The sequence below is a fragment of the Odocoileus virginianus genome, chromosome 4 (assembly GCF_023699985.2).
Source record: "Odocoileus virginianus isolate 20LAN1187 ecotype Illinois chromosome 4, Ovbor_1.2, whole genome shotgun sequence".
In the NCBI taxonomy this organism is placed as follows: Eukaryota; Metazoa; Chordata; class Mammalia; order Artiodactyla; family Cervidae; genus Odocoileus; species Odocoileus virginianus.
In genome coordinates, this window is record NC_069677.1 from 93704386 (window position 1) to 93765750 (window position 61365).

A 61365-nucleotide genomic window follows, 5' to 3' on the forward strand; every position below is an offset into this window, starting at 1 on the left:
AACGATGAATGGTAACATTCATGCTGATGCTTGAAATTTAAAATTTTCCTTTACTTAGAATGACATTGTATGCCAAATGAAAATACACATTGAGAAATTGATGCAGATACTGTGGAAGAAAGGTAGAATCTTTATATACATGCTGGGGGATATACATGCCCATATACAATGAACATAGGGGTTCATTAATCTTTTTAAATTAGTGGTTTTTTTCTTAAGAAAGTACCAGAAGTGGAATTGCATGATTGTATGGTAGTTCTATTTTTAATTTTTTAAGCAATCTCCATACTGTTTTCCATAGTGTCTGCACCAATTTACTTTCCCACCAACAGTGTCAGAGGGGTTCCCCTTCCTTCACATTCTCACTAGCACTTGTTATTTGTTCTTTTTTTGATGAGAGTCACTCTGACAGGTGCAAGGTGCTATCTCATTGTGGTTTTGATCTGTTATTTCCCTGATGATTAGTAGTGTTGATCATCTTGTCATATGTCTGTTGGAAATATGTATGTCTTCTTTGGGAAAATGTCTATTCAGGTCTTCTGCCCATTTTTTAATTGGGTTATTTTTTTTAAATATTGAGTTGTCTGGGTTCTTTGTATGTTTTAGATATTTACTCCTGATCAGATATGTCCTTTGCAAATATCTTCTCTCATTCAGCTGATGTTCAGTCACTAAGTCGTGTCCGACTCTTTGCTACCTCGTGGACTGCAGTACCCCAGGATTCCCTGTCCTTCAGTGTCTCCTGGAGATTGCTGAAGCTCATGTCCATTGAGTCGGTGATGCCATCCAACCATCACATCCTCTGTCGTCCCCTTCTCCTCCTGCCCTCAATCTTTCCCAGCATCAGGGTCTTTTCCAATGAGTCGGCTCTTCACATCAGGTGGCCAAAGTATTGGAGCTTCAGCACCAGTCCTCCCATTCAGTAGGGTATATTTTCATTTAGTTTCCTTTGCTGTGCAGCGATTTTCAGTTTAGCTTTGAGTTTTCAGTTTAGGTTTTCAGATATAGTCATATTTATTTATTTTTACTTTTCTTTTTCTTGCCTGAAGGAGATAAATTTAAAAAATCTTACTAAGACTGATGTCAAAGACTGCACTGCCTATGTTTTCTTCTAGGAGTTTCAGATCTTACATTTTAAGTCTTTAATCCAGTTTCCATTTATTTTTGTATATGGTATGAAGAAGTCTTCTTTGTCTCTTTTTGAAATTTTTGCTTAAAGTTTATTTTGTCTGATATAAGTATAGCTATCCTAACCTCTGTGTGGCTTTTATTTGCATGGAATATCTTTTTCCACCCCTTTAATTTGTCATGTATTCAAATTTCACCTTCTTAAAATATGTTTAATGGAATTATGATTGGCTAGACTTATCTAGAGCTTCCTGATTCTTTTCACTTATGCTGATACACTTTCTTTTAGGTTTTTAACATGTCTATGAAATGCTAATTAAGAAAATGTATTGAAGTATAGTTGATTTCTAATATATTAATTTCTCCTGTTCAGCAAAGTAACTTAGTTATACATATACATATATTCTTCTTCATATTCTTCTCCATTATGTTTTGTCACAAGATATTGAATCTAGTTTCCTATGCTATATAGTAGGAACTTGTTTATCCATTCTGTATCTAATAGTTTGTATCTGCTAATCCCAAACTCCCAATCCATCCTGCCCCCTTAGCAACCACAAGTCTGTTCTCCATATCTGTGAGTTTGTTTTTGTTTTGTAGATAGGTTGATTTGTATCATATTTTAGATTCCATATGTAAGTGATATCATGTTTGTTTTTTCTCTGACTTACTTCACTTAGTTTTATAACCTCTGGGTCCATCTGTGTTGTTGCAAATGGCATTATTTCATTCTTTTTGATGGTTGAGTAATACTCCATTTTATATATGTACCACATTTTCTTTATCCACTCACCTCTTGTTGGATATTTAGGTTGTTTCCATGTCTTGGCATGGAAGTACTATTGTAAATACTACTGCTATGAACATAGGGACGCATGTGTCTTTTCAGATTAGAATTTTATCTGAGTATATGCCCAAGAGTGGGATTGCTGGATCATATGGCAACTCTATTTTTAGTTTTTTGAGGAAACTCCATACTGCTTTCCATAGTGACTGCACCAATTTACATTCCCACCAACAGTGTAAGAAGGTTCCCTTTTCTCCACACCCTCTCCAATTCTGATACTTTAAAAAATCCATAGTAGGAACATACACAACACAATTTGAGTTCTGCAGTAATTAATCATAATAGAAAGTGGTTATTCCCCTATCTCTTTTGTAAAGTATGTTATTCCTTCAAATATCAGGAATTACTTATTGCTATGGTTTGAATGTTTGTGTTCTCCCCAATTCATAGTTGAAATCCTAATGCTCGATGTGATGGTATTGGGAAATGGGGGTCTCTGAGAGAAGACAGAGCCCTTATGAGTAGGATTAATATGCTCACAAAAGAGACCCCACAGAGCTCCCTGGCCCTTGCCACCATGTGAGGACACAGCAAGAAGCCTGTCTATGAACCTGGAAGTTCTCATGAAACATAGACTCTGCCATGATCCTGACTTCCCAGCCTCCAGAACTATGAAAAATAAACTTCTGTTGTTTATAAGCCCCCCAAGAATGTAATGTTTCATTATGGCAGTTTGATTGGACTAACACATTTAAGTGAAATAATTTATGGTATACTGATGTGTCATGTCCAACTCTTTGTGACCTCATGGACTGTAGCCGACCAGGCTCCTCCGCCCATGGGATTTTCCAGGCAAGAGTACTGGAGTGGGTTGCCATTTCCTTCTGCAGGGGATCTTCCCGACCCAGGGATCAAACCTGGGTCTCCCACATTGCAGGCAGACGCTTAACCCTCTAAGCCACCAGGGAAGCCCCATAGTATACTGATGGTATTCTATAAATAAAGATGAAAAGGTATACATAGGGTTGTGGACAATTAGGTAACAGTTACTTTGTAACTAAGAAATTAACAAATTTATAAGATTATATGGAGATAAATATTGCCAAGTGAGAATTAGAAAATGAATGTTACTAGTCGAGGAAACTGTTAAACACAAAGGCAGAGACTGCTCTTGGCTACCTGATACTCCTTCTCTCTTGATGATTGAACCTCGGTGCTGTGCTGTGCTTAGTAGCTCAGTTGTGTCAGACTCTTTGAGACCCTGTGGACTGTAGCCTGCTAGGCTCCTATGTCCACGGGGATTGTCCAGGCAAGAATAGTGGAGTGGGTTGCCATGCTCTGCTCCCAGCCCAAGGATAGAACCCAGGTCTCCTGCATTGCAGATGGATTCTTTACCATCTGAGCCACCAGGGAAGTCCAGCTGAACTTTCCCATTGTTGAAGTAGCAATGTGCTCGCTATAAAGAGCATTTAAAATCTCCCTGTCACAGAAATACCTAATGTGAGTGGAAGTCCTTATATGGGAAACTATGTAAGTTCTATAACCTATTTTCTTAAACTTCTATCTTAAGACAGTCTAAACTTTAAACCAGGTAGAGCAAAAAGGGTTTCATCTCTCATGCTGCATTTCATCTTGCTGTAATCACTTGTATCAATGTCTGTCTTTTCTAAAATGTGTACACTATCTGAAGACAGGGGCTGACTATATCTTGTTTTACAGTGGAACTCAGAAGAGGCAGAGAATAAATATTTGTTGCATGAACAAATGAATGAATGAAGCGATAACTATCTGAATTTTGTGTTGAGAAGGATTCTGAGTTATTATTTTACTTAGGGGAAATAATGTCATTACCCATTTGTTAGGACTGTCATAGGCATGTGTCATTTTCATTAGGGCTTTAGGTTGTAAACACAAGTCACTAACATTATGCTATTTTATTGCAAAGTTTGGTTTTGTGTTATGTGTTGATGTAATAACCATTAAAGGAATAATAAAACATTAAAGTTGGAATAAAACTGGTTTGTTTAGTTCAATCTCCTTCAAATCGTAGATCTGGGAAATAAGTGCTTTATTGAAAGTCTCACAGCTTCTTGAAGTGATTTCTTGTATCTTTTCTCCCACATGTTGCTGCCTCACCTTATTAATCCCTTCATCTCCCTAATTTAACGACCAGTTAGAGTCACTTGGCAGTTACTGCAGCACAAGGGAGAGGCAGAGAAAAGAAGGTTAGAGGTTATTTTGAAATTACATGAGAAGTCCTGAAACTCTGAAACTATGAAGCTTCACTTCCTCTCCTTTTTCAATACCCTCTCACTCCAATTTTTGTAAAGTGAAGCTAAGTGCACAACTTACTATTGGTAAGTTTTTCTTTTCACTTTTTTACCTTTCTGAATCACATACACTCAATTCTATCCATTTTTGATGAGAAGCATGGTTATTCAACTTTTGTTTCTGTTTCACAAAATACTGTATTTACATTTCGGCTTATCCTTAGAAATTTTAATTGCATTTAATGTTGTTACTTTATAATTTCTTTTGGAAAACCTTTCATCCGATAAATATGATCTTTTCTGCCCTACAAACCGCTGAAAGACTATAGACATTTGGACTGAGAAAAGGTCAGTTTTTTTTTCTTTTTTTTTAATTGAAGTAAGTATAGTTGATTGACAATGTATTTGTTTCAGGTGTCCAGCAGAGTGATTCAGTTATACATATATTCTTTTTAAAATCCTTTTCCATTGTAGGTTATCACAAAGTATTGAGTATAGTTTCCTGTGCTATACAGTAGGTCCTTGGGTTATATTATAGGTATAGTAGTGACTGTATATTAATCGCAAACTGCTACTTTATCCCTCCGTTCCCACCCCAAGAAAAGGTCAGTTTTGACTAAGATGGTACCATGTGTCAGAATAAGGGAGGGGCCGACAGAAAGATGCAAACAGCAAAGCAGGTATGACAACCAGAATATGGTGTTTAGGCAAGAGATACCCACACACTTGTGAAACCTCACACTATTTTTTAGATTATCTATGGGAGTGCTATTATATGAGCATAGCTAGCTACACCATAAAGTATACTGGCCTCATGTACAATGTGAAATAACAGGAAAAAATGCTGACCTTATTTTCCAGCATTTTTGTTTTAAATATTGTTTTGCTCAAAGTGTTTCTTAATAAATTCAGACTTTGGTCATGATTTAGTATAAAGTTATAAAAATAAAATATGGTTGACTCAGGACACTTGTAGATTATCCTATTAAATTGCTTCAGTGGTAGAACATTAAATAGTATATTATTCCTTTTAAGGTGCTCACATGCTTACTTGCTCAGTCGTGTCCGACTATTTGCAACCCTATGGACTGTAGCCCACCAGACTCTCTGTCCACGGGGTTTCCCAGGCAAACATACTGCAGTGGGTTGCCATTTCCTTTTCCAGGGAATCTTCTAGATCCAGGGATAGAATCCATGTTTCCTGCACTGCAGACGGATTCTTTACTGCTGAGACATTGGGGACGCCTGGTAGTATCTTGGGGCATACTAAATTGAATTCCAGCCATAAAGGGTCACAGAACTGGAACTGTGAATTGGAAGGGTTCTTAAGTAGTACCTGGTCCACAACCTTCACCTGAGGAACTCAGACGTAGGTAAGTAAGTGTGGCCCCAAATCTACGAAATAGATTCCAAGGGCTAAATGTTTAACAGCAACTCTCGTTCTGAACTCTCAAGTTTTTCTTACAATGCCATTTGAGTTATGTAACAACTGTCACCTGTAAAAACCATTTTTTCCTCCCTCTAGAGACTTAGGAATTCGCTCTTCGCCGGGGTGTATTAAACCCGTCCTTTAAATTCTAAAGTTGACTCTCAAGGCCCTATGTGTTAATGCCTCGTGCTCACACCTCGTCCTTTCACAGGTGTAATCCGCTTGCCAGCTCCCAAGTTTGAGAACACTAATGTTCTAGAAACTTGGGTTTGAGCCTGGGTCTGATCCCTGCGTTGGGAACATCCCCCTGAGAAGGGAATGGCCCACTCCAATATTCTTGTCCGGAGAATTCCACAGACAGAGGAGCCTGGCAGGCTGCAGAGTGGGACAGACTGAGCGACCAACACTTTCACTGTTCACAGTAATTAGCGGCCCTGAAATTGGCTCCATCTCCTGTAAGCGCTTCTTATGCACCCTCCCGCAGTCTCTGGCTCTTCCTCCTCGTTCTCACACCCTAACCCTCCCGACAAGTCCGTTTCTCGGAATCCAAGGAAGAGTGTGAAGGTGGATGAGGACGCTGAGGTTATGACAGCAAGAGTCCTGTCTTTGGACAGACCCCTGGTTTGGGAGATCTCAGTTCATCTCTTCATCTCACCGGAACAGCAAAGTTGTCTCCCGGCAACCTCTGCGGGCCCTTCCTGTTCCGCTCTGTGATAGTCATGTGACCGCACATAAACAGCGGAAGTCGGCCTCAGGGAAGGACGCTGCCGACCGGCCCTATAGTCGTATCTGTGCCTGTGTGCCTTTCAACAGTGGTCGGCAAACCCTGTCAGGTTGGAAGAATGGACCTGTGCCCAGAGGGAAGGTAAGTTTTATCTAACCTAAGAGACTGACTGAGACCGTCGGATACTGAAGCCCTTTCACTGGGGAACTTAGTAAAAACAGGCAGGGACCTTACTGTGCCTCCACGACTTGCCTTCCTTCTCGTGTTTATTAGTTCTCTGAGTAGTTCTGATATTTATCAGATTCTTTGTTGTTGTTTAGTGGCTAAGTTGAGTCCAGCTCTTTGTGACCCCATGGAGTGAAGCCTGCCAGGTTCCTCTGTCCGTGAGATTGCCCAGGTAAGAATACTAGAGTGGGTTGCCATTTCTTTCAGGGGATCTTCCCCACCCAGGGATGGAATTCTGCAGACTCTTGAATTGCAGGCGAATTCTTTTACCGCTGAGCCACCAGGGAAGCAAGTGCACATAAATCCCCTGTGGGTTTTGTTGAAATGCAGCTTCTGGCTCAGTATATTTGAGGTTAGGCCCCAGATTCTGTATTTTTAACAAGTTCCCAGGTGTTGCTTATTTGTTGCTGATCTATGGAGCACACTTTGAGGAGCAAAACTCTTAAGACACTGATTGGCAAACACTGCATTGGGATCACCTGGGAATAGTGAAAATTACCTTCTAGAGCCATCCCTGGATATCTTGATTAGGTGAGTAGAGAAATGCAATGATGCTAAGACACTAGGGATTTTTAAAAGCTTCCAAGTAATTTAGCCAAATCTGAGAACCACTGAGATAAGCCACCGATTCTAGGGCATCTGGTGTCTTCGGCTACTCTCCCTCTTGACCACTTGGGTTCTAAACCCTTTTTGGAGAGTGATCTACCTTCCTGCCTCCACCTGGAAACAGATTTGTTCCATTTGAAAGTAGATTAGAGGTATGGTTCTCCTACCACTTAAATCTCACTCCTGGGCATATGCCCAGACAAAACTATAATTAGAAAAGATACTTCATGTACCTCAGTGTTCATAGTAATACTGTTTACTATAGCCAAGCTATGGAAGTGTGTCCATCAACAGAGGACTGGATAAACAAGATGTGGTACATATATACAATGGAATGTTACTCAGTCATAAAAAGAATGATAATTGCAGCAACATGGATGAACCTAGAGATGATCGTACTAAGGCAGAGAAAGGAAAATACCATAGGATATCCCTTATATGTGGAATCTAAAATACAAATATAGGTGCCCGAGAGCTGATTGGTTAAAGACACCAGAGTAGAAGGGTGTGTGCTCATCTCTTCCTGAGAGAGCACCCAAATCACAACTAGCTGTTGGACAACCATGGACAGGAGGATGCTGGGATGCCTCCCATCCAGAGGCAAAGGAGACGCTGCAACCAGATGGTAGGAGGGGCACAATCATAATAAGGTCAAATCCCATACCTGGCAAGTGAGCGATCCACAAACTAAAGAACAGTAATGTCAAAGAAGTTCTTCCACTGTTGCGAAGGTTCTGAGACCCACGTCAGGCTTCCCAGCCTAGGGATACAGGCAAAGGGACTAGGAGCCCCCAGGAAATCTGACGTTGAAGGCCAGTGGGGTTGGATTACAGGACTGGGGGAAATGAGACTTCACTCTTGGAGGGTACACATAGAATCTTGGGCTCACTAGGACCTAGGGGGAAAGGAGCAGTAATCCCACAAGAGACTGAAGCCCATGTCCCTGCTGGTGTTGGAGAGTCTCCTGAAGAGGTGTGGGTTGGCAGTGGTTTGCCATACGGATGGTGGTACTGGCAGCTGCAGTCCTGGGAGCTGCCCACTGGTGGGAACCCTACTGGAGGATGCCATTAGCCCTACCATAGATCCTGTAGACTCCAGGGAGGGGTTGCCTCAGGTCAAAACACCAAGGTAGGATGCAAAAGAATTTATTTATAAAGCAGAAACAGGCTCACAGAGGAAGAGAACAGACTTGTGGTTTTGAAGGGGAAGGGGTGGTAGGGGAGGGTTGGATTGGGAGTTTGGGGTTGGCAGATGCAAACTATTATATGTGTGCTGTGCTTTGTCACTCAGTCGTGTCTGACTCATTGCAGCCCTATGGACTGTAGCTGCCAGGCTTCTCTGGCCATGGGATTCTCCAGGCAAGAGTACTGGAGTGGGTTGCCATGTCTTCATCCAGGGGATCTTCCAAGCCAAGGTAACAAACTCATGTCTCCTGCATTGGCAAGAAAGTTCTTTACCACTAGCAACCATCTGAGAAGCCTTCAACTGTTTTATATAGGATGGATAAACAACAAGGTCCTACTGTACAGCACAGGAAACTATGTTCAGTATCCTGTGATAAACCTTAATAGAAAAGGATATGAAAAAGAATGTGTATATATAATATATAGCTGAGTCACTTTGCTGTCCAGCAGAAATTAACACAACATTGTAAATCAACTATGAAAAGTGAAAGTCCCTCAGTCGTGTCCAGCTCTTTGCAACCCCATGAACTGTAGCCCACCTGACTCCTCTGCCCATGGTGTTCTCCAGACAAGAATAGTGGAGTGGGTTGCCATTCTCTTCTCCACAGGATCTTCCCCACTCAGGGATCGAACACAGGTCTCCCACATTTCAGGGAGATTCTTCACCATCTGAGCCACCAACTAGAGCAGAAATTAACACAACATTGTAAATCAACTGTACTTCAATAAAATTTTAAAAAACATTATGTATTTTCTAGGGAAAAAATGACCTCTTACATGCTTCAGCACAATGATCAAAATCAGAAAATTTTACACTGATACAATACTGTTACCTAATCTACGACTTGTATGCAAATTTCATCGATTATTGTATTAACATTTTTTTACAGATATAGATTTTCTCCAGTTCTTAATCCATCTAGAAGTACTGTTAGTTTGTTCCTCAAGATTCAGTTTAACTCCTTTGCTATTTTAAAGCCAGAGCAAGATGGCTCTCATCACTTCCCAAAGTGACAAAAGACAAAGTTAATAGGATTTTTTGCCTTTTAAAATATAGCTTTATCTGTGTTACTTTGCCCACTTGCTATCAAGGCCTTCACACATTAAAGAGGCCACAAATAAATTTTCTTTCACTTCTGTTCCAGCCTACATTTCCTCCTGTAATGACTGTCTTTGCATACAGGACTCTTCAGTTGGTGCCAAAATAGGTGGGTCTCATCTATCTGCTTCTCAAATTGCACATCCACTGGACACCTAAAGCATGATCTATAAATGGAAATATTGATAAACTGTACCTCATCGAAATAAGAAAAACTTTGGCCCTGTGAAAGATCCTGTTAAAAGGATTTTAAAAAGCTACTGACTGGAAGAAATATGTTTACAAACCACTCATGATTGACTGAATAATGGCTACTTAAAAATATCAAGTCCTGATGCCTGGAATATGTAAGTGTTATTTTATTTGGAAAAAGGGTCTTTGTTGATGTAATTAAAGTACGGCTTTTGAGATAAGACATTTAGGTCATCCAGGTGGGCCCTAATGCTAACACAATTTTCCTTGTAAGAAAAAGGCTGAGGGAAATTTGACACATACATACAGAGAAGAGACACCAGCATGAAGACAGAGGCAGAGACTGGAGTAATGCAGCCACCAGGGAAACTGGTGAGGAGAGAGCAGAGAGAGCGAGCAGGGGCCACAAGCGCGGGACTGCCCACAGCCACTGGAGGCTGGAGGAGCAGGAGATGGCCGTTCTTCCAGGGGGAGAGCAACCCTGCTGACAGCTTCCCATTGAGCTTCACGTATCCAAAACTGCCAGGGAGTACATTTCCATTGTTTTAAGACACACCGCTGGTGGTGATTTGCTCCATCAGCCCTGGGAAGCTAATACAACATCTATCTAACAAAGGACTAGTGTTTTATTTTTTAATTTTTAAAATTTTCATTGGCTTGTAGTTGATTAACAATGCTGTGTTAGTTGCAGGTGTACAATACGTGAATCAGTTATACATATATCCCCTCTTTTTCACATTCTTTTCCGATATAGGTTATTACAGAATATTGAGTAGAGTTCCTGTGTTGTACAGTAGAAGGACTGGTATTTTAAACAATGAAAGAACATCACAAACTCAACAGTAAAACTCAGTCTGATTAGAGTGAGCACAAACATACACAGACATTGCACTGGCAAGGATAAACAGATGGCAGAGAAGCACAAAAAGGGTGTTTAACAAGACTATCCATCAAGGGAATGCAAATTGAAACAAAAAATGGTACGAATGTATTTACATAGTAGAGTTTCAGATACAGGAAACACATTTATGGTTATTAGGAAAGGGGGAGGGATAAATTGGGAGTTTGGGATTGGCATAAACACACTACTACATGTAGTAGTACATATACTACATGTACTATTGATACAAGTAACAGCTTGGATGAATCTCCAAGAAATTATGTTGAGTGAAAAAAGTTAATCTCAAAAGGTTACCTTGTGTATGATCTTAACTTATGTAACATTTTTTAAATAGCGGAATTTTGAAATAGAAGGCAAAGTAGCGATTGCCACTAAATAGAGGATTGGGAGGGGTGGGAAGAAGGTGGGTGTGATTATAAAAGCACAACATGAAGAGTCCTCATGATTTACCTTTTTTTTTTCTTAAAAAATAAATAGCAACTTTATTAAGTTATAATTCACATACCATAAATTTGCCCATTTACAGTGTATACAGATCCGTGTTTTTTAAGATATTCACAAATATTTGCAATGATTCTCACAATCAATTTTAGAACATTTTTGTCATTCTGAAATTAAACCCTGATAACTACTAAAAGTCATTCCCTACTTTCCAGCCACCCTGCCCATGGTCATAGTCAAACACTAATCGATTTTCTGTCTCTATGTATTAGGAACCTGTGATCTCGCAGGTGCAGGGCAACTAAACCTGGGCACTCTGGAGCCTGTGCTGCGACTACTGAGCCTGTGAGCCACACTAGAGAATTTGTGTGCCGTAATGAAGGATTCCACGTGATGCAACGAAGATCTTGTGTGCTACAACTGAGACCCAACACGGCAAAATAAATAAAGATAAGTAGTAAGCATGCACGGTGACAAGAATACACAGAAGAACTATACAAAAAAGATCTTCATGACCCAGATAACCATGATGGTGTGATCACTCACCTAGAGCCAGACATCCTGGATTGAGAAGTCAAGTGGGCCTTAGGAAGCATCTCTACCAACAAGGCTAGTTGAGGTGATGGAATTCCAGTTGAGCTATTTCAAATCCTAAAAGATAATGCTGTGAAAGTGCTGTGTTCAATATGCCAACAAATTTGGAAAACTTAGCAGTGGCCACAGGACTGGAAAAGGTCAGTTTTCATTCCAATCACAAAGAAGGGCCATGCTAAAGAATGCTCAAACTACCGCCGAATTGCACTCATCTCACATGCTAGTAAAGTAATGCTCAAAATTCTCCAAGCCAGGCTTCAACAGTATGTGAACCATGAACTTCCATGTGCTCAACCTGGATTGAGAAAAGGCAGAGGAACCAGAGATCAAATTGCCAATATCTGCTCAATCATTAAAAAGCAACAATTCCAGAAGAACTTCTACTTCTGCTTTATTGATTATGCCAAAGCCTTTGACTGTGTAGATCACAACAAACTGTGGAAAATTCTTCAAGAGGTGGGAATGCCATGCCATCTTACCTGCCTCCTGAGAAATGTGTATGCCGGTCAAGAAGCAAGAGTTAGAACCAGACATGGAACAACAGACTGGTTCCAAATCGGGAAAGGAGTACATCAAGGCTGTGTATTGTCACCTTGCTTTATTTAACTGATATGCAGAGTACGTCATGAGAAATGCAGGGCTGGATGAAGCACAAGCTAGAATCAAGATTGCTGGGAGAAATATCAATAACCTCAGATATAAGGGTGGTGTCATCTGCATGGCATAAAGTGAAGAACTGAAGAGCCTCCTGATGAAAGTGAAAAAGCTGGCTTAAAACTCAACATTCAGAAAACGAGGATCATGGCATCCAGTCCCATCACATCATAGCAAATAAATGGGGAAACAATGGAAACAGTGACAGACTTTATTTTCTTGGGCTCCAAACACACTGCAGATGGTGACTGCAGCTATGAAATTAAAAGATGCTTGCTCCTTGGAAGAAAAGCTATGACCAACCTAGACAGCATATTAAAATGCAGAGACATTACTTTTGCCAACAAAGGTCTGTCTAGTCAAAGCTATGGTTTTTTCAGTAGTCGTGTATGGATGTGAGAGTTGGACTATAAAGAAAGCTGAGCACCGAAGAATTGATGCTTTCGAACTATCGTGTTGGAGAAAACTCTTGAGAGTCTCTTGGGCTGCAAGGAGATCCAACTAGTCCATCCTAAAGGAAATCAGTCCTGAATATTCATTGGAAGGACTGAAGCTGAAACTCCAATACTTTGGCCACCTGATGCGAAGAACAGATTCACTGGAAAAGACCCCGATGGTGGGAAAGATTAAAGTCAGGAGGAGAAGGGGACAACAGAGGATGAGATGGTTGGATGGCATCACTGAGTCAATGGACATGAGTTTGAGCAAGCTCTGGGAGTTGGTGATGGACAGAGAAGCCTGGCATGCTGCAGTCAATGGGGTCGAAAAGATTCAGACATGACTAAGTGACTGAACCAAAGCATGCAAGAGTTTTAGTGTAATTTTACATACTTTGCTTATTTCAACTTGTAGTATTGATTTTTATTTCCACTAAATGCTTAATCATAATGGCAAGGGTAAGTGAAAATTTGGTAAGTAGGAATAATTTTAGGGGCAGTACTTTAAAAAAGGTATCTACATGTTTGAATATAGTCTAATTAATATATAGTAAGTAAAAGCATAGGTTATCTAACTACTTAAAATTTTAAAATCAGATCTTGTCTAAATTTTACTTTTGCTGAAGAACAGCTGTTCTTAATAGGCAATAACTGATGTCTTAAATATAATGAGAAAACCATCACAAACAATATTAATGCAAATTATTATAAGTATGAGGCAAAAGGGCTTATAATCCTTTGGCTTTATTCTTTGGAAGAGGTCAGGAGAATATTGGCTTGAATTCTGTCACCCTTATCTACTTACTTTACTGTGTTCTTAAAAACAGTATTCATAAAACTTCTAAGGTGACAAGTTGAGCATTCAATGAAATGTTAATGGAAAATTATTTGCAAATGTCTATCTTAAGGTGTTTTAAAAATGAATTGGAATTTACCATGGACTATAAGGATTCTTTGGGCTTCAGTGCTGCTTCAGTGGTAAAGAAGACACAGGTTCTATCCCTGGGTCAGGAAGATTCCCTGGAACAGGAAATGGCAACCCACTCCAGTATTCTTGCCTGGGAAATCTCATGGACAGAGGAGCCTGGTGGGCTACAGTCCATGGGGTCACAAAAGAGTCGGACACAACTTAGCAACTCAACAGCAATAACAACAAATAAGGCGGCTTTGTTTTTCAAGAGCCTTATCTTGAAAGTTTTCATTAATACTAGTCTCTGACATTATAAAATTTTTGTTTTTTGTGCTTTGACAATTTCTAAATACAAACTGAGTTAAAAGATTGTTCCAGAAATCTGCTGCTTCATCAGAAGGCATTTGAACATTTCTTACAGCAGAAAAGAATCCTATTAGTCTTTTAGTTGCTAATGTATGAATCATAACAGTTAAGAAAAAACCAGGTGGAAAATGACTAGCATGCTGGAAATACTTGCATGTACAGAATACCACTGCTTCATTCTGTGTCTGAGCTGGGAGGGTCCCTGTGCTTCTTTCTCAGCAGGTGTGTGGTGTGCTCTGTAGATTGGCATCAGTGACCTGGCCGTTATGCTCAGCCATCTGTTTAAGGAAGTAAAGGATTATACTGTCTATGGAAGCATTGCCCATGTGACCAGTAAAAAGCATTCTTTGGTTATGTTAATGCTCATCAGCCTGAGTTCCCACAGGCGGTTGAGGATTTGGGCCAGTCAGTAGGTATCTTCCAAGTAGGTTTTCTGAACACAATCCTCCAACTCCATCTATGGCTTCCTTCAAATTTTAAAATCTGGCTTGTGCTGGCCAAATCTGGATTAGTTCAGTTTAGTCACTCAGTCGTATCTGACTCTTTGCCACCTCTTGGACTGCAGCACACCAGGCCTCCCTGTCCATCACCAACTCCCAGAGCCAACTCTTAACTCATGTCCATCGGGTCGGTGATGCCATCCAACCATCTCATTCTCTGTTGTCCCCTTCTCCTCCTGCTGCCAATCCCTCCCAGCATCAGGGTCTTTTCCAGTGAGTCAGTTCTTTGCATCAGGTGGCCAGAGTATTAGAGTTTCAGCTTCAGCATCAGTTCTTTCAATGAATATTCAGGACTGATTTCCTTTAGGATGGACTGGTTGGATCTCCTTGCAGTCCAAGGGACTCTCAAGAGTCTTCTCCAACATCACAGTTCAAAAGCATCAATTCTTCGCTGCTCAGCTTTCATTACAGTCTGATTCTCACATCCATACATGACTACTGAAAAAACCATAGCTTTGACTAGATGGACCTTTGTTGGTAAAGTAATGTCTCTGCATTTTAATATGCTGTCTAGGTTGGTCATAGCTTTTCTTCCAAGGAGCAAGCGACTATTAATTTCATGGCTGCAGTCACCATCTGCAGTGATTTTGGAGCCCCCCAAAATAAAGTCTGTCACTGTTTCCAGTTTCCCCATCTATTTGTCATGAAGTGATGGGACCAGATGCCATGATCTTAGTTTTTTGAATGCTGGATTAAAAAACCTGGATACTGGGGTCTAAAGAGAGCTATAGCTTTAAGATATGCATACTCATAGCTGTCTATACCCAGCTTTGCTCTCCTGTTACATGGCTCCTGAAACTCCCAGGTGTGCTCCATGACTGACTGTATCCACTTGCCGGAAGGTTTATCTTCCTGGATGTTGTTCTGCAGCTGGTTGACTATGGCCACAGGGTAGTGGGAGGCTTATGTTCTGGGCCAGGCCAGGGTTGAAGAGCTCATTTGAGCAGGCTGGCACCAGGCTGGTTGGCAATCCTGCCCAAGTGTCTGAAGGGCTAGGATTAACCTAGCTCAGTGCACAGAGAGGAAAAACAGGCAGAAGTAGACTTGAGAGGTAGTGCATGTTGAGGTACTCTGGAATTGGGCTGGTCACATGATGTGAGTGCTTCAAAGAAGGGCGGCTTTGGTCCCAGTGATGAGTGTGGACTGGTCTCTAACGATGACATAGATGTTCCCTCCTCCGCTGGCATCTGTCTCACCTGCCAGGCTTGAAGGCGAGGAGCTGTCTGAGTTTTTCAGTGTTTTAGCTAAAGTATCACAAGTGAGTGATCTCATTTGCCGATTGATGCTCCTGGGATATTTCTGAAGCATCACCACTGATAAGGGATTCACTTCAGTTGACAAAGGAGGTTACTTCATTTGCCGGTGTGCTCAGATCTGGCTTGTTTCAGCCTTGGAATCCACAGTTAGTGAAGAGTACCATCCTCGTGTATGAAGAGCTGCACCCAGTTCAGAAGCATCCTGGATCAAGTCCTGTTTGTCTTGTTCCCCTGTATCTGCCACGAGTGTGGGAGTGGCAGTCCGAGGGTTTCTCAGAGCCTTCTGGCTGAAGGTTTTTCTCAGTTTCAGCAGCACAGCTGCTTGGTTTCTCCCTTTGCACCTCACAGGGCTTCTGTTCACCAGTCCCAGACTCTTAGTTTATCCCTCCTCCCACTTCGGTCACCATAAGTTGTCTGTGAGCCTGGGAACTTTGATCTTGTGCATCTACAGAGCAGCATTCATGGATGATGCTTGTGGCTCATTCCCTGTATGTGGGCAAAGTGTGATTTCCTGCACATGGCTTTCTTCTTCATCAGACCCTACGTGTAGCACAGAGTACGCAGCAAGGTTTGTACACAGTAGACCTGTCACAGAGTTTAGGGGTACTCTGTCGATAGGTATTTCATTAAATGCCGGTCAGTGTCTGAGAGCTGTTGCTGTGGGGAGACGGGCCACAGTGGTATTCAAGAACCTTATTTCGGGGACTTCCCCGGTGGCCCAGTGGTTAGGAACCTGCCTGCCAGTGCAGGGGACATGGGTTCAACCCCTGGTCTGGGAAGAACCCACGTGCCATGGAACAGCTAAGCCCGGGAGCCGGCCTGCTGAGCCCTCGCGCTGCACCTTCTGAAGCCCGGGCTCCGCCTCCTGAAGCCTGGGCGCCACACCAACACCCGGAACTCAAAAAAGGCCACGCACAGCCTGGTTAATTTATTTAAGTTAACTTAATTAAGAAGAACCTTATTTCAAAATTACGCCCTTGCTGTAGCTTGATAGGCTGGTGTATACGTACACTCAAACCATAATCTTTGCTGATACGCATTTTGCAGTCTGTTTATGTAATTAAAGCAACTAGGTATTCCTCATATGCTTTTCTGAAATCAACACACAGTCCCCTGACCCCTCTAAATTTTGGGGATGGCAGGCTCTCCTTTTCATCAGCAGTCAGGATTGGTCAGCAGTGCTGAAGTACAGAGACAATGGAGGATTATTCTGTGACAGTGACTCAACTGTATCATTTTACTCTTCTTTGGGGATCTGAAAGAGGAGGGCATACAGGGGAAGTCTCCGGAAGAGTAATTTTTTTGCAGTTAAAACTATGACCACTTTCTCCTACATAATATTACAAATCTTGACTACTCTGAGGATGTCAGTCTGTTTTGATAGTAACAGGGAAGAGAGAACCAGGAATGTGGAAAAGGATTAGAACCTGACTTTTAAGTGTCTTAGAGGAAATCATTTCTATTTTATTTCATGAGAAAATATAAACATTATCTTAAAATAATGTAAACCTTGCAAGCAGTTGGAAATAAGATATTATATATTTGGTAAATTGCTTATGATTCATTAATTCTCAAATGTTAAATGTTACCCCATAAAAGTTAGCTTTATGTGACTAAATGTAATGTTTTAAAAGAGGGATTGGTTTTATAATAAAATCTGGAAGCTTAACTTTTTATGAATAAAAAGTTCACTGAAGATTTTCCTCTGGGATAGTTTCATAAAGAGGACAGGACAAATATCTATAACTTTTAATATTCTAATGTTGAAAAGGTTATTAGTATGCTAATAAAATCAATACATTGTTTTGTACTAATAATAACTGGAATGCTTTTAGTTTCTGTTTTTTGTGTCATCTTTTCAAAGGAATTTTTGTTCTGTATATTGTTAACCTTTTTTTTTTTTTTTTAAAGAATTTCAGATTTACAGAAAAGTTGCAAAAGTAGTGCAAAGATCCATTGGGTTCTATATATCCTTCAGTCAGATTTTCCAGTTGTTAACAATGTCCATATTTGCATTCATTTTTTTCTCTCTACACACACACACACACAAATACAAATAAATACATATACATACATTGTGGATTTAATTTTTTCCTGAACTTAACTTGAAAATAAGTTGCATACATGATGCCCTGTAGCCTTTCATATTCAGAGTGTATTTACAAGGCAAATATAAAAATTAAGAAATTGACATTCATATAACTTGACCATCTAATCCATAGATTCTGCTCAAAATTTGCCTATTTTCTCCAAACTTTCCATTATGAGTTCAAGATCTAACTCTGGACCATGCAGCATTTACTTGTCACTCCAGCTTGGAGCAGCCCCTAAATCATTGTCCTTCATGACTGTGATGTTTTTGAAGAGTAAATGCCACATTGTAGAATCTCTCTTCATTTGGTATTGCCTTATGTTTCTTCATAATTTATGCATTATGAGCAACAATTGTCTTATCTGTTTGTTTATTTTTGTATATGTTACATAAAATAGATAATTTGTCAGTAGTGTAACACATGTGTATGATTTATAAAAAAACAAAAGGAGCTATGTGCTTAAATATTTTTCCATACAATTTATTCATTCATTTCTTTACTATTGGCCACACCCACATCACACAGGATCTTAGTTCCCTGACCAGGGGTCAAATCCACATCCCCTGCATTGGGAGCATGGAGTCTTAACCACTGGACCACCAGGAAGGACCCTGTTTTAATTGATGGTGATACTTGGAGATAAAGACTTAGAGGCTGCTTTACTAAGTGGTAAGGAGGATAACCAGCCACAATCTAGGAGCTAGAGCCTAGAAAGATGCTGGAGCATTTCAACTGGGAAATTGCTGTGGGAGCCCAGGAGCTTTGAGCTGAATTATTCTGGCTCTGGGTAAGCACATGATTTGTCTTGCATCATTATGCGATCAGATGCTTTAATGAAAAAACTTGGTTTAGCATTTGATGATGTAGAAATTCAAAAGTGTATGTTTTCAATTTATTTAGATACTTGATATTTGGCTGTCATGGCTGAAAAAGTCCTTTCAACAATGTGCTAACCAAAATGGAAAAATTATATCTTTCACTGTGCTTTCAAAATTGTAATTGTCATTGTTTAAAGTCAGACATCTTGGAGTGAGAAGTCAAGTGGGCCTTAGGAAGCATCTCTATCAACAAAGCTAGTGGAGGTGATGGAATTCCAGTTGAGCTCTTTCAAATCCTAAAAGATGATGCTGTTAAAGTGCTGCACTCAATATGCCTGCAAATTTAGAAAACTCAGCAGTGTCCACAGGACAGGAAAAGGTCAGTTTTGATTCCAGTCCCAAAGAAAGGCAATGGCAAGAAATGCTAAAACTACTGCACAATTGCACTCATTTCACACGCTAGCAAAGTAATGCTCCAAATTCTCCGAGCTAGGCTTCAACAGTATGTGAATTGAGAACTTACAGATGTTCAAGCTGGATTTAGGAAGGGCAGAAGAATCGGATCAAATTGCCAACGTCCATTGGGTCATTAAAAAGCAAGAGAATTACAGGAAAATGTCTACTTCTGCTTTATTGATTATGCCAAAGCCTTTGACTGTGTAGATCACAACAAACTGTGGAACATTCTTCAAGAAATGGGAATACCAGACCACCTTACCTGCCTCATGAGAAATGTGTATGCAGGTCAAGAAGCAACAGTTGAAACCAGACGTGGAACAACAGACTAGTTCCAAATTGGGGAAGGAGTCCGTCAAGGCTGTATATTGTCACCCTGCTTGTTTAACTGATATGCAGAGTACATCGTGCAAAATGCCAGGTGGATGAAGCTCAAATTGGAATCAAGATTGCCAGGAGAAATATCAACAACCTCAGATAGGCAGATGACACCACCCTATGGCAGAAAACAAAGAGGAACTAAAGTCTGTTGATGAAAGTGAAAGAGGAGAGGGAAAAAGCTGGCTTAAAACTCAACATTCAAAAAATGAAGATCATGGTGTCTGGTCCCATCACTTCATGGCAAATAGATGGGGAAACAATGGAAACAGTGACACTTTATTTCCTTGAGCTCCAAAATCACTGCAGATGGTGACTGTAGCCATGAAATTAAAAGTTGCTTGCTCCTTGGAAGAAAATCTATGACCAACCTAGACAGCATATTAAAAAGCAGAGACATGACTTTGTCAACAAAGGTCTGTCTAGTCAAAGCTATGGTTTTCCCAGTATTCATGTATGGATGTGAGAATTGGACCATAAAGATGAGCACTGAAGAATTGGTGCTTTTGAGCTGTGGTGTTGGAGAAGACTCTTGAGAGTCCCTTGGACTAGAAGGAGATCAGTCCTTGAATATTCATTGGAAGGACTGATGCTGAAGCTGAAACTCCAATACTTTGGCCACCTGATGCGAAGAATTGACTCACTGGAAAAGACCCTGATGCTGGGAGGGATTGGCGGCAGGAGGAGAAGGGGACGACAGAGGGTGAGATGGTTGGATGGCATCACCAATGTGATGGACATGAGTTTGAGCAAGCTCTGGAAGTTGGTGATGGACAGGGAGTCCTGATGTGCTGCAGTCCATGGGGTCACTGTAAGGTACAGTTCGGGCGAGGCAGAAAAGGAAAGACGACCTCAACAGAAGTAGGTTACCTTTATTCAGGCAAGGAGGGGCAACAGTCGGCCTAACAACCAGGCTGAGTGCCGAGAGGGATCAGGGAGGCTTCATACTTATAGGGAGGTTTGTGGAAGTGATAAGGGAAACATTAATCAGGCGGGATATTTTGAGTATTCTTTTGTTGAGATGACATTTGTAGTTGGGCAGGGGGTGATAAGTCTTCTGGGCAGGTGTAGGGGGTGGTAGGTTTCTGGACAGGGGGTGATAAGTCCCAGATAGATACAACTGGCCTGGAGCATCAGGGTGGAACTAAAGTTCTGTTTTGTTTTCTCTGAAGTTAGATGATTCAGCGAGGGGCCTTGGAGACTGTTGTTCTCTTTTCTAGGCCCAGAAGACTCCTTCAGTCACAGAGAGTCGGACATGACTGAGCGACTGAACTGTCCACTGATTGTCACTATAGCCGAAGTCAACACATTTGGATCAGTTAATTTCTTTGTAAGAGAAAAGTGAAGACCTCATCTTCAGTCAGTCAGTCCTTTCAGGCACTTTCCCACAATCTCTCCTGCAGTCCTCTCTGGGGTCACTTTGTGGACGCTGGCACATTTCTCCCAGTCCTTTACGCCATGTTGGTGGCTGGCAGGCCGGTCTAGGTACAGCACTCAGTGGAAGAAGGACACCTCACCCAAGGCGCATCCCCTCCCAGGGGCAGCTGTCCGTCAACAACTGGTTGGTGCTGGATTAAAGGTGGGCTGACTTGCTGAGAGCTGAGACCGCACTGAACGGCCATCACAGGCCCAGAGCTGTGCAACGCGTTGGTTAAGGACCTTGTGGGAACTGCGTCTCAGTTCAGTTCCTCCTCCTGCCTCCGTCTGTCCCCTCAGTTGACCTCAAGGGCGCTCCCCAGTAGCATTTCTATATGTGACTGTTCCTGTCAGAATCCGTTTCCCAGGGAACCTGATCTAAGAACGTTACCCTCTAAAAAAGAGTGCAAAGAGCCCTATGTTTTAAAATGTCTTGTTTTTATAAATCTAACATCACCTACAACATCCATTGCTGTCTTATGGCTTCATCGTCTTTGCTACCAATAGCTTGCCTGTGAATGACAGAGGGAATACAGTCCATGTGGGGTGTCAATACTTTATCTGTACCTTTGCTTGGGAATTTCTAAAATTCATTTGAAGTAGTTTTCTGAACTTTTCTATATATTGTAGGTTTTCTAAAAGATGTTATCTTTACCTGAGGGAAAATATTATTTGGTCTTTTTTTTGTGTGTGTGCGGTCCATAAAAAATAGTTCTTCATGTATTTTGTCATTGGAAACAGAATCCAGAGAATACCATAAGCTTAAATGTGTTAGAAACATCAGTGCTTCATCCAAATATATAGCAAACATTCAACACTATGTGATTTTTTCCAACATTTGCTTCTTTATCCTTTTATAATGCTTTCCGCATATCATGCAACAATATTTGACTAACAAAGATACATATTTTGGGTTTCACCATATGCTTTTTTTGGTATTATTTCAGCCACTTTAACTGTGACAGAACAAGTGTTTCCTCAATGGATGTGGCTGTGCTTTTGTAAAATACCTTTGCTTTAAAATGAGAAACCTCAAAAGAAGTTTCTAAATACATATATTACTATGTTTCACAACACTGTAGAATTCTGTGTGTAGTGTTGTATGATTGGAGAAATCCCTGAAAAACTGTAAGGGTTTTTCTTTAGGTCTGAGATGCTTCGTTTTAACCCATCCTATTCATCTTTATGGCATCATGCTACCATTTGCTCTGTTTCTGGCAATATGGTAAACTAGATTACCCAGAAAGCTTCCTGTTATAAAATGCTCTCACATATTAGTGAAAACATAAAAAAGAATCATTTTAAAATGTGTAACTGAGGCAGAAAGCATGTAAGAACATTTCCAGTGGACTGAAAATGAAGTATGAACTGAAAACCAGAGCCAAAACCACACTGGAAGGTGCTTTGACAGCCTGGGGCGTGGGATCAGAAGATGGCTACATGGAATCCTTCTCAGTCGCATAGAGGTTTAGACCTCAGGACCTACACAAGAATAGGGGATAATGCCTTGGGACTCTTAGAAGTTTAAAGGCTGCATTTGAGACTCCCACAGAAAGCTGGGTCCTTTGAAGATTCACACTAGAAAACTTACCCACTGGTGCAGAATAGTGTCTGAACGACATTTGTATGTTTTTATTCAGATTTTAGATAGAAAAATTTTTTCCTGAAAATCTGTAACTATATCACTATCTTCACCCAGAGCTGGGTGTCAGTATGGTTCTAGGAAACTCCAAGTCAATAAACTAACATAAGAGATCCACGCCTCCTCTGAAAATCCTGGGCTTCTGGCAAAGTAAATGTAAACCTCTCAGGAGGCACGCCCTCCCAGAGTTCTGAGAGTGCTGGAGAGCTCACAGCACAAAATGACAAAGCATGTGAGGGAAGACTTGACACCGTTTGAGGCAGTGTCCTCAGCGAGCTGCAGTAATCCACTCAAGAGCTTCAGATTAGAGAACTACCGAGGAGTAAAAGTTAAATAAGGATGCCTAAATCAGTGAGATTCAAGGGTGAATCCTAGAGCTTTCGGAAGGGTGATACTGAGACTTCCTGAGACGAAAAGACTAAAGCAGAAGAACCTTTCGTGGGGGGCATAAATCCGGAGTTTGGATTTTCACATCATCATTTTGAGATATCTACTAGCTATTCAAGAAGTGAGACCTTTACAGGCAGCTGGATCTGTCCGTCCACCCGTCCACCCGTCTGTTTGCCTGCCACCTGCCTCTAGCTCTTCTCTGCAGACCTCTCTGTGTGTACGCCCAGACCTCTGAGTTGGGCGTTCGGCCTGTCCTTGGCCTCTGACTTCTCCCACTGCAGTCCCCTCCAGCCCCGCACAGGCCTGGGGCCCCCTTTCGGCCCTTTGAATGTCAAGGACTCTCAACTGTTGTTGCATCTGGAACTACCTGGGGGAGAGTTTAAAAATCCCGATGCCTGGGTGCCTGGGTTGCATCCTGTTATATCAGCCTGTTTGGGGGTGGAGCCAGGCATCAGTTCAGTTCAGTCACTTCGTCGTGTCCGACTCTTTGTGACCCCATGAGCCGCAGCACGCCAGACCTCCCTGTCCATCACCAACTCCTAGAGTCCACCCAAACCCATGTCCATCGAGTCGGTGATGCCATCCAACCATCTCATCCTCTGTCGTCCCCTTCTCCTCCTGCCCTCCATCTTTCCCAGCATCAGGGTCTTGTCCAATGAGTCAGCTCTTCGTATCAGGTGGCCAAAGGATTGGAGTTTCAGCTTCATCATCAGTCCTTCCAGTGAACACCCAGGACTGATCTCCTTTAGGATGGACTGGTTGGATCTCCTTGCAGTCCAAGGGGCTCTCAAGAGTCTTCTCCAACACCACAGTTCAAAAGCATCAATTCTTCTGCACTCAGCTTTCTTTTAGTCCAACTTTCACATCCATACATTATCACTGGAAAAACCATAGTACCTTAAACATTTTAACCCAGTTTTATTGAGAAATAATTGACACACATCACTGTATGAGTTTAAGGCATAGAGCATGATGGTTTGATTTACATATATTGTAAAATGTATATTGCAGTACATTCAGCTAACGTCCATCGTCTCACATAGATACACTAGAAAAAGAAAAGAAGGAAAGTGATTTTCTCCTTGAGTGGAGAACACTCAGCAGATGGTCTTTTCACAACTTTCCTATCATAGAGCAATGTTCGCAGTGGTCAGCATGTTGTACTTCATGTTCCAGTACTTGTTTACCATGTAGCTAGAAATGTGTGAAGTGAAGTGGAGACTCTTTGCAACCCCGTGGACTGTAGCCTACCAGGCTCCTCATCCATGGAATTTTCCTGGTAAGAGTACTGGAGTGGGTCGCCATTTCCTTCTCCAGGGGAACTTCCCGATCCAGGGATTGAACCCGGGCCTCCTGCATTGCAGGCAGACACTTTACCCTCTGAGCCACCGGGCCGGGGAATGTGTATATTTATTTATTAAATACGGCTGCTCTTGGGTCTTTGTTGCTGTGCATGGGCTTCCTCTAGTTGCGGCGAGCCGGCGGGGCCTTCTCTTCCCGCAGCGCTTCTCTGGTTGCAGAGCGCAGGCTCGTGTGCCCCGGCTTCAGCAGCGGCGGCGGTGCGCGGGCTCGGCGGCGGCGGCGCGCGGGCTCAGCAGCTGCAGAGCGCAGGCCCCGTGGGCGCGGGCTCGGCGGCGGCGGCGCGCGGGCTCAGCAGCTGCAGAGCGCAGGCCCCGTGGGCGCGGGCTCGGCGGCGGCGGCGCGCGGGCTCAGCAGCTGCAGAGCGCAGTCTCGTGTGCCCCGGCTTCAGCGGCGGCGGCGCGCGGGCTCAGCAGCCGCAGAGCGCAGGCCCCGTGGGCGCGGGCTCGGCGGCGGCGGCGCGCGGGCTCAGCAGCTGCAGAGCGCAGGCCCCGTGGGCGCGGGCTCGGCGGCGGCGGCGCGCGGGCTCAGCAGCTGCAGAGCGCAGTCTCGTGTGCCCCGGCTTCAGCGGCGGCGGCGCGCGGGCTCAGCAGCCGCAGAGCGCAGGCCCCGTGGGCGCGGGCTCGGCGGCGGCGGCGCGCGGGCTCAGCAGCTGCAGAGCGCAGGCCCCGTGGGCGCGGGCTCGGCGGCGGCGGCGCGCGGGCTCAGCAGCCGCAGAGCGCAGGCCCCGTGGGCGCGGGCTCAGCAGCTGCAGAGCGCAGGCCCCGTGGGCGCGGGCTCGATGGCGGCGGCGCGCGGGCTCAGCAGCTGCAGAGCGCAGGCCCCGTGGGCGCGGGCTCGGCGGCGGCGGCGCGCGGGCTCAGCAGCTGCAGAGCGCAGGCCCCGTGTGCCCCGGCTTCAGCGGCGGCGGCGCGCGGGCTCAGCAGCTGCAGAGCGCAGGCCCCGTGGGCGCGGGCTCGGCGGCGGCGGCGCGCGGGCTCAGCAGCTGCAGAGCGCAGGCCCCGTGGGCGCGGGCTCGGCGGCGGCGGCGCGCGGGCTCAGCAGCCGCAGAGCGCAGGCCCCGTGGGCGCGGGCTCGATGGCGGCGGCGCGCGGGCTCAGCAGCTGCAGAGCGCAGGCCCCGTGGGCGCGGGCTCGGCGGCGGCGGCGCGCGGGCTCAGCAGCCGCGGAGCGCAGGCCCCGTGGGCGCGGGCTCGATGGCGGCGGCGCGCGGGCTCAGCAGCTGCAGAGCGCAGGCCCCGTGGGCGCGGGCTCGGCGGCGGCGGCGCGCGGGCTCAGCAGCCGCAGAGCGCAGGCCCCGTGGGCGCGGGCTCAGCAGCTGCAGAGCGCAGGCCCCGTGGGCGCGGGCTCGATGGCGGCGGCGCGCGGGCTCAGCAGCTGCAGAGCGCAGGCCCCGTGGGCGCGGGCTCGGCGGCGGCGGCGCGCGGGCTCAGCAGCCGCGGAGCGCAGGCCCCGTGGGCGCAGGCTCGATGGCGGCGGCGCGCGGGCTCAGCAGCTGCAGAGCGCAGGCCCCGTGGGCGCGGGCTCGGCGGCGGCGGCGCGCGGGCTCAGCAGCCGCGGAGCGCAGGCCCCGTGGGCGCAGGCTCGATGGCGGCGGCGCGCGGGCTCAGCAGCTGCAGAGCGCAGGCCTCGTGGGCGCGGGCTCCGCGGCTGGGGCCCGCAGGCTCTGGTGTTCAGAGCACGGGCTTAGCCGCCCCACGGCACGTGGGGCCTTCCTGGACCGGGGATCGAACTCATCCCCTGCATTGGCAGGCAGGTTCTTAACTATTGGACCACCAGGAAGTTGCTAGAGATTTGTAATTTGTCCCTTTTGGCCACCTTCTTGCAGTTCCCTCTGGTTTTACCCTCTGCCTCAGGTACCACATGCCTGATCTTTTTTCTGTGAGTTGTTTTGGTTTGTTGTGTTTTTTCAGAGTCTGCATGTGAGATTATACACTGTTTGTCTTTCTCTGTCTGACTTATTTCCCTTAATATAATGCCTTCAGGTTTCATCCATGTTGTCACAAATGGTAGGATTTCCTTATTTTTAAAGGCTGAATAATACTCCATTTCATGTATATCTTGTATAAAGATATTTGTACACACACACACACACACACACAACTTCTTTATTCATCCATCTACTGATGGACACACAGCTTGCTTCCGCACTTTGCCTGTTTTAAATAATGCTGCCTTGCTATGAACATGGGGGTGCAGATAACTTTTTGAGTTAGTGTCTTCATTTTCTCTGGATATGTTCCCAGAAACGGAATTACAAGATCTGTTGTAGTTCTACTTTTTTTTTTTTTAACTTTTTAAAAACTTTTATTTGTTTATTTGGCCGCCCTGGGTCTTAGTTGTAGCATGTGGGATCTAGCTCCCTGAGCAGGCATCAAACCTGGGCCCCCTGCACTGGGAGCTCAGAGTCTTAGCCACTGGACCACCAGGGAAGTCCCTGTAGTTCTACTTTAATTTTTTGAGGAAGCTTGTGGGTTCCTCCACACTGTTTTCCATAGTTGCCGTACCAATTTACATTCCCACCAACATTGCCAAGGGTTCCGTTTTCTCCACATCTATGCTAGCATTTGTTATTCTCTTACTGATAATGGCTGTTCTAATAGAAGTGAGGTAATATCTCACTGTGGTTTTAATTTGCATCTGCCAAATGACTGGAGAAGGAAAAGGCTACCCACTCCGTGTTCTGGCCTGGGGAATCCCGTGGACTGTGTGGTCCGCAGGGTCGCGAAGGGTGGGACACGCTGAGGGGCTTTTGCCTTCGCCTCACCCAAATGACTGCTGATGTGGGACATCTCTTTATGGACCTATTGGCCTTTTATATACATTCTTTGGAAGATTGTTTATTTAGGTCCTTTGCCCATTTTAAATTGGGTTATTTGCTTTTTTATTATTGAGCTGTATGTCTTTATGTATTTTGGATATCAACCCCTTATCAGATACGTATCTGATACATACCATATGAACAATAGAGTTTGCACATATTTTTTCCCATTCTGTAGGTTGTCTGGTCCCTTCAGACTTCAGTACTTTTTAAATCTCCACGTGATCAATGTGCAGCAAAATTTGGAAACAGACTGCTGAAGCCCCTGGCTGCTTTAAGTGCAGTTTTCATCCAGCAAACATGGTCCTTCCAGCAGCAGCATTGGCATCACCTGAGACCCTGTTGGAGAGGCAGATCTCAGCAGCAACCTTGCCCTCTGGAATCACATCCTGCATTTTAACCAGCTCTTTCAGAGATTTATGCTCACAGTAATGTCTGAGCAGCACTGTGTCTGTCTCTGCAGAAGCTGTCTTCTCCATCATGCCTGCACCCCCACACCCCTCATCCTGCTGGCTCATTCCCACCTCCTTGATTGACCTCAGATATCCCTCTCCTGGAAGCCTTCCTCATCCTTCCCCCTACATACTCAGGCTGGTCTTTGAGGGATCCCCTTACTGTGATTTTTGGCTCAGCCACCCTTGATTTTAGACCCACAGTGGGAGGGGCAACATTGCTGATAGTAGTTTCTCAGTGTTTGTTGAATTGAGTGGCTAAGGCGGACGTCAGCCAGGTGGGACTCATCGGTGGTCATGGCCAGGACCCAGGTCTGTGAGAGCAAACTCCTGAGGATTCTGGCTCTAACAACAGTAGCCCTGACGTGATGAGCTCTGACCACAGGCTGCATCAGGCTATTGATTTTCTTTTATCTTCTTTGCTGTGGTGCAGGAGACTGGGGCTTGCAAGGTGTATGGTCATAGCTAGAGGAGGAATCTGAATTCTGTAGATATCTCCCTCATGGGCTTCCCTGGTAACATGGCAGAGAATGAGGGGTGGGTTTGGGTTGGGGTTTGTTCTATGATCTTATTAAAATTATTTCCATGATAAGTTTATTTTCCTAATTGTAAAACCAATACACAAAGAAGCACAATTGGAGAAAGGTGGTCAAAAAGTACAGTCTTCCAGTTACAAGACAAATAAGCACTAGGGTGTCCTGTGATGATGACTGAAAATGTTAATAAGAAAATCATCTGTTCAAAAAAAAAAAAAAGAAAATCATCAGTTCAGTTCAGTTGCTCAGTCACGTCTGACTCTCTGCAACCCCATGGACTGCAGCACATCAGGACTCCCTGTCCATCACCAACTTCTGGAGTTTGCTCAAACTCATGTCCGTCACATTGGTGATGCCATCCAATCATCTCATCCTCTGTCGTCCCCTTCTGCTCCTACCTTCAGTCTTTCCCAGCATCAGGCTCTTTTACAATGAGTCAGCTCTTCGAATCAGGTGGCCAAAGTATTGGAGTTTCAGCTTCACCATCAGTCCTTCCAGTGAATATTCAGGATTGATTTCCTTTAGGATGGACTGGTTTGATCTCCTTGTTGTCCAAGGGACTTTTCAAGAGTCTTCTGCAATGCTACAGTTCAAAAGCATCAATTCTTCAGTGCTCAGCTTTCTTTATGGTCCAACTCTCACATCCATACATGACTACTGAAAAAACCATAGCTTTGACTAGATAGACCTTTGTCAGCAAAGTAATGTCTCTGCTTTTTAATATGCTGTCTAGGTTGGTCATAGATTTTCTTCCAAGGAGCAAGCACCTTTTAATTTCATGGCTGCAGTCACCATCTGCAGAGATTTTGGAGCCCAAGAAAATAAAGTCTGTCACTGTTTCCATTGTTTCTCCATCTATTTGCCATGAAGTGATGGGATCAGACGCCATGATCTTCATTTTTTAATGTTGAGTTTTAAGCCAGCTTTTTCACTCTCCTCTTTCACTTTCATCAGGAGGATTTGGTTCTTCTTTACTTTCTGTCATAAGGGTGGTGTCATCTGCATATCTTTTTCTGGTAGCCTAGTGAAATCAGTTGTTTCATGGTAGCCTCACCTTCATACTAATGAAAGAGTCATTATAACATTCTTTTTTTTTCATTATAACATTCTTATGGCATACATTTCTACACTCATATTCATAATATAGAATTGAAACATCATTACATTTGAAAAAAAAACCCCACAAAAACCACTTACTTGTTATGATAGGCTGATAATAGTTTATCCAATTACAAGAGAGAGGCATACTGTATGGTAATGTAATTCTTTGAAAACAGTTATAAAACAGTAAGAAAACTAACACATTATTTATATTAAATGTCACTCACCTTTTGCCTATGTTGTTGTTCAGTTGCTAGGTTGTGTCTGACTCTGAGACTCCATGGACTGCAGCATTCCAGGCTTTTCTGTCCTTCACTATCTCCTGGAGTTTGCTCAGATTCCGTTGAGTTGGTGATGCTATCTAATCATTGCATCCTCTGATAGCTACGTGTGTGTGGTGTGTATATATACATATATATATAAATGTATATATATATACTAGTAATATCTTATGAAAAACTGGTGGTGGAGAAGCAGAGGGAATAAAAATTCGAGTTGTATACTGAAATGACATTCAGTATACAGAAGCATTTGCGACTTAACTCTTTCTCCGCGTCGCTGGGAGACGTCCTCTCTAGCTCTGGTTGGGGTCGCTGCCCTCAGAGTGGCTGTGCAGGCGCCCGTGTCAGCCGCCGCGCCTTCCGCACAGAACCGGCAGCTGCTCCCCTCCCGCCTCTGCCCCGGTCCCACGGGCGACGGGTCCTCTGTGACAGACACGACTGCAGACTGAGACGCACACTGTAGTCTTCGGCATCATTTTCAGGTTTGGGGGCAGTTGTGTGTCATGGGAAAGAAGGAAGCAAAGACTCCTTTGATCGGTGGAAGAACTCCTTCTGCTTCTGCTGCCTCCCTTTGCTGCTTGGCGGGGCTTCTTCTCCCTTCTCCGTCGTTCTGCTGACTGTTGTGATTGTGTGACAGCCTATGGGTTTTTCATCTGTTTTTCAGCGCGGCTCACACACTCCAAATGCCAGCAGAGATATGAGGAACTGTAACGCAGACTGGGGAAATGGCTAGCCTTTCATATTGTTCTTTGGTGTTTGCATTGTTTCTAATTACTCTTTCTTGTTCGTTGTAATGGTGACATTGCTGAAAGCTTCAAAAGCGTGCCATGGGGCGCCGAACGTGTCTCAGGCTTCTCAGCGATAGGGTGCTCTAAGGGGAGAGGGGGAAGGCTCGAGTGAGTAGCTGGCTGAGTTTCTTGAGCAAGCCGGTTATGTGGGGGTTAGAAATGAATGTGTGAAATACTCACTGGGGAGGGAAAGGTTTGGGGATTGTCTTCCCTGATTTTCTCGTCAGCTCGCTCCGTCTTCTGAGGGCGAGAGAGATTTCTTTCCTTATTTAGCCTTGATTGGAAGTGTCATAGCAGTGTTGCATGATGGGAACTTCTTATCAGCAAGGCTGATTTTATTGTAATGAGGGCAGAATGAGCAAAAAGTTACTTTCAGACATTGGAGATTCCTGCCTTTCTCCACTTTTCTTTGTCTGCCTCTAGGACACTCGACCCCCAAATGTGTGGTTTCCTGTCAGTCTGGAGGTTCCTGCTTTTCTCTGTCTGCCCGAGGACCCCCGTTACTTGTAGATGTGCGGCTTCCTGCCGTGTGACCCTTGTCCCCGTCTCTGCTCAGATCCTGCTGTAACATCCCCCTCCGGAAGTAGGGAGTCAGGCGGTGAGCTCCTCTCTTGCACAGGGAGGCCAGGTTCACCGAAATCTCCTGGCTGGATCCACCAAAGACGTTCCCAAGGGAAGGTTCCCGTCTCAATGCAGAAAGTATTCCGAGACAGGAAGGTCAAGAAAGCAAAAGGAGGATTTATTTACTTAAGGGATAGTACTCTATCAAGGCGAGAGCTGGAGGCTCAGGTGAGTAGCTGAGCTGTTTCTTTAGCAAGTGCGTTATGCACACAGCAGAAATGAAGGAGCAGATGTTCACTGGGAAGGAAGGAATTTGAGGGTCTTAATCGCTGATTTTCAGGCCAGCTCCACCTTCCTGAGCGGAAGAGGGATTTTGTCCTTCTTTAGCCTCGAGCAGATGCGTCATGGCAGTGGTGTATGATGCCAACTTCTCTGCAAGGCTGAGTTTTTAAAACACTGTTCTTCTTTGCCCGCACCGGGCCCTCCTTGCCGCTCGGGGGCGCTGTCTAGGTGCGGTGAGCAGTGGCCGCTCTTGGTGGCTGCGCCTCGGCTTCTCAAGCGGAGGCCTCTCTGGTCGCAGAGCGCGGGCTGCAGGCGTGCGCGCTGCAGTAGCTGTGGCCGCGGGCCAGCTGCTGCGCGGCCTGTGGAATCCGCCCAGAGCAGGGGCTGAACGCACGCCCCCTGCGCGGGCAGGTGGATCTTACTCACTGTGCCCCCGGGGAAGTCCCGCAGGCCCTCTGGCTAATTCTGTTGTATTGAGAGCATAATGAGCAGCAGGTTACCTTTTCCTCAATCCAGGTTACTACTTTGAGGAAAAGTTTCTAGAAGCCTTGCATGCTGAATTGACTCCAATTGAGAGGCCAGATGAAGGGTAGCAAGACTTTCTTACAGATTTAAGTAACTGAAGGGGCGTCTGTTGTCAGCGTCATGGCCATTTTTTCTCTTTATCTTTTCTGTGTTGTGTATTTGTCGTCATTCTTTGGAAACTGTATTACATCTTTCAGCCTGCCCTAAGTTTCTGACAAGTCCTGTTTTAAGAGATATATATGAGGGGGAAAGGATAGAGACAAAGCCCAGGGAGACGGGGTAAATAGAAATCACGAATAAGATGCCCGTGTACTAACAGGGAGGGTTTCCCAGGCGGCGCTAGTGGTAATTTGCCTGTCAATGCAGAAGACTCACGAGATGTGGCTTTGATCGCTGGGTCGGGAAGAGCCCCTGGAGTAGGCAAAGGCACCTCACTCCAGTATTCTTGTTTGGAAAATTCCATGGTCAGAGGAGCCTGCTGGGCTGCAGTCCATGGGCTTGCAACGAGTCAGACACAGCTGAACGACTGAGCACACACATCTATATAAAGATAACTTGAACATAAAATAGACTACAAGATCATCTTTTCTAGAGTTGGAAGATGAATTTGCTAAGTCTGACAAGTATGCATAAAAACTATATAATACGTTTGTGTGAAATGAGAGTAGATTATCAGTATTCTTTCTGAGTAGTCCAGATAATTAGAAAAAGAGGTGGGGGGGGGACCCACTAAAAGTCAGATTTAATTTTATATGTAATCAGAAGAAATATTCTAAGTAATTCATCACAAATTCAAAGAGTCAAGAGAAATCTAGGAAAAGTCCTAGGAGACATAATTAGCTACGCAGAGGTTGAAACATTTGCAAATGTCACAGTTATACATTGTTTTTCCCCTCATGAGACCTAAATACTGTTTCACCAACAAATTTTAAAAGAATTTTCAGCAAGTCTCAACAAGAAATACTTGCACTTGATACAGGAATTTTCACCTAAAGAGAGGAGTCTGGCTTTGGAAGGTTTGCATCTTATTGTTTGGAAAGCTTTCTGGAAGTCCACCCCTTACACTTTCTGGGCTTTCCTTCCTCTTTATGAAAACTGGGGGAACCATGCCTGTCACCAGTTCACCCCCGAGGGCACTGCAGAATGACAGGAGTCCATCTGCCTGCAGTCCTGTGCTGTGAGAGGGCCGAGTCAGCCTCAGGGGCCAGTTGGTTCCGGGCTCCACTTCGGTGGCCTTGGTGTGAGGCCTCCCACATGGACCGGGGGCAGGACTCGGCAGGACTGAGCCTGCTTCAGGGTGACCAGCCTTACAGATGCCCTCAGAGACGGGATGTGGGACGAGCCCTGGTGAAAGGTGAACAAATCCCCCGAGAGGAGAGGAGGCTCTGTGGAGGGGCTGATGTGGGGCCTGCTGAGGGCAGGCCGTCACCCGGGGGGCGGTGGGTATGGACCCCCTCCGTGGCCCAGGCTGTCCCTTTGGTGGGGGGTCACTTGGCTTCTCGGGCCCTCGGCCCCACAGTCTGCTTGTGGGGTGATGGTAGCATGGACTGATGAGTCATTTGCTCAGAACAGGGCAGAAAGGGGTCTCGAGGAAAGTCCACAGAACACCATCAGGATGGGGCTCACGGCCTCTGTTTTCTACAGGTCTCAGTCCGAGATGCAGAGATCAAACCTGAGCAGACTTGCAGCAGCGCCCAGGACGGGCTGGGGTGGTGGGTCCTTGGTTTCCTGAGTCTCAGAGGGAACAAGCTCCAGAGGGCCGTGGCTGGCTCACCCCACACCCGGCCCAGCGCCCCGCTGAGTCCTGTGTCTGGCCCCCAGGAGGCAGACAGGACAGGCCAGGACCAGCGCGGTCCAGGCTGTCATTAGGGAGAAGCAGGGGTGGAAGGGGACACGGGGCAGCCTGTGTACACGGACATCCACACCAGGAGCGCGCATCTTTGGGACTCGGGCACCAGCAGGGGCAGTGGTGGGCCTGCCTGAGCCGGGCAGGGCCTGGGGGTTCCGTGGAGAAGCGCACCGAGCTTGGCCTGTGCCCCTGGCCTTGCCTCTCCTGGCCCCTGGGGCGGAGGCACGGAGCAGTGTGGGTGCAGTGACCACCCCCGTCCCCAGGCCCTGCCTGCATTGGCCCCGCAGGCTCGGGTCGGGGAGCCCGTGGGGTGTGGGTCCCGCTGTGCCCACCAGGGACGCCTGGAGGACTTGGTGAGGAAGCGCCGGCGCGGCCCTCACCTGTGCAGATGCTTCCGAACCAGGGTCCAGTGGGAGCTCTGGCCCTGCAGGTGGGTTTCAAGCCCACAGCAGACATGAGCTTCTAGCGGCTCAGTTTCCTACACGCCAAGTCCTGACACCCAGGACTCCCAGCGCCTGTGAGGAGGCCCCGCCGACCTGGCTCCACGTGCTGCTCTGGGTCTCTCCTGCCGCAGCGAGTCAGACCGTCGGGCGCCGTCGGGGTGTGGGGGCGAGAGCTCAGGCCAGGCCTGGGCTGGGGTCGGCGGTGCTGCGGCTGGAGGGGCGCCCTCCACCCGCCCCCCAGGCAGAGACCACCGCCCCCTACAGACTGTCACCAGGTGAGTCCTGTGGACGTGCTCAGGCCCTAGCCTGGCTGGGGCTCTCTGCCTCAACAGGGAAGGCTCCCTTCTTCCATTCAGGTTCAAGTACGTGATTGTGAAACCAAAGCTGAGACCAGCACAGCACAGGCTTTGCTCAGAGGCCAAAGAATGGAGACGTGGGGACCAAGTTCACAGCTCAACTTCTCACCCACCTGGAGAGAGTGGTTTGATTTTAAAAGTAAAGACAAAGGGAGGAGGACTGAGGCTAATACTGGGGAGGCAGGTACATTTAGGGGAAGGGCAGGGTTTCTCTGAGGTGGTGGGGTGCCACCTCCTTGATCTGTATTCAGGTCAAGAAGCAAGAGTGAGAACCGGACATGGAAAAACAGACTGGTTCCAAATCGGGAAAGGAGTGCGTCAAGGCTGTATATTGTCACCCTGCTTATTTAGCTTATATGCAGAGAACATCATGAGAAATGCTGGGCTGGAAGAAGCACAAGCTGGAATCAAGATTGCCGGGAGAAATATCAATAACCTCAAATATGCAGATGACACCACCCTTATGGCAGAAAGTGAAGAAGAACTAAAAAGCTTCTTGATGAAAGTGAAAGAGGAGAGTGAAAAAGTAGGCTTAAAGCTCAACATTCAGAAAACTAAGATCATGGCATCTGGTCCCATCACCTCATGGGAAATAGATGGGGAAACAGTGGAAACAGGGACAGGCTTTATTTTCTTGGGCTCCAAAATCACTGCAGATGGTGACTGCAGCCATGAAATTAAAAGATGCTTGCTCCTTGGAAGAAAAGCTATAACCAACCTAGACAGCATATTAAAAAGCAGAGACATTACTTTGCTAACAAAGGTCCATCTCGTCAAAGCGATGGTTTTTTCAGTAGTCATGTGTGGATGTGAGAGTTGGACTATAAAGAAAGCTGAGCACTGAAGAATTGATGCTTTTGAACTGTGGTGTTGGAGAAGACTCTTGAGAGTTCCTTGGACTGGGAGGAGATCCAACCAGTCCATTCTAAGGGAGATCAGTCCTGAATATTCATTGGAAGAACTGATGCTGAAACTCCAATACTTTGGCCACCTGATGTGAAGAACTGCCTCACTGGAAAAGACCCTGATACTGAGAAAGATTGAAGGTGGGAGGAGAAGGGGACAACAGAGGATGAGATGGTTGGATGGCATGACTGACTCTATGGACATGAGTTTGAGTAAACACTGGAAGTTGGTGATGGACAGGGAGGGCTGGTGTGCTGCAGTCCATGGGGTTCCAAAGAGTTTGGATGTGACTGAGCGACTGAACTCCACTGAACCTCCTTTTTACTTTTTGGTTCTTCATGTTGGGTCATGGCCACAGGCAGAGGTATCACTTTTAATACAATGCTCACGTTAGCAGTGAATGGTGGTGTGAAGTGAGATCTTAATTTCGTGCCCAGGAATTGAACCTGGGAAGTCTGGATGAGAACCAGGAATCCTAGCCACCAGACCAACAAGGGCTAGAGGCTAGAAGCTATTTTTCCCTGGATCTTTGCCCCCCAGTGAAAAATGGTCATTTACCGTGGAGGCAGAAACTGTAAATGCAGGTATGAAATTTATTATTAGAGACACAGCATAACAACAGGTGGGAAAGCACATGGAGAAATGGTTTGTTAAGATAAAAGCAAGGCAGAGAAAGGGTGTGAGCAATTCCCGCGCAGTGAGGGGGAGCACAGTCAAGAGGCAGTTAAGTCATTTATAGCAGTCATTTAGGGCAGTTCTTCTGGGTCTTTGTCTTCCTTCAGCCCAATTATCTGGTTTCTTTCCCCACACCTGACCTGCCCTGGGCCCCTCCCCTGGGTGCACACTCACCCCTCAGCCAAGATGGATCTCAAAGTGAAACCTTCTGGGAGGAGCACGATTCATGTGGCCTGGCATTCTCTCTTGAGTTCTGACCCACAAGAAGCCTTTCTGCACATGTGTAGCGTCTCCCTTGTCCCAAAGTCTGGGGGCAGAGATCCCTTAATCCGTTACTCACACAGGCTTCTGACCCCTCTTTGTCCTTGCCGTGACAATTACCTTAAGGTGTTTACAGGAGACAAACACTGGCTTTTTACTCTCTGTTGTGACTCCCATTTCAGAGGGCAAACAGGAGGCTGACTGTAAATACCTAGACTGAAGCGCACCTATCTCTTCTCTCAGAAATGTTAACAGTGTAATAATCCAGCCTGAAGCCCACTTTTTTCATGTCCCGTGAAATGCAAACAGGAGGCCAGTCATAAATGTCTAATCTGGAGTGCATCTGTCTCCTACATCAACAATATAGTAAAAATCAACACACAATGAAACTTGGGGTCTGCTGGAGGTCAGATTCACTGCCATCTTGGTCCTAGTGAGGTAGAAAAATATTAGGTAGTCAGGGTCAAATATAGGGGTCAGGGTCAGTATAGGGTCAAAAGAAAAAAGAAAGCCTCAGTTTCTTCTTATAAAAATCTAATTCCAATCTCCACTTATGTTTTACATAAGCATTTCACTCTGGTAATCTATAACCATACTGGCTGATCCAGTTTCTTGACATTCAAAGAGAATGCCTCCATGTCCCCTTGATGTGAAGGCCATCACACACCTAAACCCATGACAGAACAATCAGAAACTGATCAAGGAGAAAAACACCAGGTGATCCATTAACTTTAGAACAAATGTCTGGTCCTGAGATAATGGTCTGAGGTCACAAAAAAGGATCAGGGGATGGAGACTCAATATCATAAGAAAATTCAAGAACTGGAAGATCAAAACAAGGGCCATAAAACTGACAGACTGGCAGGATGATTCTTAAACTGACTGGCCAGGGATTACATGCATCAGGACCCTAAACCAACCGAAAATGAATAGGTGGGTCAATGTTGGTAAAGATATAAACTGTTTTGATTCCCGCCATTTTAGGGAACTCTTTCTCCCCCTCCCAGCGTCTTTGCTGGGAGCACTGTACTTCTATTCTCTGAAATGAAACTCGGCCCCCATGTGTCTCTACATGTCTGTGGAAGACCATTCATTGACTTCCCAGCCTGAACCCGGATTCTCGTTTCACTAGTTGGTTCCATCTGGTTTTGTTATCAGCTTCCTCTCTTCTCTCTGGACCCTGTAACTTAAAGACTTCTGTTAACTCCTGCTAAAGGTGGGGGTTGGAGAGTTGTGAACAAGGACACCCCTACTAAAGGAGGTTTCAGATGCTGCTCAGAACCCCTGATCCTCTCCTGAGAATACGGGGGTGGGTGGGTACCCAGGCAGCAGGGCAGACAGCTTGCTCTGCATGCTCCTGTCGGGAGGGGGTCACAGGAACAGGGGCTCCACCTGCAAACCCCAGAACCACTCACAGATCGGCTCCAGAACCGCTCCTGGAGTGGCAAGAAGGGGTGGCCCACCTACTAGACGTGGAGGAAGGGGCGGGGTCTCAGGGCCACCTCGGGTCTTGCTGGGAGGCTCCCGGCCTCAGCACAGGCTGGGTACTCACTGCCAAGACGTGCCTCAGGGCGCAGTGGGGCTGCCTGGGTGGGCGGGCCCTGAGCCGGTCACTCACCACCTTCCTGCCCCTCCTCCCTCGCGGGTGTCTAGGGTGTCTCTTCCCCCAGCAACCAAGGGCAGAGCCCTTACCCATCCTCCCGTGGAGTGCACTGGAGACTTGGCACCTGGCTGGGGGCTGGTCACATGGTGGTGTCTGCTCTCACCCTCCAAAATGCCAGTGCCAAGCAGGAGAGCCAGCGCTCAGCATGAACCTCATGGTTGGTGCAGACGGCATAGGTGCAGGGGGCTGCCCTTAATGGGAGGGAGGCTTTAGATCAGGGTAGGGAACTGCCCACCAGCTGCATGAGCTTCCTGGGCAGTGGTGACAAACGACCATACGGACGCTTCGAACAACAGAAGCCTGTCCTCTCTCAGTCCTGGAGACCAGACATCTGAGGTCAAGGGGTCCCAGGGCCGAGCTCTCCATCCAGAGGCTCCAGGGGAGGGTCCTTCCTGCCTCTTCCAGTTTTTTGGGCTCCAGGCATCCCTGGAGCCCACACTGTTTCAATGTGTCCAAAGTGGTTGGTGAAGTTTTATGCTGGAGATTTCTCGCTGGAGGATGCTCCGCATTCGGGTAGACCTGTTGAAGTTGACCGTGATCAAATAGAGAACAATCAACATTATATCACGCAGGAGACAGATGACATACTTGAAATACCCAACTCAAATGGTGAAAATCATTGCATTAACTTGGTTAGATTAATCACTTTGATGTTTGGGCCTGTAGCCCTCCACCCTCAGGCCTCAGCTCCCAGAGTGTGCTTTTCACAGGAGAGATTGATTTCCTGCTTCCAAGGAGACAGACGGGAGATGGAACCCTTAACTTCACCCTTGAATTGTGCCCTTTAACATGATGCTGGGGATGGGAGAAGGGCTGGCCAATCTCCAGGACCTGCAATGTTCTGTTTTTTCCTTCTGCTTTAATACTTCTCACTAGCTTTGCCTGTTGACTAGGGTGTGGGTCGATGTTCTTCTTTGTGTGCTCACAGTTTACTCCCTTCCGAAGCCACATGGAGCCATCAGAGGAACCATGAGTTTCAGAAGTTATAGCTAATCAGAAACCCAGTGTTCATCATTCAGAATTGTTTATGTTTTTCCTGGAGCAAATAGTTACTGGAACCACAAAGTAAATAATAAAACTTAATACCTCTACACTGTAACATTTACCATGGATTCATCTGAGCTTTATTTATTTACACACCAAGGTGAGCATCTGCAGTGCCCCTTGGTGTGGGCAGCTAACCCTTTCAATGAGCTCACCCCAGCTGAGTGCGAAACAGGGGCATTTTCTCTGCGTTTACCACGCAGTAGGCTGGGTATTAGGAATTCTCCGAGTTACGCGTGTTGCTGAGGCATGTTTGCGTTCCCCGCAGGGCTTGCGTGCTCACGTCCGACTCTCGGTGACCCCATGGGCTGCAGTCCGACAGGCTGCTCTGTCAGTGGGGTTTCCCAGGCAAGCAGACTGGAGTGGTTGCCGTTTCCTCCTCCAGGCGATATTCCCAGCTTAGGGAAGCGGACTTAGGATGTGTCCTGTGGGTCACGGGTAAGGGGGAAGAAGTAATGAAACATAAACCACTGGGCGTTTGGCGCTTCTCCGGACCCAGCTCAGCTCAGCTCATTCGTTCAGCGGTGCCCGTCTCTCTGCGACCCCATGGACCGCAGCACGCCAGGCTCCTCTGTCCGTCACCAACGCCCAGAGTCCACTCAGACTCATCTCCGTCGAGTCGGTGATGCCATCCACCCGTCTCATCCTCTGTCGTCCCCTTCTCCTCCCGCCTTTAATCTTTCCCAGCGTCAGGGTCCTTTCCGATGGGTCAGCTCTTCGCAGCAGGGGGCCGAAGTCTTTCACTCCGACGACCCACGCGCAGGCTTCTCCCAGAGGCTGCGCTTGCCCGGGGAACCGGAGTTGCGCGTTGAGAACTGCTGCCACCTTGTGGCTAAACCCAGTAAAGCAACGTTAAAACCGGGTCTCCAGGAGTCCTACTATTCAAAAGGCCTGTGGTTTCACGGCTCAGTCCTGTCAGACTCATCGCAGCCCCGTGGACTGCAGCCCGCCAGGCTCCTCCGTCCATGGGATTTCCCAGGCAAGAGGACTGGAGGCGGTTGCCATTGCCTTCTCCAGGGGATTTTCCCGACCCAGGGATAGAACCCAGGTCTCCTGCAGAGCAGGCGGATTCTTGACTGATTCAGCCACCAGGGAAGCTTAATTTCATTCAAAAGGCCTGGGACGCTGTAAATGGTACCTGCCCTTCAAGTAATGTCTCTGGGAAAATCATCAAAAAAGAATTCAAAGCAGGGCCCAATTTCAAGAGGTACATTGTACTCACACTGTCTAAAGTCCAAAAGCAGTTGGAAACATACTCCACATGACTACCTCCTAAAACCAGGCCAATCAAACCCACCATGAGGAATCACCTCATACTTCTCAGGAAGACCAGTATCGAAAAATCTACTGAAACGAAGTCCCACAGAGGGCTTAGAGAAAAAGGGAATCCTCCTTCCCTCTTCACTGGGGTGTGATGGGGTACAGGGAAAATGCAAAGCAGCAAAGGAATTTCTTTAAAAACAAAACAATAACAGCAAAAAAACTAAGCATAGGAGAACTTCCTGTGAAATGAAAATACCTCTGGCCATATTAATAAAGAGGAAATGTCACGCCATCAGCAATTCCTGGCCTCCAAATGTGAATGAGGGCTCCCCAAACTGCGATCCTGCAGCTGCTGCCACCCCCCAGGGTGATTGCTGAGGAGCTGGGGGATGCAAGAAGCAAGGTGAGCAAGGAAACAGGACTCACCCCAGATAGCTGAGATGCATATGGAATAGGTGAGCCCAGAGCTTGCATCTTCCCATACACAGAATGCCAAATTCCTTGATTTGATACCTGATCTTAGATAGAGTGCCTGCTGCCTTTGTTGCAAATTTGCATGTAGCCTGACTTCCCCTCCTGCCTCCTTGCAGCAGTTTTCTCAGAGCTACTGAGATGCTATCTCCTGGGCTCAGAGTCCTAAACATTCCCACCAAATAAAATAATCTCTCCTTCTAGGTTGTGATGATAAATTTTAGGCGACACTTCTGATCGGGCTATCCTACTCTCCCACTCTTGGACTGAGATCCAGAGAAAATCAGAATTTGAGATGACAGGCACACTCCTGTTTTGTTTTCAGGGCAGCATGATTTACAAGAGCCAAGATTTCGGAATCAAACCAATTGTCTAAAAACAGAAACTGAAGCCCAAGAGGTACGCCTCTCCACCGGAATCCTGCTAAGTCATGAAGCAGCACAGAATGATGCCAGCGGCCGCAGCACGGATGGACCCAGAGGCTGGATCCTAAGGGAAGTGAGTCAGAGAGAAAAACAGCACAAGATAACCATGGCTGGTGGAACCTAGAAGTTCATACAAACGAACTCATTTACACAGGAGAAACAGTCTCACAAACTCATGAAACCAACTTATGACTCTCAGGAAGAAAATGTTGGGGCAGAGGAAGCAATTAAGAGGTTGGAATGAACCTCTTCACTTTAATAGATATCAAATGGAGGAGCCAAAAGGACCTACTGAATACCACAGGAAAGGCTAGAGAACACACTGTGATCACCTCATAGGAGAAGAGAACCCAGAAGAGAACAGAAGAATGTCTAAGTGGAACTGAGTCAAGTTCTTGTACACTGGAAACACATAAGACAACAGGAATGAACTCTGCTCCAAAACACGACAGCGATGAGATTGCAGCAGAAAAAAAATCAGCGTGAGGCCTGAAGACACGCGGTCGCCTTCTGGTTTCCTGCCCTAATACTGCTTGCAAAGGTGTGCAGTGGGCACCCCACATCCGCAAGGCCCACAGGGCAGCCAGTAAGAAGCACCTCCCCTCACAGCCTGTCCTAGGGCTGGCCAGTGGAAAGGAAGTCAACATGCGCAGACCTTCAAGAGGCCAGTTTCAACAGGTAAGTTTCAATCACACCGCTCTAAACGAGTCCCATGGAAAGTTGTCAACCTCACTAAGTGTTCAAGAAATGGAAATCCAAAGTACCACAGGATATCACACCAGTCAGAATGGCCATTGTCAAAAACTGCACAGCCAGTAAGTTGTGGAGAAGGTGTGGACAAAAGGGAACAAGCCTCCACTGAGGTTGAGGATGGAACTTGGTAAGAGCCATGACGGACGACAGTGTGGAGGTTCCTCCACCATGAAGAACAGGATGAGATGCGAGACTTGCTAATCTGTTCAGTTCAGTTCAGTCACTCAGTCGTGTCCGACTCCTTGTGACCCCATGAATCGCAGCACGCCAGGCCTCCCTGTCCATCACCAACTCCTGGAGTTTACTCAAACTCATGTCCATTGAGTCGGTGATGCCATCCAGCCATCTCATCCTCTGTCGTTCCCTTCTCCTCCTGCCCCCAATCCCTCCCAGCATCAGGGTCTTTTCCAGTGAGTCAACTCTTCGCATGAGGTGGCCAAAGTATTGGAGTTTCAGCTTCATCATCAGTCCTTCCAATGAACACCCAGGACTGATCTTCTTTAGGATGGACTGGTTGGATCTCCTTGCTGTCCAAGAGACTCTCAAGAGTCTTCTCCAACACCACAGTTCAAAAGCATCAATTCCTCGGTGCTCAGCTTTCTTCACAGTCCAACTCTCACATCCATACATGACCACTGGAAAACCATAGCCTTGACTAGACAGACCTTTGTTGGCAAAGTAATGGCTCTGCTTTTTAATATGCTGCCTAGGTTGGTCATAACTTTCCTTCCAAGGAGTAAGCATCTTTTAATGTCATGGCTGCAATCACCGTCTGCAGTGATTTTTGAGAAACTCCAAGTAATATAAAGTTCCAAGTATAAGCACAGATCCTAGGAAATTATGGAGGAATATTTTAGAAGGACTCACTTTTCCATCAATTGCATCAAGTACTTCTTACAGACAATTCTTAGAATAATGGAAAATAAACCAGAAATGAGAAAACAGGACATAATTAATCTCAACAGTGTTTTCACAGCAAAGGAAACCCTAAAGGAAAGACAAAGACAAGTGTCAGAATAGGAAAAATATTGGCAGACAGAGATCCCCACAGTGGATTGGTCTGCAGTACACACAGACAGCTCATGCGGCTCTATCAAAAATGCGAACAACCTCCCAATGGTGGTGGGGGTGGGGGTGGGGCACTGAAGGGCTATTGTTCTGCTGAAAGTTTTCACTTTTTTTCAGGTTCAAAGGATTTGTTAACAAAATAAGTCATTTGTTCTATACAAATAAATAATACCAATATTTATTAGAGAATTGTCTAGCTGACTTTCAATATACCAACATTAAAAGAAAAGAGAAATAAAAACAGCAGAGGATACCTCACCAAATTGGGTTCTGACCCACATCGAGACTCAAACAGTGCAGGGAAATCCCATGTCACAGCATACCTGGAGTCCCAGCTGGGAAAAGGTCTGAGGCAGTAGGGCCGCTGTCTGGGTGAGAGTTCAAAGACCAAAGTTCAGGGTTCCTGCTATTAATCTTAGGATACAAACTGGGATATCTTCAACAATCTGTGAGCAAATTTCAGCTCTGGTTTCATGCTGCTTGTTTTGTCTGGTAAAACTTGGAATGTTGTTAAGCCTGGGGCTTAGTCAGCCAGCCCCCCTCCAGGGGCTCAACAATCTCAAGATTTGCCCCCTATGTCATTGATTTTAAAAGATGCTTGCTCCATGGAAGAAAAGCTATGACCAACCTAGACAGAATATTAAAAGGCAGAGACATTACTTTGCTGACAAAGGTTCGTCTAGTCAAAGCTATGGTTTTTCCACTAGTCATGTATGGATGTGAGAGTTGGACTATAAATAAAGCTGAGTGTTAAGACTTGATGCTATTGAAGTGTGGTGTTTTAGAAGACTCTTGAGAGTCCCTTGGACTGCAAGATGAAGCCAGTCAAACCTAAAGGAGATCAGTCCTGTGTGTTCATTGGAAGGACTGATGCTGAAGCTGAAACTTCAACACTTTAGCTCCCTGATGCGAAGAATTGACTCATCGGAAAAGATCCTGATTGAAGGCAGGAGGAGAAGGGGATGACAGAGGATGAGATGGCTGGATGACATCGCCGACTCAATGACATGAGTTTGAGTAAGCCCCGGGAGTTGGTGATGGACAGGGAGGCCTGGTGTGCTGCAGCCTTTGGAGTTGCAAAGAGTCGGACACGACAGAGCGACTGAACTGAACTGGTCTGTGGTGCTGCAAGTCTTGCACTCACAGCAGGCATCCAGGGCACACACAGTCAGGGCAGCGTCCAGACAGTTAGAAGCAACGTCAGAGAGCTGCTCTGCTTTGTCTCTGAAGCCTAAGCAGGACTATTTATTTAATTTCCCTAACAAGGACAGTGTGGAACTTTCTTAAATGATGAAAATGACTATGAAATTAGAATAATCCCTAATACCATACACAAAAATAAACTCCAGTTTAAACATGTGAACTAAAGGACAGGTACTATAAAATTCCTGAGGCAGACCATGCTTTGACATAAATCGTAGCAAGTTGTTTTAAATCCACCATTTACAGTAATGAAAAAAAAGAAAATAAATTAGACCTAATTAACCTTATCAGCATTTGCACAGCAAAGGAAACCCTAAGCAAAAGAAAAAGGCAGCCTCCAGAATGGGATGAATTATTTGCAAATGAAGATACTTTTGCAGAAGTCGAAACTTCGAGAAACCAAGCGCCACACTCGGAGGGTTGGAGGACTCAGGTTAGTGAGCTGGTCGTCCCAGGCGAGCTAGCGCTCTGAAGTTCAGGGGCCCAAGCTCCGGGTGAGCTTCAGTGCACACAGTTACTCTCCACACGGATTGGCCGTTTACCTGGTTCCTATGGGCTACGAGCAGTCACAGAGCTCGGGAGTTGCCATGGCTTACGTGCAGGGAATTTCTAAACAGAAACTCATAGAAGCAGAAACAGAACATTCCATACTTCTCAGAACAATCTATGGTCCTAATTGATCGCTGAGTCAGCTTGTTCCTTTTTTGGCACAACAAGCATATCTCACAGAAGCAGAATGAATAGGAAGCTATTTCTAGCTACAAGTTTTAAGTTTTCCTCTTCAATACAAGGATCTTCATTTGGAGATCAAGATTTCATCTCCAAAACATACAAAGAGCTCGAACAACTCAATATCAAAATCATAAAAGCAATACAAACAACTCAATTAAAATAATGAAGCAAAGACCTAGATAGACATTTTTCTAAATAAGGCATACACATGGCCATTAAGGTTAATTCCCAGGTGGCTTAGTTGGTAAAGATTCTGCCTGGCAATGCAGGAGACGCAAGGGACACAGGTTCAATCCCTGGGTTGGGAAGATCTCCTGGAGTAGGGCATGGCAAGCCACTGCAGTATTCTTGCCTGGAAAATTCCAAGGACAGAGGAACCTGTAGGTCAAAGTCCATGGGGTCGCACAGAGTGGGACATGACTGAGCACATACAACAAAAGAAAAAGGCCATTAAACATGTGAAAAGATGCTCGGCATCACTAGTTATTAGAGAAAGACAGATAAAAAAGGCAATGAAATATTGTCTCACACCAGTCAGCATGGCCATTTGAAAAATCTCCAGTGATAAATGCTGGAACAGGTGTGCAGAGAAGGGAACTCTTCTACGTTGTTGGGAATGGCATGAAGTTTCCTTAAAGAGCTGAGCATGTGAGTACCATGGTGTTGTTCAGTACTCTGTCACCCCGTGGACTGCAGCACGCCAGGCCTCCCTGTCCATCACCATCTCCCAGAGTTTGTACAAACTCATGGCCATTGAGTCGATGATTCCATCCAACCATCTCATCCTCTGTCGTCCCCTTCTCCTCCTGCCATCAATCTTTCCCAGCATCAGGGTCTTTTCCAATGAGTCAGTTCTTCACATCAGGTGGTCAAAGTATTGGAGTTTCAGCTTCAGCTTCAGTCCTTCTGATGAATATTCAGAGTTGATTTCCTTTAGGATTGATTGGTGTGATTTCTTTGCAGTCCAAGAGACTCTCAAGATTCTTCCCCAACACCACAGTCCAAAAGCACAAGAACCATGAAACCCTGCAATCTCATACCTGAGTGTAGATCCAAAGAATATCAACACTTTAAAAGACACTTGCACCCCTACAATCACAGCCACACTAGATACAATAGCCAAGACACAAAAGCAATCTAAATGTAGATGGACAGATGAATGGGTAAAGAATATGGGGTACATATGCACGATGAAATATTACTCAGCCATCAAAAGGCTGTAATATTGCCATTGGCAGCCACAGAGAGCAAAGCAGAGATGATCAGGCTAAGTGAAGAAGAAAGACAAGGAAAGACCAAGTATCATATGATATCACTTCTAGGAAGAATCTGAAAATGGATACAAATGAACTTCTTTTCCAAAGAGAAACACCCTCACAGATTTAGGAAAAAAAAAAAAAGCAATTTATGGTTACCAAGAAAAGAAGTTGGGGGGCAGGGAGAAATTAGCTGGCTCAGATTAACATATATACACCACTGTTTATAAAACAATCCACAAGGACCCACTGTGTAGCACAAGGCACCCTGCTCAGCGCTGTGTGACATACAGGAGAGGAACCCAAGAAAGAACATAAACGTCAACGTGTGAGTGAATGTTGTTGCCGCATAACTAGATGGCCAAGTCGTTTCAGTCATGTTGACTTTACGACCCCACAGACTGTAGCCCACAAGGCTCCTCTGTCCATGGGATTCTCTAGGCAAGAATGCTGGAGTGGGTTGCCATGCCCTCCTCCAGAGGATCTTCCCAACCCAGAGATCGAACCTGCATCTCTTATGTTTCTTGCACTGGTACGTGGGTTCTTTACCAATAGTGCTACCTGGAAAGCCCCATAGTTGCTGTATAGCAGGGGAAAAACTCACAACATGTGGTGGTCGTTTTCTCACTAAGTGATGTCTGACTCTTGCGACCCCACGGACTGTAGCCCACCAGGTTCCTCTGTCCGTGGGATTTCCCAGGCAAGAATACTGGAGTGGGTGGCCATTTCTTTCTTCAGGGAGTCTTCTTATCCTGGGTTTAAACCCACGTCTCCTGGCTTTGCAAACAGATTCTTTACCACTGTGCCACCAGGGATGCCCTCAAATCACATATATATTACAATTCACATTACATTTTCACAGAACTAGAACAAAAATTTTCACAATTAGTATGGAAATAACAAAAGACCCCAAATAGCCAAAGCAATCTTGAGAAAGAAGAATGGAACTGGAGGAATCAACTCTCCTGACTTCAGACTCTACTACAAAGCCACAGTCATGAATACAGTATGGTACAGGCACAAAAACAGAAATATAGACCAATGGGACAAGCTCAAAAGCCCAGAGATTAACCCACATACCCAAGGGCACCTTATTCTTGACAAAGGAGGCAAGAATATACAATGGGGCAAAGATGGTCTCTTCAATAAGTGGTAATGGGAAAACTGGACAGCTACATATAAAGAATGAAATTAGAAGACTTCATAACACCATACACAAAGTTAAACTCAAAATGGATTAAAGACCTAAGTGTAAGACCAGAAACTATAAAACTCTTAGAGGAAAACATAGGCAGAACACTCTATGACATAAATCACAACAAGATCCTCTATGACCCACCTCCTAGAGTAATGAAAATAAAAATAAACAAGTGGGACCTAATTAAACTTAAAAGCTTTTGCACAGCAAAGGAAACTATAAGCAAGGTGAAAAGACAACCTCAGAATGGAAGAAAATAATAGCAAATGAAACAGCTGACAAAGGAGCAAACGTCTTTTAATTTCATGGCTGCAGTCACCATCTGCAGTGCATTTGGAGCACATCTATTTTCCATGAAGTGATGGGACTGGATGCTGTAATCTTAGTTTTTTGAATTCTGGATTAAAAAAGCTGGATTCTGGGGGCTAAAGAGAGTTAAAGCATCAGTGAATACTGAGAGGAAGTGTCTGAGCATAGAGGTAAAGCATAAGGGCTGAGTGAGAGGCATTGTCAGGCCATAGAGAAGGAAAAGCATCCTGATGTAGTGAGCAGCAGTGTCCGAACATAAAGGAAAGGCATCAGGGAACAGTTAGAGGCAGTGTCAGGGCATAGTGAGGACCAAAATCAGGGCCCAGTGAGGACCATCCTCAGGGCCATGGTGAGAACATACATCAGGGCATAGTGAGGACCAGCATCAGGGCCATGGTGAGGACCTGCATCAGGGCATAGTGAGGACCAGCGTCAGGGCTATAGTGAGGACCAGAGTCAGGGCCACAGTGAGGACCAGCCTCAGGGCACAGTGAGGACCTTCATCAGGGCACAGTGAGGACCGGTCTCAGGGCACAGTGAGGACCTGCATCAGGGCACAGTGAGGACCTTCATCAGGGCCACAGTGAGGACCGGCCTCAGGGCCACAGTGAGGACCAGTCTCAGGGCCACAGTGAGGACTGGCCTCAGGGCCACGGTGAGGACCGGCCTCAGGACACAGTGAGGACCGGCATCAGGGCTACAGTGAGGACCTGCATCAGGGCACAGTGAGGACCAGCGTCAGGACACAGTGAGGACCGGCATCAGGGCTACAGTGAGGACCTGCATCAGGGCACAGTGAGGACCAGCGTCAGGACACAGTGAGGACCGGCCTCAGGGCCACAGTGAGGACCGGTCTCAGGGCCACAGTGAGGACCGGCATCAGGGCTACAGTGAGGACCAGCCTCAGGGCACAGTGAGGACCTTCATCAGGGCACAGTGAGGACCGGTCTCAGGGCACAGTGAGGACCTGCATCAGGGCACAGTGAGGACCTTCATCAGGGCACAGTGAGGACCAGCCTCAGGGCCACAGTGAGGACCGGCCTCAGGGCCACAGTGAGGACCAGTCTCAGGGCCACAGTGAGGACTGGCCTCAGGGCCACAGTGAGGACCGGCCTCAGGACACAGTGAGGACCGGCATCAGGGCTACAGTGAGGACCTGCATCAGGGCACAGTGAGGACCAGCGTCAGGACACAGTGAGGACCGGCCTCAGGGCCACAGTGAGGACTGGTCTCAGGGCCACAGTGAGGACCGGCCTCAGGGCCACAGTGAGGACTGGCCTCAGGGCCACGGTGAGGACCGGCCTCAGGACACAGTGAGGACCAGCCTCAGGGCTACAGTGAGGACCTGCATCAGGGCACAGTGAGGACCAGCCTCAGGGCACAGTGAGGACCGGCCTCAGGGCCACAGTGAGGACCGGTCTCAGGGCCACAGTGAGGACTGGCCTCAGGGCCACGGTGAGGACCGGCCTCAGGACACAGTGAGGACCAGCCTCAGGGCTACAGTGAGGACCTGCATCAGGGCACAGTGAGGACCAGCGTCAGGACACAGTGAGGACCGGCCTCAGGGCCACGGTGAGGACCGGTCTCAGGGCCACGGTGAGGACCGGCCTCAGGGCCACGGTGAGGACCGGCATCAGGGCCACAGTGAGGACCTGCATCAGGGCACAGTGAGGACCAGCGTCAGGACACAGTGAGGACCGGCCTCAGGACACAGTGAGGACCGGCCTCAGGGCACAGTGAGGACTGGCCTCAGGGCCACGGTGAGCACTGGCCTCAGGGCACAGTGAGGACCGGCCTCAGGGCACAGTGAGGACCGGCCTCAGGACCACAGTGAGGACTGGCCTCAGGGCCACGGTGAGGACTGGCCTCAGGGCCACGGTGAGGACTGGCCTCAGGACACAGTGAGGACCGGTCTCAGGGCCACGGTGAGGACCAGTGTCAGGGGCCCAGTAAGGACCAGAGTCAGGTCCCACTGAGGTGAAGAGGCAGGTCATACCTAAAGCCATAGGGAACCAGAGTCGGGGCTAGTGAGGACCAGACTCAGGGCCCAGTGAAGACCCAAGTCAGGACCCACAGAGGTAAAGAATCAGGCCATCGTGAGGCAGAGTCTGACTGTAGAAAGGACCAGAGCCATGCGGTAGAGAGGAACTGATTTAGGCCATAGGGAGGGCCAGAGTCACTCCACAGAGAGGATGAGACTCAGGGCCCAGTGAGGCCCAGAGTCAGGGCATTTTGAGAAGCAGTGTCAGGTAATAGGAAAAGAGTGAGGCCCAGAGTGAGGCTGTTTCAGGACCACAGTGAGGGCGTAGTGTCTTCACGAGAGGCATGCTGTATTGAGGACCAGTCAGTCAGGAGTGTGGACCTGAGTTAGGGCCCAGTAAGGACAGATTCAGGCCCAGTGAGGCAAAGTGTCAGACCACAGTGAGGCAGATAATTAGGCCTTAGTAAGGACTAGTGTCAATTCAGGCCATTGTGAGGATCAGAGTCAGCCAGTAGTCAGCACTATAATTAGGGTCCAGTGGGGACCACAGTCAGGCCCAGTGAAGCAAGTGTCAGATCATAGTGAGGGCAAGATTCAGGCCATACAGAGGACCAGAGTCAGGCTCTAGAGATGACTAGTGTCAGGGCCCAGAGAGAATCAGACTCGGGGCCAGTGAGGACCAGAGTCAGGGCTCACTAAGGAAAAGAGTCAGTCACTCAGACTGTGGAGAGACAGACCCTAATGAAGACGAGAGTCAGGCACCAGTGAGCGTGAGAGACAGCGCTGATGAGGACGAAAGTCATGCTGTAATGAGCACAGTCAGGCCATAGTCAGGAACAGAACCCGGGCCCAGTGAGGAACGGTGTCAAGCTCCAGTGAGGAAAAGAGTCAGGCCCGAGCGAGTTGAAGAGTCAAGCCGTAGTGAGGCAGAATTAGGCCGCTGGGCGGCAAAGAGTCAGGCTGAAGGAGGGACAAGATTCAGGGCCTAGTGAGGATGAGAGCCACACGCCCAGTGAGGACTGGAGTCAGGGCCCGTGAGGCCGAGAGTCAGGCTGCAGTGAGGGAGAGAGCTAAGCAGTAGTGGATTCAGTCAAGTCACAGAGAGGATCACAGTCAGGCCACAGAGAGGACGAGAGTCAGGCACAGTGAGGACCAGAGTGGGGTCCAGGGAGGCAGCCAGGCGCAGTGAGGACCGGACTGGGGTCCAGGGAGGCAGCCAGGCGCAGTGAGGACCAGACTGGGGTCCAGGGAGGCAGCCAGGCGCAGTGAGGACCGGACTGGGGTCCAGGGAGGCAGTCAGGCGCAGTGAGGACCAGAGTCAGGGCCCAGTGAGGCAGTCAGGCGCAGTGAGGACCAGACTGGGGTCCAGGGAGGCAGTCAGGCGCAGTGAGGACCAGACTGGGGTCCAGGGAGGCAGCCAGGCGCAGTGAGGACCAGAGTGGGGTCCAGGGAGGCAGTCAGGCGCAGTGAGGACCAGACTGGGGTCCAGGGAGGCAGTCAGGCGCAGTGAGGACCAGACTGGGGTCCAGGGAGGCAGTCAGGCGCAGTGAGGACCGGACTGGGGTCCAGGGAGGCAGTCAGGCGCAGTGAGGACCGGACTGGGGTCCAGGGAGGCAGTCAGGCGCAGCGAGGACCGGACTGGGGTCCAGGGAGGCAGTCAGGCGCAGTGAGGACCAGACTGGGGTCCAGGGAGGCAGTCAGGCGCAGTGAGGACCAGACTGGGGTCCAGGGAGGCAGTCAGGCGCAGTGAGGACCAGACTGGGGTCCAGGGAGGCAGTCAGGCGCAGTGAGGACCAGACTGGGGTCCAGGGAGGCAGTCAGGCGCAGTGAGGACCAGACTGGGGTCCAGGGAGGCAGTCAGGCGCAGTGAGGACCAGACTGGGGTCCAGGGAGGCAGTCAGGCGCAGCGAGGACCAGACTGGGGTCCAGGGAGGCAGTCAGGCGCCAGTGAGGACCAGACTGGGGTCCAGGGAGGCAGTCAGGCGCAGTGAGGACCGGACTGGGGTCCAGGGAGGCAGTCAGGCGCAGTGAGGACCGGACTGGGGTCCAGGGAGGCAGTCAGGCGCAGTGAGGACCGGACTGGGGTCCAGGGAGGCAGTCAGGCGCAGTGAGGACCGGACTGGGGTCCAGGGAGGCAGTCAGGCACAGTGAGGACCAGACTGGGGTCCAGGGAGGCAGTCAGGCGCAGTGAGGACCAGAGTCAGGCCATGTGGAGGACCAGAAACACGCCCAGCGAGGACCAGACCCAGGGCCCAGTGAGGCAGAGTCAGGCGCAGTGAGGACCAGAGTCGGCAGGAGAGGACCACTGTTGCTGTGGAGAGAACCAGTGTGAGAGCTCAGTGCAGACCAGAGAGAGTGCACAGTGAGAAGCCTGTCGGAGCATATCGAGAAGCAGTGTCAGGTAATAGACAGGAAAAGAGTGAGGCTGTAGTGAGGACAGAGGGATCCACAATGAGGACAGAGGGATCCACAGTGAGGACAGAGGATCCACAATGAGGACAGAGGGATCCACAGTGAGCACAGAGGATCCACAGTGAGGACAGAGTGATTCACAGTGAGGACAGAGGATCCACAGTGAGGACAGAGGGATCCACAGTGAGAACAGAGGGATCCACAGTGAGGACAGAGGGATCCACAGTGAGGACAGAGGGATCCACAGTGAGCACAGAGGGATCCATAGAGGACAGAGTGATCCATAGAGGACAGAGTGATCCACAGTGAGCACAGAGTGATCCACAGTGAGGACAGAGTGATCCACAGTGAGGACAGAGTGATCCACAGTGAGGACAGAGTGATCCACAGTGAGGACAGAGGGATCCACAGTGAGCACAGAGGATCCACAGTGAGCACAGAGGGATCCACAGTGAGCACAGAGGATCCACAGTGAGGACAGAGTGATCCACAGTGAGCACAGAGTGATCCACAGTGAGGACAGAGGGATTCACAGTGAGCACAAAGGATCCACAGTGAGCACAGAAGGATCCACAGTGAGGACAGAGTGATTCACAGTGAGGACAGAGTGATCCACAGTGCGCACAGAGTGATCCACAGTGAGGACAGAGGGGTCCACAGTGAGCACAGAGGGATCCACAGTGAGGACAGAGGGATCCATAGAGGACAGAGTGATCCATAGAGGACAGAGTGATCCATAGAGAGGACAGAGTGATCCACAGTGAGCACAGAGGATCCATAGAGAGGACAGAGTGATTCACAGTGAGCACAGAGTGATCTTTAGAGGACAGAGTGATCCATGGAGGACAGAGTGATCCATAGTGAACACAGAGTGATCCATAGTGAGGACAGAGTGATCCATAGAGGACAGAGTGATCCATAGTGAGGGAAGAGTGATCCATAGAGGACAGAGTGATCCATAGTGAGGACGAGAGTCAGGTCATAATGAGCACAAGGGTCAGGCACTTGTGAGGAGTCATAACATAGTGAGGACCAAAGTCAGGCCTTTGGGGAGCAGAATCAGGGCCCAGTGAGGATCTCTGTCAGGCCTCAGTGAAGAAAGAGTCAGGACCCAGTGGGGTAGAGTCAGACCAAATTGAGGCAAAGATTCAGGCCATTGATTGGAAAAGGTCAGTCCACAGAGCAGACCACAGTGAGGACAAGGGTCAGGCCCTAATGAGGGCGAGAGTCAGTCCATGGTGACTTTGAGAGTCAGGCCCTGATAAGGACCAGAGTCAGTCCATGGTGATGACAATGGTCAGGCCATAGTGAGGATGAGGGTCAGGCCCCAGTGAGGAGAGGACTCAAGGCACAGAGAGGACCAGAGTCAGCATCTAGAGAAGATGAGCATCAGGATGTAGAGAAGGATGTTTGGCCCTAGTGAGGAAGAGAATCAGGCCCTAGTGAGGAGCATTGTCAGGTCATAGAAATACAATAGTCAGGCTGTAGTGAGGACCAGTGTCAGGGCCCAGTGAGGACTAGAGGAGTCAGACCCTAGTGAGGAAAAATAACAACTATGGATGTGTCTGGTGATGGAAGTGATCTGATGCTGTAAAGAACAGTACTGCACAGGAACCTGGAATGTTAGGTCCATGAATCAAGGTAAGTTCAGTTCAGTTCAGTTGCTCAGTCATGTCTGACTCTTTGTGACCCCATGAATCGCAGCACGCCAGGGCTCCCTGTCTATATCACCAACTCCCCAAGGTAAGTTGGAAGTGGTCAAACAGGAGATGGCAAGAGTGAACATAGACATTTTAGGATTCAGCGAACTAAGATGGACTGGAATGGGTGAATTTAACTCAGATGACCAGTATATCTACTACTGTGGGCAAAACTCCCTTAGAAGAAATGGAGTAACCCTCAGTCAACAAAAGAGTCTGAAATGCAGTACTTGGGTGCAATCTCAAAAACAACAGAATGATCTCTGTTCATTTCCAGGGCAGACGGCTCAATATGACTATTACTGCTGATGAATGATGTAGGAACACCTTCATGTGAGATAAAAATGAGGAAAATATGGAGGTGTATATGCTCGCTAGCTAACAGCGATCAGAAGCTTCAGTTTGCTCCATGGTTCCAAACCATCATTGCAAATCCAAGTCAAAACTCTGCAGGGGTCATTCTGAATAGTCTTGACTCCCTCTTGCACTGGGGTCTCCAGCGGTATCACTCCCTCATCTCTTTTAGCTTGTTTTCCTGTAGATTCTGTTAGCAACCAAATGTCACCAGAATCTATTACATATAATTATTTCAATGACTTACTCAATGTTCAGTGACTTAAGTGGGAACAACAGCACCCACCTGCAAATTTACCTCTTAAAATCCACTGCATCAGAGATTTCCCTGGTTATCCAGTGGTTAAGGACCTGCCTGCCAATGCAGGAAACATGGGTTTGATCCCTGGTCCGGGAACTAAGATCCCACATACCTTGGGGTAACTAAGTCCGTGAGCCAGCAGCAACAAGAGAAGCCACTGCACTGAGAAGCTTGTGCACCAAAACAAGAGAGTAGGCCCCGCTTGCCACAACTAGAGAGAGCCCCTCAGCAGCAACAAAGACCCAGCTCAGCCAAAAAGAAAAGAAAAAAATCCCCTGCGTTAAAATGTAACATGGGTGTGAGTTATGATGCTACAACCATCAGTTGTTTAGTCACTAAGTCGTGTCTGACTCTCTGTGACCCCATGGACTCCAGGCCTCCCTATCTATCATCAACTCCTGGAGTTTGCTCAAACTCATGTCCAGTGAGTCAGTGATGTCACACAACGATCTCATCCTCTGTCACCCCCTTCTCCTCTTGCTCTCAATTTTTCCCAGCATCAGGGTCTTCTCCAATGTGTCAGCTCTTCACAACCATAAGAAATAAAGTTAAGGACAAATAAAAAGTAGAAAATGATGAAAGTTCAAATTTTAAGTATTTGCTTTGGTAGGAAAATGTAAATTGATAAGGCTTGTAAAATGGAAACAGAGTGAAGCTGGCTGACTTCCAGTTTAATGGACAACTATCATCCCTTTATATAGGGAAACCTAGACACAGCTAAATTGCCTGGACACGCCCTGATTACACAGATAATAAACCTACTCAGGACTGTTCTTCCCTGGTACACTTTGTTCACCTTGATTGGATTTATAAGAGGAAAAAGTTCAGTTCAGTCGCTCAGTCTGTCCAACTCTTTGTGACCCCATGAACGGCAGCATGCCAGGCCTCCCTGTCCATCACCAACTCCCGGAGTCCACCCAAATCCATTGAGTCGGTGATGCCATCCAACCATCTCATCCTCTGTCATCCCCTTCTGCTCCTGCCCTCCCTCAATCTTTCCCAGGATCAGGTGTCTCAAAATGATGGAGAACAAACAGATAAGACCATTTAGAAGGCTCATTTGAGAATAACATTCTTCATGTATTCACTCATACATACTTTGATTTCATTTTAGTTCAGTTGTATAAATTGTAACTTTTCATAAAACTGTGGCCTAAATGCCGGCAACTTTAAAGTTGGATGGGGTAGAAGAATCTGATTTCATTTAGGGAGAGTAACCACTATCTTTCCCTGATGTTCAACAGATGCAATACAACACGTAGAGCTGTTAAAACAGGGTACACAGTTCCTAGCAAGAGAACAATGCTAAGACATCATTATACCTCTCAGCAGTTGGTCAAGGTTTACCTTCTATTTCTCCCTATCGTTCTAAAACATTAGAAACTGTTCCGGGACGTCTGCAACATTCCAGGAGCTTTTAATAAACATTTGTGCATGATTTTAATTCCTAATCCCTGGCTATCTGGGCACAGTACAAAACATGGAAATCAGTAAAAATGATGAGTCCCTTGCAATCACACCAGGGGTCCGGGCTCAAGCGCATCCTCGGACAAAGGCTTCGCGGCATCCGCGGGCCCCCGGCAGAGTGGGCAGGTGAAGGACCGGGTCAGCCACTCGTCGATGCAGTCCAGGTGATAGATGTGCTTGCAGGGCAGAGACCGGATGGGGTCCCCGCCCACCAAGTCCTCCAGACAGACCGCGCACTCGGGGGTCTGCGTTTTGCACCCATTACTTTCGTACACGACTCGAGGCGGGCTCTGAAAGAGGCGGATCCTTCGTCGGAAGGTCAACGGCGCCCCCGGCGGGGCCGCCCCCGCTCCGCGCCGCTCCGGACTCCGCGGTCCCCCTGCCCTCGGGCCGTCTCCGTCTCTCCGCTCGCGGAAGGTGGCTGAAGACCCAGGGACCAGGCTGTTGTCCCTTGTGCAGGAGGTGAAGCAGTTCCCCATCTTTCAGGCCTGGGGGTGAGGTCACTGCCCGCTGCTGACAGCCGGCTATGCGAGACACCTTCTGGTTCCCAGGTCTAGAGAAGAAGAAGGACTCAAGTTATTTCAGTTTCTCCCACCAGTGTCTCTAAACTGACAGGGAAAGAACTGTCGTCTGGACTCTAGCTAGACAGATGAGCTACCAGCTCCATTCTGTTGTTGTTTTCGTGGCTCAGTTTCCCGACTCTTTGCAACCCCGTGAACTTTAGCCCCGAGGCTCCTCTGTCCTTGGAATTCTCCAGGCAAGAATACTGGAATGGGTCGCCATGCCCTCTTCCAGAGGATCTTCCCCACCCAGGGATCAAACCAGGTTTCCCTCATTGCAGCCAGATTCTTTACCGTCTGAGCCGTCAGGAAAGCCCATGAATACTGGAGCAGGTAGCCTATCCCTTTTCCAGGGGATCTTCCTGACCCAGGAATTGAACCAGGGTCTCCTACATTGCAGGCGGATTCTTTACCAGCTGAGCTACCAGCGAGTCTTGAATGCTTGCTGCTGCTGCTGCTGCTAAGTCACGTCAGTCGTGTCCGACACTGTGCGACCCCATAGATGGCAGCCCACCAAGCTCCCCCGTCCCTGGCATTCTCCAGGCAAGAACACTGGAGTGGGTTGCCATTTCCTTCTCCAATGCAAGAAAGTGAAAAATGAAAGTGAAGTCGCTCAGTCATGTCTGACTCTTAGCGACCCCATGGACTGCAGCCTATCTGGCTCCTCCATCCATGAGATTTTCCAGGCAAGAGTCCTGGAGTGGGTGCCATTGCCTTCTCCACTTGAATGCTTACCAGGATCCAAATCTATAGAGAAGACGACAAAGCCAATTCTCTGCTGGGGTCACGATCACCACGGAGTGTCTCTCTGGAAATTAAGCCCCTTTCGATGGTGAACTCTCCTTATATGCAGTTAATAACCCCATCATTGATATAACCTCATCAGGTATGGAACCCCTTGGATCACATAATCTCATCACGCAGGTAATCCAGGTCACCCACCAGAGTAACCCACCTGGATACCAGTCAGAACAAATCTAATCGACCCCACCTCTTTAACAAAGTATTTCCCCCAGGCATGGAACATGGCAATGATACAATTACGGAAAACTGGCATTTCCCGGAATTCTGCTCCTTCAGTCTGCCAGATGGAGTGGCTATCTGTTTTGTGAGTGGCCAGTGGCCTCACTGCTTTGTGAGTTTGCATCATCCTGGATGCAGTTAGAGACTGTTACTAGTTCTTAGCAGTGGAACCATCCTACTCCTCATTCCCAGGACAACACCTAAGCTACCAGCATCCTCTCAAGCTGGGACAGAGAAAGGAGAAATGCTGGCGCTGAAAAAAGATACAGTTTTCAGGGATCTGGAGCACCCCATGTTGTACTCTCAAGTCTGAGAAAACCATCCGGCATGGGTCTCTTCAGGTCAAATTTAGCTGCTGTCCCTAAGGACCAGAATATTCTCCAAGCTTCAAAATACTGCAGAATCCTGGAATGAATTATCTAGTTGTATAACTGATCTTCCTCTAATGTAATTTTTCCACTCTTTTATTTTCCAATAATGTTTAAAAAATTGGATATCATAGGACACAGCTTAAATAATAAAATCATAAATTACCTTTGAAGAAAAATCAAGCCAGATCTTTTCATTTTCAGTTCAGTTCAGTTCATTTCAGTCTCTCAGTCTTGTCTGACTCTTTGCGACCCCATGAACTGAAGCACACCAGGCCTCCCTGTCTATCACCAACTCCCGGAGTCCACCCAAACCCATGTCCATTGAGTCCGTGATGCCATCCAGCCACTAACACTAACCCATCCTCTGTCATCCCCTTGTTCTCCTGCCCTTAATCTTTCCCAGCAACAGGGTCTTTCCCAATGAGTCAGCTCTTTGCATCAGGTGGCCAAAGTATTGGAATTTCAGCTTCAGCATCAGTCCTTCCAATGAACACCCAGGACTGATCTCCTTTAGGATGGACTGGTTGGATCTCCTCACAGGCCAAGGGACTCTCAAGAGTCTTCTCCAACACCACAGTTCAAAAGCATCAGTTCTTTTGTACTCAGCTTTCTTTATAGTCCAACTCTCACATCCATACATGACCACTGGAAAAACCATAGCCTTGACTAGACAGACCTTTGTTGGCAAAGTAATGTCTCTGCTTTTTACTATGCTGTCTTGGTTGCGCATAACTTTCCTTCCAAGGAGCAAGTGTCTTTTAATTTCATGGCTGCAATCACCATCTGCAGTGATTTTGGAGGCCAGAAAAATAAAGTCAGCCACTGTTTCCATTTTTTCCCCATCTATTTGCCATGAAGTGATGGGACTGGATGCCGTGATCTTAGTTTTCTGAATGTTGAGCTTTAAGCCAACTTTTTCACTCTCCTCTTTCACTTTCATCAAGAGGTTCTTTAGTTCTTCTTCACTTTCTGCCATAAGGGTGGTGTCATCTGCATGTCTGAGATTATTGATATTTCTCCCTGCAATCTTGATTCCAGCTTGTGCTTCCTCCAGCCCAGCGTTTCTCATGATGTACTCTGCATATAAATTAAATAAGTAGGGTGACAATATACAGCCTTGACGGACTCCTTTTCCTATTTGGAACCAATCTGTTGTTCCAGGTCCAGTTCTAACTGTTGTTTCCTAACCTGCATACAGATTTCTCAAGAGGAAGGTCAGGTGGTCTGGTATTTCCATCTCTTTCAGAATTTTCCACAGTTTATTGTGATCCACACAGTCAAAGGCTCTGGCATAGTCAATAAAGCAGAAATAGATGTTTTTCTGTAACTCTCTTGCTTTCTCGATGATCCAGTAGATGTTGGCAATTTGATCTCTGGTTTCTCTGCGTTTTCTAAAATGAGCTTGAACATCTGGAAGTTCATGGCTCACGTCTTGCTGAAGCCTGGCTTGGAGAATTTTAAGCATTACTTTACTAGTGTGTGAGATGAGTGCAATTGTGCGGTAGTTTGAGCATTCTTTGGCATTGCCTTTCTTTGAGATTGGAATGAAAACTGATCTTTTCCAGTCCTGTGGCCACTGCTGAGTTTTCCTAATTTGCTGGCATATTGAGTGCAGCACTTTCACAGCATCATCTTTCAGGATTTGAAATAGCTCAACTGGAATTCCATCACCTCCACCAGCTTTGTTCGTAATGATGCTTCCTAAGGCCCACTTGACTTCACATTCCAGGATGTTTGGCTCTAGGTGTGTGATTACACCATCATGATTATCTGGGTCATGAAGATCATTTTTGTACAGTTCTTCTGTGTATTCTTGCCACTTCTTCTTCATATCTTCTGCTTCTGTTAGGTCCCTACCACTTCTGTCCTTTATTGAGCCCGTCTTTGCATAAAATGTTCCCTTGATATCTCTAATTTTCTTGACGACATCTCTAGTCTTGCCCATTTTATTGTTTTCCTCTATTTCTTTGCATTGATCACTGAGGAAGGCTTTCTTATCTCTCCTGGCTATTCTTTGGAACTCTGCATTCAAATGTGTGTATCTTTCCCTTTCTCCTTTGTTTTTCGCTTCCCGTCTTTTCACAGCTATTTGTAAGGCCCCCTCAGACAGCCATTTTGCTTTTTTGCATTTCTTTTTCCTGGGGATGGTCTTGATTCCTGTCTCCTTACAATGTCGTGAACCTCTGTCCATAGTTCACCAGGCACTCTGTCTATCATATTTAGCCCCTTAAATCTATTTCTCACTTCCACTGTATAGTCATAAAAGATTTGATTTAGGTCATAGCTGAATGGGCTAGTGGTTTTATCCACTTCTGTTTCAGTGAATTTGGCAATAAGGAGTTCATGATCTGAGCCACAGTCAGCTCCCAGTCTTGTTTTTGCTGACTGTATAGAGCTTCTCCATCTTTGGCTGCAAGGAATATAATCAATCTGATTTCAGTGTTGACCATCTGGTGATGTCCATGTGTAGAGTTTTGTCTTGTGTTGTTGGAAGAGGGTGTTTGCTATGACCAGTGTGTTCTCTTGGTAGAACTCTATTAGCCTTTGCCCTGCTTCATTCTGTACTCCAAGGCCAAATTTGCCTGTTACTCCAGGGGTTTCTTGACTTCCTACTTTTGCATTCCAGTCTCCTATAATGAAAAGGACATCTTTTTTGGGTGTTAGTTCTAGAAGGTCTTATAGGTCTTCATAGAACTGTTCAACTTCAGCTTCTTCAGTGTTACTGGTCGGGGCATAGACTTGGATTACCATGATATTGAATGGTTTGCCTTGGAAATGAACAGAGATCATTCTGTCATTTTTGAGATTGCATCCAAGTACTGCATTTCAGACTCTTTTGTCGACTATGATGGCTACTCCATTTCTTCTAAGGGATTCTTGCCCACAGTAGTAGATATACTGGTCATCTGAGTTAAATTCACCCATTCCAGTCCATCTTAGTTCGCTGATTCATAGAATGTTGATGTTCACTCTTGTCATCTCCTGTTTGACCACTTCCAATTTGCCTTGATTCATGGACCTAACATTTCAGGTTCCTATGCAATATTGCTCTTTACAGCACCGAACCTTGCTTCTATCCCCAGCCCCATCCACAACTGGGTGTTGTTTTTGTTTTGGCTCCATCCCTTCATTCTTTCTGGAGTTATTTCTCCACTTATCTCCAGTAGCATATTGGGCACCTACCGACTGGGGAGTTCATCTTTCAGTGTCCTATCTTTTTGCCTTTTCATACTGTTCGTGGGGTTCTCGAGGCAAGAACACTGAAGTGGTTTGCCATTCCCTGCTCCAGTGGACCGCATTCTGTCAGATCTCTCCACCATGACCTGTCTGTCTTGGGTGGCCCCACATGGCATGGCTAAGTTTCACTGAGTTAGACTAGCTGTGGTCCATGTGATCAGATTGGCTAGTTGTCTGTGATTGTGGTTCCAGTCTGTCTGCCCTCTGATGCCCTCTCTCAGTGCCTACCGTCTTACTTGGTTTTCTCCTACCTTGGATGTGGGGTATCTCTTCACAGCTGCTCCAGCAAAGTGCAGCGACTGGCCCTTACCTTGGACTTGGGGTAGCTCCTCCTGGCCGCTGCCCCTGACCTCGGGCATGGGGTAGCGCCTCTTGGCCGCATTTGTGTGCCGTCGCAGCTGCCGTGCTTCCTAGCTTGCTAGCGCTTTTCATTTTAGGTACAGATATTTGATTCCAGGCAGATCATTTTATAAAACCCTGTAG

General features: G+C 46.8%; 2 protein-coding genes, 1 long non-coding RNA gene and 1 pseudogene across 3 annotated transcripts; 2 read left to right on the forward strand and 2 right to left on the reverse strand.

Moving 5' to 3' along the window:
- Positions 1–6239: 6239 nt before the first annotated feature.
- Positions 6240–13605, forward strand: LOC139034853 (uncharacterized). Its single transcript, XR_011487450.1, has 3 exons — positions 6240–6479; positions 6659–9799; positions 11259–13605. It is a non-coding gene; the product is annotated as an uncharacterized lncRNA (long non-coding RNA).
- Positions 13606–14973: 1368 nt separating this feature from the next.
- LOC110144075 (nuclear receptor subfamily 2 group C member 2 pseudogene) lies at positions 14974–20908 on the reverse strand (annotated as a pseudogene).
- On the forward strand, positions 20907–26018 carry LOC139034870 (spidroin-2-like). The gene is made up of 2 exons (XM_070467096.1): positions 20907–20927; positions 24417–26018. The coding sequence occupies exons 1-2, from the start codon at positions 20907–20909 to the stop codon at positions 26016–26018; spliced, it is 1623 nt and encodes a 540-aa protein (XP_070323197.1).
- Positions 26019–55738: 29720 nt separating this feature from the next.
- LOC110152169 (RING finger protein 11-like) lies at positions 55739–56170 on the reverse strand. Its single transcript, XM_020915730.2, has one exon. The coding sequence runs from the start codon at positions 56168–56170 to the stop codon at positions 55739–55741; it is 432 nt and encodes a 143-aa protein (XP_020771389.2).
- Positions 56171–61365: the final 5195 nt, after the last annotated feature.

Coding starts and splice junctions, on each gene's coding strand:
- LOC139034870 (XM_070467096.1), top strand. CDS start 20,907: ATGTTGGTGGCTGGCAGGCCG. Junction 20,928..24,416: donor TGTTGGTGGCTGGCAGGCCG/GTCTAGGTACAG, acceptor CTCTGGTTGCAG/AGCGCAGGCTCGTGTGCCCC.
- LOC110152169 (XM_020915730.2), bottom strand. CDS start 56,170: ATGGGGAACTGCTTCACCTCCTGCACAAGGGACAACAGCCTGGTCCCT.